The sequence below is a fragment of the Loxodonta africana genome, chromosome 3 (assembly GCF_030014295.1).
Source record: "Loxodonta africana isolate mLoxAfr1 chromosome 3, mLoxAfr1.hap2, whole genome shotgun sequence".
NCBI lineage: Eukaryota > Metazoa > Chordata > Mammalia > Proboscidea > Elephantidae > Loxodonta > Loxodonta africana.
Window position 1 is genome coordinate 150,433,756 of NC_087344.1, and position 72,089 is coordinate 150,505,844.

The 72,089-nt window shown below is 43.5% G+C and overlaps 4 non-coding genes across 4 annotated transcripts; 1 reads left to right on the plus strand and 3 right to left on the minus strand.

Moving 5' to 3' along the window:
- Window positions 1-4,337: 4,337 nt before the first annotated feature.
- Window positions 4,338-4,501, minus strand: LOC135230916 (U1 spliceosomal RNA). Its single transcript, XR_010321641.1, has one exon. It is a non-coding gene; the product is annotated as a U1 spliceosomal RNA (small nuclear RNA).
- A 22,818-nt stretch (window positions 4,502-27,319) lies between these two features.
- On the minus strand, window positions 27,320-27,391 carry TRNAQ-CUG (transfer RNA glutamine (anticodon CUG)). Its single transcript has one exon. It is a non-coding gene; the product is annotated as a tRNA-Gln (tRNA).
- A 5,309-nt stretch (window positions 27,392-32,700) lies between these two features.
- TRNAN-GUU (transfer RNA asparagine (anticodon GUU)) lies at window positions 32,701-32,774 on the plus strand. The gene has a single exon. It is a non-coding gene; the product is annotated as a tRNA-Asn (tRNA).
- Window positions 32,775-33,752: 978 nt separating this feature from the next.
- TRNAV-CAC (transfer RNA valine (anticodon CAC)) lies at window positions 33,753-33,825 on the minus strand. The gene has a single exon. It is a non-coding gene; the product is annotated as a tRNA-Val (tRNA).
- Between the last annotated feature and the right edge of the window lie 38,264 nt (window positions 33,826-72,089).

A 72,089-nucleotide genomic window follows, 5' to 3' on the forward strand; every position in this document is an offset into this window, starting at 1 on the left:
ATTGAAAAGAAAAAAAAAATGAGCCCCACCTGGGGGTACAAAGTTACTTGCTGTCATGGAATCTCCTAATGCGACCTCTCCGGCCAAGGGCACAAAAACCACTAAAGACCAAGGAAACGTAGCCCATCATAATTCTTCCGAGAAGAATTAGAGAGCTAGATGGATCTCCAAGAACTATTGCAGGCAGCCTCTCTCTCATTTACAGAGAAACTGGTTCTGAGTTGAGGTCCATGACTTCCCCAAGGTATGTGGCAAGACTGGTGCTGATGGAGCAAGTTCTTGGTCCGCCCGAGTCTGGGAAGATGTAGCTAGGATGCAGATGGATTCACTCAGGACAAGGCCCCAACAAAAGAGCCTACTGGTGGGACATTTGAGACTGAGACCCAGGATCTAAGGGCTGTTTATTTTCAGAGCGATCCTACCAGAAAGCCCATTCTTATACTCTCAGGTCAATGAGGAATTTCAAGTCTTTGTCCTTTTACTAAGTTTGGTGTTCCAATCTCCAAACCCTGGGCACTTTTTCTGCCTTACACCTTTTTTCTTAGATTTTTAAGCAGATTTTGGTACATGAAATTCTCAGGAATAAAGGGATTACAGCTAACTTCTTTCAACATCGATTGAATTCACCTGACGTCTTCATGGGCTGGTTGGAATCCACATTCTTCTTTTTTTTTTTTTGACTCACCGTAAACTGTAATTCCACGGCAATGTCAATATCAATTTCTCTGTGGAAAACAATCTGGCTAAGCAATCAAGAAACACACATAAATCGCAGGGATTTATTGTAACGGAACAGAAGTCTGACAAGCAAACAAAATGCTTTGACTGTTCAGCAACTGACCACCAATCTCTGGGTGTCTTCATGTGACTTGAGGGTCTGAAATTTAAGTCAACAGGAGCTGGAGCTTCTTGAAGCTGGAAATCATTTATGAGGAGGAACATGTCTTTGCTACTGAGGGCTGTGGGTTCTGGGTAAACCTAAAAATAGAAGCCCCAAAGTCATTGACTGAGTCTGGATTGAGATAACGGATAAAGTCAGAGACCACAATTAGTAGCTAATGGAGAACTTTGAAAGAAAGGGAAAGCTGTATGCAAAGGTACTCTCCACCTGTCATCTCCTATAGGTTCTGGTTCTTCTCTGCATAGAGAAGAGTGTTTGAATTCTTAGTGACACCTGGCCGTGGACCTCCATGCAGGGCCAGCCTCATGGGCACGTGACCTGTACAGTCACCGAGGGCCCCACACTCAGAAGGATCCTCACGCTTGGTTTAATGTTCTGCTGTCATCGTCTTGGAATTACTTATAAGTTTATCTTTGAACTTGTGTTTTGTAAGTGAAGGTCAGTTGGACAAGGAAGCAGGCACATGAGTACGGGAAATGCGCACAATACGTCTGTCTGCCACAGTTCCTCGCTGGCTCATTTACGTACAGTAATCTTGATAACCCCATGAGCACAGAATTAAGGTGCACCAACAATGCATGGAGATTCAGCAAGACTCAGAGTCACTACTAGGTGTCAAGCACAAGACAAGGCAGAGTCAATGCATGACAGATGCAGATGGTAAAGAAAAAAAAAAGATCCTTTTTACATTCAGATAGTTTTTTACTTACACAGGCAGTGAAAGGAGAAGCTGTCAAAGGTGCCAGCTGCTCATGGCCCTCTCCTAAGTCGACATTCAAAAAAGGTGGCCAGATCACTGCAACATAAGTAATTGGAAGCTCTGTTGCTGAGGCGTCAATGCCTCGCTGCAGCTGAGCAGTTTTATGTCCTATGGCTGTGCCCTAAGGAGGGCTAGGTGAAAAGTCCCACCCCTCACTGGAAGCAGGGAGGTGGATGGGAAAACTGTCTAGCGGCGGCCTCCCACAAGAAAGAGAGGCAGATGAGAAAAGGGTCAAGCTCCTCACAAGACTGTCTGTCCTCTGTTCCCGGGCGGAGGACTTGGTGTCTTGGTCATCTAGTGCTGCCGTAACAGAAATACCCCAAGTGGATGGCTTTAACAAAGAGAAATTTATTCTCTCACAGTCTAGTAGGTTTCAAGTCCAAATTCAGGGTGTCACCTTCAGGGGACGGTTTTCTCTCTCTGTCGGCTCTGGAGGGAGATCCCTTCTCATCAATCTTCCCCTGGGTGGGGAGCCTCTCAGGCGCAGGGACCCCAGGGTCCAAAGGACATATTCTGCTCCCGCTGCTGCTGGTGGTATGAGGTCCCCATTCTCTGCTTCCTTCTGTTTGCTTTTATCTCTTTATATCTTCCCCCTCCCACACCCCAGGGAAACTCCCTTTACCTTGGATCAGGGATGTGACCTGGGTAAGGGTGGTGTTAAGATCCCACCCTAATCCTCTTTTAACATAAAATTACAATCACATAATGGGGGACAACCACAGAATACTGGGAATCATGGCCTAACCAAGCTGACACCTGTTTTGGGGGGGACACAATTCAATCCATGACACTTGGGTTCTGGCCTATGTGGACATGTACAAGGTGGGCAGAACACCATGGCAGAGCCGCTCCCCTCCCTCCAGGGGTGTGTCTAAAACTGATGGGAGCACTAAGAGCCCTGGGGAGAAATGCTTTCTTGTCAACCAGAACTTGTTTCAGGATCTTCAGGCTGTGAAAATAGACAGGATTTTTTACTGACATTAAGAACGTCAGCCATGGAATTCTCTCTCCCTCTTTTTTTCTAGGGTTAGGGATTGAATTGTGTCCGCCAAAGAGATATCTTGAAGTCCTAACCCCTGTACCTGTGAACGTGACCTTTTTGGGGGCAATAAGGTCTTTGAAGATAAACCGACTGCGGTGGAGTCACTTCCGACTCACAGCAACTGTATAGGACCGAGAAGAAAACTGCCCCGTTGGGTTTCCGAGGCTGTAAATCTTATTTTTTTTTTTAACTGCTTTTTAGGTGAAAGTTTACAGCACAAATTACTTTCTCGTTCAAAAATTTATACACAGATTGTTTTGTGACATTGGTTGCAATCCTCACAACGTGTCAGCATTCTCCCCCTTTCCCTTTAGGCCCCGGGTTCCCCGTGTCTTTTCCTCTAGGTTTCCTGTCCCTTCCTGCCTTCTCGTCTTTGCTCTGGGGCAGGTGTTGTCCATTAGGTCTCCTATACTTGATTGAACTAAGAAGCTCATGCCTCACATATGTGGTTGTTTGTTTTCTAGGCGAGTCTACTCTTTTTGTTGTTGTTTGTTCTTTTTGTAAAAATTGTACTTTAGGTGAACGTTTACAGAGCAAACTAGCTTCTCATTAAAAAATTAATACACATATTGTTTTGTGACATTGGTTGCCAACCCCACGACAGGTCAGCACTCTCCCCTTGTCCACCGTGGGTTCTCCATGACCAGCTTTCCCGTCCCTTCTTGCCTTCTTGTCCTTGACTTAGTGTTTCTTCAGTCTCTGTCAGACCAGTAAGTTTGGTCTTTTTTTTCTGAGTTAGAATTTTGTCCTGAGTTTTTCTCTGGCTCTGTCCGGGACCCCCTATTGTGATTCCTGTCAGAGCAGGTGGTGGTGGTAGCCCAGCATCATCTACTTGTGCTAGACTCAGGCTGTGGTACTTGTGATCCATTAGGCTTTTGGACTAACCTTTCCCTTGTGTCTTTGGTTTTCTCCATTCTCAAGGCTGTAAATCTTTACCAGAAGCCGACTGCCACTTCTTGCTCCCACTGTTTGAAGACAGCAGTTAAGTAATACCAGAGGAGGGTGAGTCCTAGTCCTAATCCTTTCTGAGTGCTGTTTCATAAAACGGAAGAGATGCGCAGTGAGGGTCAGGCACAGAAGGAAGATAACCATGTGAGCAAGATCTCTCACAGACCAAGGAAGGCCAAGAGATCGAACTTCTAGGCACCACCGACAAGGAAGGCTCTTTCCCCTAGGAGCCCACAGGGAGGATAGCCCCGCCAACGCCCTAAATTGGGATGGACTCCTCTCCTAGCCCCCAGAGCACTGAGGTAAACAAACACGCGCTCTGAAAACCAGAAACTTAGCTGCGTTTTCATTGCAGCAGGTCTCGGTAAGAAACTTTGAGCAACGCTACCGATGACCCAGTAGAGAATCTCAAGCCTTCTTTTGAGCGGGTCTCTCGGTAACTAAGGAGCAAAGTGTTTTGTTATACATGGAAAAATTCCAACTAAGAAGCACTTAGCAGTTTCGTCACACATAAAGAGATCGCTCTATATGTGCTGATGAGGCGCGATCCTACAACTTGGCCACAGGCAAAAAAGAGAAAACACGTAGCTCCGAGGTAAGTGCTCGCGAAATATCCAGTTTTTTTTTTTAAGAGGTAAGTGCAGGGTGGAACCACAGCAGATCTATCTTTGGAAAACAACAAAGATCAGTGGAAAGCGCGAACGCAGTCCCCCACTACCACAAATTATGCAGTCGAGTTTCCCACATTTGGGGAAATCGCAGGGGTCAGCATATCCGGAGTGCAATAGATAAGCCTCGCCCTGGGAAAACCACCTTCGTGATCAGAGTATCTCCCCTGCCAGGTAAGTATGAGTTGTTCCTCTGCCGCCCCCACGCAAACTCGCACTCCTTACTCTTTACGCAGACGCTCATTTCGCTAGCCTCACTCCCGGACCCTCAGAGCCCTTCTACGCTCCTACAGCACACGATTTCATGGACAGACCTTGACTCCTTCCCACACCACCAACAGTCATAACGTCTTTAAGCAGCAATGCCGATCCAGCAGCCACTGCGCTGCTGTATCTACATAAGACAGTGCCCCGTCAGTGACATCACCGACCGCGCTCTTCCCGCCTACCCACGGCCCGCCCCCTCCCCGCGTTTTCCCCCTCCCGTCCCTCCCAGACGGCCAATGAACGGGCCGGCAGTCGGAGGAGGAAGTGACGTCTCCCTTCCCCCGCCCCAACGGCCACCGTTTGCGCGGCGAGCGGAGTCGGGGGCCTGGCTCAGCCGCGTCTCTCCCGGACTGCGCGGCTTCTTCACCTCTCCTTCCCACACCTCTTGGGCGTTCGGCTGAAGCCTGTGCAACCTTCTCGGAATAATGAGTGGCTCTTAATACGTAGAATAGAGCAAAAATTGATATTAGCCCTGCCTCAAAATCATTTTTTTTCCATGGCATAAGAGGTATCCTTTTTTTTTTCGAAGGCACCTTAAGGAGACCAAGACAAGTGTGTTACCGAGAGAATTTGCAGCCATCCACGGGTCACAGAGACATGTTTAAACACGTTTTGTGTGGAATACACCCGTGCATGTATGAACTGGAACCCTAGCAGCAAGACTTTTTGACTTACCCTCCTGTTGCTCAGTGACATGGGTTACACTTTTCACAATGTGTCAGCATTCTCGTTTTTTCCATCGTGATGGTTCTGTTTTCATTGCTTCCTTGACCCCCTTGCCGTCTCATCATCGGCCTGGGGTAAATTTTGACTGCTCGTTCTCATTATTTAGAGGAGCACAGTAGTCGCAGGTGATATTATTTATTTTATGAGCCACTCTTGGCTGATAAGGGAACACCAGGACTGGTTTGAGATCCAAGTATAAGGGCTAGTCTCAGGCCTTCCTCTAGTCTCTACCGATCCATTAAGTATTGACTGTTTTTAGGAACTTGAGTTTTGTTTTATGTTTTCGTTCCATTCTATCCTGGACCATCTATTATATCCCTAGTCAGAATGGTCGGTAATTGTACCTGGGCACCATCTCGGTATTCTGCTCTCAAGGTAGATGAGGCTGTGCTTCGCCTAGACTATGAGTCCTGGAGACTAGTGTCTTCTTTGAGTCTTCGGTTTCCTTTTTCTCTTCTGCTCTTCTTTATTTATACTTAAGATAAAAATCCTCCGGGACAACTTTCTTGGCAATCTGACCAAACGGAGTGAAAAAACCTGGCATCACCCTACAGTGAAGCTCAAAGGTGGCAAATTCCACTCGGAGCTTTCTGTTGGCTTTTTAGGTCTCTTCTCTCAACTAGAGATGACCAGATTTACCTGAGAAAATCATCTCATATCACTCACGCCTCTGACAGGAAACAGAAGCTACATTCAAACTGAGTGATTTAAAGGAAGTCTTATGGAGGAAATATTTAATCCTGTGAGAAGTGCCGGCAGGATTAAAATAATTCAGTATAGGACAGTGAAGCATCTGGGGTCTGGAAACAGCAAGGCGGCCATTAACACCTCTAGGCCTGGGGTGGTGGGGAGGAAGGAGGGAAGTTGGAGGAGTCTTTACTAGACCCTGGGTGACAGCTAAACCTAGCCCTGGCAGGGAGGGACCCCTAGGGCATTTAAAAATACCAGGAACTCTCTCTGTTCCTACCCATTGACTACCTTCCTCTACCTCCCCTTGGCTGCAACCAACAGGAACCAAGATGGCAAGGAAGTCCAGGAGATGCTGCCTGTGGAGATCAGATTTACTTGTTCCTTTCTTGCTCTTTCTGCTTTTTTTCCTTGGAAATATTTTTGACGTTGTTCCTGCAACTCTACTCCCATTATTAGGGTTTTAATTTCCAAGGTATTTTTTCGCTGAATGCTCCTTTCTTTCTCTTTTTTTATTTTTTATCACGCTTTCGGTGAACGTTTCCAGCTCAAGTTAATTCCTCATACAAAAATTTATACACACATTGTTATGTGACACTAGTTGCCATTCCCACAATGTGACAGCACACTCCCCTCCTCCACCCCGGGTTTCCTGTGTCCATTTAACCAGCCCCTCAAAAAACAATTTTTTTTTTTTTTTTCCATTTCTGAGTTCCCATCCAGACTCTCAGAGAAGCCACCCATTCAGTCTCATGTATCTGCTTGAATCAAGCAGCACACTCCTCAGGAGTATCATTTTACGATTTACAGTCCAGTCCTAATGAAGCCGCCGCCCAGGCTTCCCCTGCTCCTCCGCAGTTCCCCTCACCCCTCGTAGCCCGCCAAGCCCCAGTTTCTAACTGAGGCTTGGCCCGACCCTCTTCACCAGCCGTAACCGCGCTTTGAATTTGGCGCCAAAATCCGGAGCATGCGCAAACCAAGAACAGCAGTGGCTCCAAACGTGACTCCGGACTTGAACTTCCCTGGAAAGGAAGATGTTCTCCTGCACACAGCTGCACCTGAGCCAATTTGCAAAGCGAAAGTTTCTTTCCCTTACAGACTTGACTCAGAACCTGGATCTCCAAATGTGGACATGGGAGGGATGGGGTGTTGGATTTTGTGCGCCAATCAAGCTCCAAGCTCCCCTGGGGCTGGGAGTGCTGTGCTTTTTTCCGGTGCTAGGCCCCAGGAGCCTTGCTCCTTGTTTCCGCAGACAATAAATTTCCACTTTCTGTTTCCCTTGCAGCTGGTGGTGTGGTATCCGTTTTATTTCAATCAGCTAATAGGACAGGACAAGAACCCTCGTTTGATTACACCAAGAGTTAGCCTCAGGAATGGCTCCAGTTCTGGGCTAACAGAGCTTCCGGGGCATGTCCTCGAAGGTGCCTCCAGTCTCGGTCAGACCATCGAGTCTGGTCTTTTGAAGTGAATCTGAGTTCTGGGCCACACTTTTCTCCTGCTCCCTCAGGGACTCTCTGTTGTGTTCCCTGTCAGGGAGGTCATTGATGGTGGCCGGGCACCATCTAGTTCTTCTGGTCTTAAGCTGATGGAGTCTCTGGTTTATGTGGCCCTTTGGTCTCTCGGGCTAATATTTTCCTTGTGTCTTTGGTGTTCTTCATTCTGCTTTGTTCCAGGTGGGTTGGGACAAATTGGTGCATCTTAGATGGCCCCTCACAAGCTTTTAAGACCTCAGATGCCACACACCAAAGTGCCGAACATTTTCTTAATAAACTTTTTTATGCCAGTTGACCCAAATGTCCCCCGAAACCGTGGTCCCCAGCCCCTGCTACTCTGTCTCTCAAAATGTTTGGTTGTGTTCAGGCAACTTCTTAGCTTTTGGTTTACTCCGGTTGTGCTGACTTCCCCTGTATTGTGTGTTGTCCTTCTCTTCACCTTGGATAGTTTTTGTCTACTATCTAGTTAGTGAATTCCTGTCTCCCTCCCTCCCCACATCTGTAACCATCAAAGAATGTCTTCTTCTGTGTTTAAACCTTTTTTTGAGTTCTTATAATAGTGGTCTCATGCAATATTTGTCCTTTTGTGACTGACTAATTTCACTCAGCATAATGCCTTCCCAACTGATCCATGTTGTGAGATGTTACTCAGATTCCTCATTGCTCTTTATTGTTGCGTAGTATTCCACTGTGTGTATATACCATAATTTGTTTATCCATTCGTCTATTGATGGGCACCTAGATTGGTTCCCTCTTTTTGCTGTTGTGAACAGTGCTGCAATGAACTCACCACCCAGTGCCGTCAAGTCGCATGGGTGTGCACATATCTATTCATGTGACAGCTCTTATTTCTGCAGGATGTATTCCAAGGAGTGGGATTGCTGGATTGCATGGTACTTCTATTTCTAGCTTTTTAAGGAAGCGCCATACCGATTTCCAAATTGGTTGTACCATTTTACTTCCCACCAGCAGTGTATAAGCTAGGGGTCAGGAGGGAAGGTACCTGACAGTATGCATACCAGGAGCCAGGTCTAAGGGAAACCTTAAGTGCACCCCACATTTGGGGAAAAGGTGAACCACGTCTCACTCAGCCTTAGAAGTACCCTCCACTGTTGAGATGATGTGGTCATACCCATTTTCCTGGTAAAGATATTTCAAATAGCAGCTGGGCTTTTTCACAGGAAACCAGAATAAACTTTTAATGCGTTTACAGTAAAATCCAAACTCCCTGCCATAGTCCGTATGTGGGCCATGTCCCTCATCCCTTGTCCCTCAGTTTTTATCCTAACACTACATTCCCAGACTGAGGTGAAATTCACACTAAGTATAATGCAGAAATCTTTAGTGAACAATTACTGAATTTTGACAAATGTAATCAAGTTATGCAAAGTTTCTGTCATCCCAGCAAGGTCCAAGGAGCTCCTTTCCAGGTAATGCCCATCTCCCATCTCCTCCCGGGTTAATTAATCACTCTTCTGATGTCTCTCACCAGAGATTAGTTTTGCCTATTCTTGAAATGCACAGGAATGAATGCACATTTTTTGTATCTGACTCTTGTTCGTTTTTTCTTTTTTCACGCAACATTATGTTTTCAAGATATACCTATGTTGTTGCGTTTATCACTTCTTAAATGTGGTATTGTTAACGAGTGTTATTCCAATGTGTGAATACACAGCAGTTGATTCACATTTGGGTTATTTCCAGTTTTAGCTATTTTGAAAAGGCCGCAACGAGCATGCTTGTCTAAGTCTTTGTGTGGACATGTGCATCCATTTCCCTTCAAGTACTGGAATTGCTGGGTCAAGGGATAGGTGCAAGTTTAACTTTGATAGAAGCTGCCAAACTGTCCCCTACAATGGTTTCTCACCAGCAAAGTTGGTTGCAGTTGTTTCACATTCTTGTCAACACATGGTGTTCTCTGTCTTTTAAATGTACCATTCTGGTGGGTTTGTAAGGTGCATATTCATGGTTTAAATTTGCATTTCCCTAAAGAGTAATGATGTGGAGCTTGGTTTATTAAGACTTTGGGCTGTTTAGAACTTCTCCTTTGTGAAGAAAGCTGATTCGATATTTTGCACACTGTTATTTGCCTTGGCTTTTTATTATTAATCTCTAAAAGTTCTGTATACAAGATTTGAGTCACTTTGCAGATAATCAAGTGGTAAATATTTTCTCCCAGCCCGTGGCTTGCCTTTTCACTTTCTTAGGTGGTTTTTCATGAGCAGAAGCTTTTAATTTTAATGACACCTAATGTATCTTTAAGAAAAACATTTTTTACGCATGAGACTTATTGTGTTCTCTAAGAAACTTTTTTACCCCAGGATGGTGAATATATTTTCCTAAATTTTCTTCTGGGAGCTTTACCATTTTTGTTTTACTTTTTGAGTCTTTGACATCTCAGATTCCTCTCCTGATCTCAGTAAGCTTGTCGACTACCAATTCTACGGCCTCCCAGAAATCTTCTCTGTATTGCAAAAACATCCACAATAGTTACCTGCTTTGCTCTCTGACAGCTACGGGGACCATGCATCCCTCCATCTCTCTGACATTCTGTGTCTCCTTTTCTGTAGCTGAGAAACCCAGAAAAAAAATGAAAGAGAATGAGAGAGGCCTTGTCTAATCTCTGCTCAAGAACTCAGGCTCTGGGTCAGGAATCTCTTTCAGCCCTTGTATGGTCTGAATATGTGTCTTAAGCTTCATGTGCCTCAACATTTTCATCCTTTGAATTTAAGTTTAAACAAACAAACAAAAAAGACAGGTTGGGAAGAACATGTCATTTTTTCCAGCAGTTGCTGTTCTTGGTGCAGTGCTTACACCACGTTGCCTTCACAAACGAAGTTCAAGAGCTGCCACCCTGGGGAAGGCCCAGACCTGTCTGCTCACTGGAAGCCAGGACAAGGTGCTTGGCCTTATTCCGCTTTGGTTGAAACTCAGACCTGGATACAACTGGACTACATCGCCCATCCCCCTCCCCTAGCGACTGAGGGCCCAGTCCCAGAGGATGCTGACTTTGCAGTAGCTTTAGGTCAGGAAATTTCATAACATGCTTTTTTCCCTTTCCTTCCTTCCTTGATCTGTCTCCCGCCCCTTCCCCCTGCCCACCCAGAGGAAAGGATACACCACTATTCTGTCCCAGTGTCCCATTGGTATTCTTTTGGACAGGACAAAAGGGCCAGTTTTCCTTCCGCTACAGGAGCAGAAAGAGCAGCAGGCCACCATGGGAACCACAACTCACCGAATGCGCCCTGCACATCACACACGTGTGCTTGGCAGTGCTGGGCCAAATTCAGTACAGCGTGGTCTCAGGTTTCTCTGCAGGCTGAACCAGAAGGGTGTGGCGGTTCCAGATCACCAAGACAAGCCACGCGGAGGACTCGGACATCTGTCCCTGGGCATACAGGCCAGGCCAGGAAGAGGCTGTTTTTGAGTGACACGTAGAGATAATGAACAGGCGTAAGGGCAGACCCAACCCATGGTCCCAATATTAAGGTATCAAACCTTAAGGTCTGAGCTAGCCGAGGGTGTGGAGTTAAGCTGATCTCCCCTTTATCAGGACAGTCGTTTGCTCAGTTCAGGGATAGGCAGGACAAGGACTGTGTAGAGCAACTTCCAAGCTTCCCCGCAAAAAAACTGGAATTCGTGACTAACTAGATGTGGAGTCTGAGGAAGAGATCACTGTCAAGAAAAACTCTATATTTGTGCTCTGATCATTGGTAGGATGGAGTTGCCAACAACTAACATGGAAAAACTGTGGGTGTAGAAGATTTTGAGGGGACATTTGCAGTTCATTTCAGGCCCGAGGACTTGGTCTAAAGAGATTTCCATCTAAGGCATGCACCTTTCTACATATATGTCCCTGTGCCCCCAGCCATTATTTTTTCTTTTTCTTTCCTTTTTTTTTTTTTTTGAACTAGAGGAACCAGTCTTAGGGCCTTCTCAACCTAGGCTCCTCCCCGTCCACTTTCCCCTCCCTCCCACACACAACCTCATCCATGGCCCTGGATCTTGCAATCGCCTCCCCACTCACTGCTGCCTAGCAAAGGCATAGTCCAGAAGATCCAACTCCCTCCATGACTTTTGGACTTGAAGGGTCTTTTGGAGAAAGCAGAGAGGGAATGACTTTCGGAGACAATCCCTGCAGGTGAGGTCCTCACTGAGAAAGGTGAGAGAACACGGACTTCTGGGAGCTTAGTGCAAGGGGCTCTACTGCCAGACAATTTCAGAGAAAGTATTTAACTTAAGGGTCTCTGGCGGTCTACTGATTAGGATTTGGCACATTCATCCTGAGTCCTGGATTTGATTCCCTCAGGGTCAGGGAAATCTTTAGACAATGTCTCTCTTCTCACAGGACCCTTCCTCTTTATCCCCTTAGCACTACAAGGGCCAGGTGTAGAAAAGCCCCACACAGAGTCCCAAAACTCTGGTGAAGGAGGGGACATAATGGTGGGCCGTTGGTCACTTCTCAAACCCAGAGCTGGACACCAGACCACTCAGGCTTCTAGCAGCAGACCCTATTAGGTGCAGTCCCTCTTTTCTTCCTCAGGGCACATGTTTTTTGCCTTTTCTCCTTTTCACACAAGGGTGGAGGATCTTTAGAGCGCTAGTAAGCATGTTGCCCAAGGGTATGTAAAACCCACTGCCATCGAGTCGATTCTGACTCATAGGGACCCTATAGGACAGAGTAGAACTTTTCCAAGGGTATGTAGTCATGCAGAAATTCCATCTGCAGGAGCCTCTTCCCCAGTGTGCTTTCAAAATACCAAACCAAACCCATGGCCATGGAGTAGCTTATGTCTCATAGGCACTCTATAGGACAGAGTGGGACTGCTCCATAGGGTTCCCGAGGCTTTAATCTTTACTGATTGCAGCGAATACTTAACCACTGTGCCACCAGGGCTTCTCCTCAGCATGCTAAACCAATGTAATAATAATAATAAAACCAAAACCGATTCCGACTCATAGCGAACTCATAGGACAGAGTAGAACTGCCTCATGGAGTTTCAGAGGAGTCCATGGTGAATTTGAACTGTCTTTTTGGTTAGTGGCCATGGCTCTTAACCACTAAGCCACCGAAGTTCTCCCCCACCGCCCTGCCCCCACATCCACCTGCTAGGCTGATATAATTGTGAGAGGGAGTTCTGATTCTGGCAATGGCTGTTTACTCTTTACAGAGCCACTCCACCAGATAACATTTATAAAATATGGACAGAATATATATATATATATATATATATATATATATATATATATATATATATATATATATATATTTATTTATCTGAAGTCTCTGGGAGACAGAACAAAAGCTTGCAGGCACATGGAGGAAAGGATGACAGGGAATGACTTTTCCTATTTCAGATTTCTGTCCGAGGGACAGTGAAATTAAAAAAACCAAGCTGTCTTGCTGACTGAAAGGATCAGAGGACAAAGTTGGGACAACCAGAGCAGTTGGAAAATCAAGGAGGAAAACCCCAATGAAGTGAAATTAATTACTTTTGTGTGCGGTGTTTCTAGCCAAGGCCTTCTACCTCTCACCCAGGTGACTGTGTGATATGGTAGTTGTGGCCTACAAAGGGAGTTTGTCAGTTTTGCCTTAAAAGAGAGCCAATCCCAAAGCAGAGAGGAGGAGATGCCCACCACCACCACCAAGGAAGGAGGAACAAGCAGGAGAGACCCAGCAGCAGAGACGCAGCAGTAGGACACTGCACAGTGGACTTCCCAGCCCACGGAGAGAGAAAGTAGAGTGCCTTTGGGTAGAGACTGAGGGCCAGAGAGATGCAGTACCTGCAAGCACGGCTGGGGAGAGGCGATCCTGATGAAAGAACTATATCCTGAGTGTTTCTAAGCCTGAATTACAACTATTATTTCCCTCGGAATAAGCCCCATAAACTTGAGTTTGGTCTTTGAGTTCTGTGTGCCCATCTCAATGAATTATCGAACCCAGGAGAGAGTGCTGTGGGCATGACGGTTGGTGTCAGAACTGGTAAAGATGGTGGAGTGAGGAGGCTTGTCTGGTCTCCAACTCATGGAAGCCAGTCTTTTCCTGTTGAACTTGATTCTCCCTTCCCCTTGTGAGGTAGAGTAGGTCAGACATTGCCCCTATGTGGTTTTTACACCCAGAAAGGAAGAACTCATGGAACGGAAGTGCCAAGTTGTGTGTAAAACCTCTGCCCAAATTTCTGGCTGACCCCAGAATTATGCTTGTATGGGCAGGCAGCCTCCAAGCAGTCCAGCTATGGCTGAAGGACTGAACTGAGATTTCACCTGCCATCCATTGCAAGGGAGACAGTATTTGCCATTTGATATAAACCAAAGTAACAGCCTGCTTTTAAAAACAAACAAACAAAAAAATACAGTTCTCTTTATAATACATAACAATTGAAAGTCTCTACCTTTATCAATCATAACATCTACAATACAATCCAAAATTGTATAAATTACTCTACAAAATAATTACATAAGAGAAAGAGGAAAGGTGGTGCATGGTCCAGATAAGACAATCACGGGAGAGTCACCATGAGAGGTCAGCTAAATGTTGGAAGTAGGAAGCAAGAAGTTATAAGCTATAATTACAACTATGCTCCAGATTGTAAAGTAGAAGATAACCACAATAAGTGAAAAGATAGGAAATCTCATCAGGAAATAAAAATTACAAGTTAAGGCATCACCACCTACAAGCGAGGTGTCCCAATGAATGGAGAATAGCAAAGGGTATAACAATGCCTGTCACCAGCAGCAACAACACTAGGATGTCTAACCCACTAAGAGGCTTGCCGGCATCCCAATATGTACACCACACACTCAGGCATTCATAATGTCCGGTGAAGCGTCAGAACAAGGCTTTGCTCACGTAGGGAAGAGACAGCATGGCCAACTTCAATAGTAGGTGTCAGCCCTCCATGATCAGCAGATCTCACTCAGTAGCCTACTTAGGGAGATGGTCTGCATGCTCCCCTCTGGTGCTGCAAGAGAGTGATCCATTCCCTCCTCTCCAGGAAGAGACCTAGAAGTGGGACAATGCACACACTCAGCTAAGTAGTTTCTAGAAATGTTGACAAGCTCTCATCCTCTCCTCTGTCTTCTTCTTTGACCAACTTTTCAGGTTCTGTGTAGGGGCTCTTCTGCATCTGACCCTTGCAGAGCACCACAACTGCAAAACTAAGGAGGAAGATTCCTCTGCGTGACAGTTGCTGTGTTCCCTCAAATCGATGCCAACTGATAGGGATCTTTTTTGACAGAGTTCAACTGCCCCATGGGGTTTCCTAGGCAGTATCTTTAAGATTCCTAAGATCGCTAGGTCTTTTCCCTGGCGGAGCGGCTGGGGGGTTCAAACGGACAACCTTTCACTTAACTGCTGAGCGCTTAACCATTGCACCAGCAGGGCTCCTTTGCGTGATAAGAGACGTTGCAAACGAGTTCCTGGACGGAGAATCAAGCCCGGGTGGTAGCAGCGAAAGCTCCAAATCCTAACCACTAGACCATCAGGGATCTACATCTCGCTACTTTTCTTGAACCCTCTGGGAGTAACTAATATTCCTTGAGCTGAGCTCTGGGAAACCCAGGCCCGCCTACCCTTGCCGATGCGCTCTGTCTCTCCAGGGATAATTCCGTGAAGGTCGCATTCCTCCTGTTTTCTCAAAAAAGCGAGCCAGCAGGCGAGGCGCCAAGCCCTCCGGAAGTCCACTGACTCACGCGCGAAGCTCCCACGGCCCAGGAGTCGCAGAGCGAGTTGGCTGATCCCGGCCTCCGCTCAGAATCGACCTAGAGATAGGCCTTTGTGAGGCAACAGCGCGAGAAGAGATGATCCTCAGGTGCACAACAGTGGACGGGATTGCCTCGAGGAGGTGTGGAGGGAGGACACCCAGGGTTCAAAGGGCCCCAGCTCAGAGCCCGCGGGGTCGCCCTCACCATAAAGGACGCAGGTGGATGCGGGAACTGAGATAGCTTGGATGGAAATCTCTTTCAAGCAGGGCCGCGGGGCCCTGACCTGGATGTGCCCCTAAAACGTGCCACAGCTGCACTTTTCCATTTTGTTTGAGGGCAACTCCATCCTTCCGTATGCTCCGGCCGGTAATTTCATCAGACTCCGTATCCAATTCGTCAGCAATTAGTAATGTCTTGTTGGTCACGTGTGGACACTGATCTGCTCCAAGGTTTCTCATCCCCGGCACTACTGATGTTTTCCATCAGATAATTCTTTATTGTGGAGGACTCTCCCGTTAAATGTAGTATGTTTAGCAACATCACTGGTTTTGTCCACTAGATGCCAGCAGAATCTACAGACCCCCAAGTCATGACAATCAAAATATCTTCAGACACTGCCAAATGTTCCAGCGGGTGCGGCAGGGGACGAGAAGACATGAAAGGGAGAAAAGCTCTAGGACCTGTACCTGTCCAAGAATAAATTAGGAACATATTGCAAATGTTTTTATATCAAAAATATTAAAGGAAGCATAGAGGCTGCCAGGAGCTTGCGGTGCACGCTGATAGTATAGTCCTCAGTACTCTGCCTGTGGCCGCAGCAACTCGGTTCGAATCCGAGTCATGGCACTGTCTGGTGTCTACCATGGCTGAGCCTGGCCTATCTCTTGCTTTTGCTTTTCATTTCTGTACTGGATGCACACGTTACCTGAGGCCAGCGAATTCAGGATGCTGCTGGCTCTCGAGCACGTGGCTGTCAGGAGAGGAGAAGTAAGCCTTACATTGCACACACCTGAGTCGTGGTCATCTGGAAACCCCAGACTTGCCCAATGTCTGAGCACGTGCACAAACCATCCCCAAAATAAAGGCTGTCCATAGCTTCCACTAATGAAATGTGTAGTCATAACCCCCCTTTTGCTTGTTCTTTTCTTTCTTTCTTTTTTCTTTTTTTTTTTTTGGTGGAGGTATTTCAAATATCAGTGGGGACCTTAGAGATGAAAAGAGAAATGAAATAAGAATTCCCACTCCAACAGGAAATTTTTACAAAAAAATCTAATAATTCCAAGAAAATCTAAACTTGATGCTATCACAGGCCCCCCACTTTTTATGCTAACAGTAAATTATTGAAGTATAATTCACGTAGAGCAAAATGCACAAATCTTATGTACACAGTCCGGTGAATTCTGACAAATGTAACCACCACCTAGATCAAGTTACAGAAAGTTTCCATCAACCCACAAAGATCCTTTGAACACTTTTCCAGTCCATGACTACCTCACTCCCACATAGGCAATCACCATTCTGTTTTCTATCTCCATAAATTAGTTTTGGCTATTCTTGAAATTTACACAAATGACTCTAAATTTTTGTGGTTGTCTTTTTTTTTTTTTTAATGCAACCTAATGTTTATGAGCTATATCCATGTTGCTGCATACCTGTGTGTGTATTATTTTGGTGCTATTGATGAGTGTAATTTCAATGTGTGAATAAAAGACAGTTGATAAACAATTGGGTCATTTCTAGTTTTGGCTATTGTGAATAAGGCTGCTATGAAAATTCTTGTACAAGAGTCTTTTTGCGTATCTGTGCAGTCACTTCTTTTGTGTATGTACCTATTAGTGGAATCGCTGGGTTTTGGAGTTTTCCAGAATGGTTATGCTATTTTACAGCTTCAACAGCAACAAGAGATGCCGTTAATCCACTCTTTTCTCAGCACCTGGTGTTCACTTTTTTTTTTACGTTTTACCCATTCTGGTGGGTGTATGATGGTATACCATGGTGACTTAAATTTTTGCTTCTATTGTGAGTAATGATGTTGCAGGTCTTTTCTTACGCCTTTTGAGTATTAAAAAATCCTCTTTTGAGAAGAGAGCCTCTTCACTTTTAATTGGTTTAACTATATTTTTGCTTCTACTTTTTAAACAAGTATTTTATGCTAGAATACATTTATATGTACAGAGAAGCTCGGCGATAGCATTGAAAATTCACATATATTTCACAACCAGTTTCCCCTATTATTAATGTCTTAGATGGTACATTTGACACAATTAATGAACCAATGTGGATACATTATTATGAACTGAAGTACATATTTTATTCAGGTATCCTTAGCTTTTGCTTAATATCCTTTTTCTGTTCCAGGATACATCATTACATTTAGTTGTCATGTCTCCTTAAGCTCCTCTTAACTGTAACAATTCCTCAAACTTTCCTTGTGTATGATGGCTACACAGTTCTGAGGAGTACTGGTCAGGTATTTTGAAGAACGTCCCTCAATTGGGTTTTATCTGATGTTTTCCTCATGATGAGACTGAGAGTATGGGTTTGGTGTGGTAAAACGCTATTCCGTCACATCAAATCCACATGACTTACCACTGTTGTTGTTAATCTTGGTCACCTGGTTGAGGCAGCATGCCTCAGGTCTTCGTTGTAAAGGTGCTCTTCCCCACACGACCCTCCCCCCCTTTTCCAGACTGTTTCTTTGGAAGAAAGTCACTGTGAGTAGCCACATTTAAGTAGTGGGTTTTGTGCCACACCTCCCTGAGCCCAAAACCAAAAAAATCAAACCCAGTGCTGTCGAGTCGATTCCAACTCATAGCGACCCTATAGAACTGCCCCATAGAGTTTCCAAGGAGCGCCTGGTGGATTTGAACTCCTCACCCTTTGGTTAGCAGCCGTAGCATTTAACCACTACACCCTAAATTATTTGGGATTCTTCTGCAAGGGATGTTAGCCTATTCTTATGACAATGGGGGGCATTTATATTTACTTATTCAATCATTTGTTTCTATTAATACGAACTCGTGAATATATATTTTATACTCTGGGTTAATCTAATACTAAACAAAAAAAAAAATCTAATACTACTGAGTTTATATTGTGCCTATTATTTTAGTTGGGCCATTGGAAGCTCTTTCAATTGCCTCCTGTGTCCCTTTGACCTACCCCCATCATTTTGGCCTTTTTAAAGGAGTCCCTGGTTGGCACAAAGAGCTAAGTGTTCAACTAGGCAGTCTGAACACAGCCAGAGGCGCCTCAGAAGACAGGTGAGCTACTTCCCAAAGGTCACAGCCTTGAAAACCCTATGGAGCACTTCTACTCTGCACACATGGGGTCGCCATGAATCATAATCAACTCCACAGTAACTATTTAACACCTTTCTTAAAGTCAATATTTATATATACTCCAGTCAAAAGCCTAATCTATATTTCTACCTGCAAACATAAGCTGACCGTTTTAATAAATACACTTATGCTATGTGGTGTACAGATCCAGGCAGAGTCTCACTGCTTCTACCCACCCTTCTCTCCCGCTTTGTCTCTGTACATGCTTATTTCTATCTAGACAGGGCCACTGCAGCTGCCAGCGCTTTGCTCAGCTTCTCTTCTCTCCTCCTTGGGTGCCCCACTACTCTCTGGCATCAAATGACGCTGCAGAGAGCTGCTTAGCACACGCAGCTGGTGTCCTTGGAGATCACTGGCTCTTGATTCATCCAGGCTCTGGCCTAAGGGTCTTACTGACTACTTCCTGCCAGCTCTGTTAGGATTGTTATCCACAATCCTCACCCTTCCCGGGACCCTAAGGCCTTAGTCTCTAACATCTTTACCGCGACTAGGTATCTGTACCACCTCAGAGCTACTCTCTTTCTTGGAGGTTCAGTTGCTTGCTCCACACTGTGTGATGAGCACAGTGCCCAGTCCAAGGCCCACCATGCGAATCACGGATCAACAGTGAAGTTATGATTCTTTGCCTGGGCTCCCTGTATGTGCCAGGAGAATAGGCAAATGTGACAAGAATATTATTTCTAAATGTCTCATGCTACTGTAACACAGCAGAACTTACTTCCCAGCTTGTAAGATACGCTGCAGGGGTGCTTATTGCACTTCAGGCCAAGCACTAATTCCTTCAGCGTCACACCCTGGCCACCCAGGCTACAAAACTACTGTGTAGGCAAACTCTTGAATATCTTTTATTCTAATATCACTGCCTGGTTCTCCACAACTTCCTCACTGAAGCTGCTTTATGTCAGAGTAGACTAGCTTTGTGTATGAAATTAAGTTCCAGCGGAGGTAGAAAAACAGTTGCTGTTCTGGTCTGGTATGCACAATAAAAACTTGTGCAGTTGCACCCAGATGTGGTAAATGAACTGTGGTGGAAAGAATACGAACCACGCATTGGCCAGGAATCAAAATTGAGTGCACCTGTACAGCCATTGAACCACCAGCGTTCCAAATTCAAGTTGCCTGCCTAGATCATAACATCCCCAATAGCCTTGTTTTTCCCTGAACCGACATCCTTGGGTGACTAAAGAGGAGTGGTTAAAGGGAGAAATCTTGGAGTGCATTCTCACTTACTTGCTGTTTTGTAGGTCTTTGTAACATATAACTGTTAAAAACAGGACTTTTTGTGTGTGTGTGTGCTTTAAGGGAAAGTTTACAATTCAAGTCAGTTTCTCCTACAAAAACTTATACACACATGGTTATATGACCCTATTTGCTCTCCCTACAATGTGACAGCACACTCCTCTCCACCCTGCATTTCCTGTGTCCATTCAAACAGCTGCTAAAAACAGGACCTTTCAATCTTTGGTCTTTTTCAGGGACTCAAAAGGGGCATCAGAGAAGAGAAGCTCAAGAATCACCCAGACCTCCTGCAGTACCTCAGACACATCCCCAAACATCCAGCCTCCTGAACCACCACTGGGTACTGAATACCTGTCTGGGAAAGAACTGGAACCCATCTCAAGCTTGGAAGGAAAGCCATGGGAGGCACCAAACAATCAGGGGGCAAAGAGGTTGCATCAGCCAGTGAATAAATGCGGATTCCTTAGGTTCATGCAGATTTAGGACCAGATACAAGAGACTCAGTGATTTCTGATGTTTTTGTACTGAGGTTTCCTATGGTTTGTATTGTGTCAGGCAAAGATTTGTGGTGTAAAGCCTAACCCCTATATTGTGTTTGTAATTCCAATTGGGAATAGTTTCCTTTGTTATGTTAATGAGGCGGAATCACTATAGGCTGCGTCTTAAACCAATCAATTTTGAGATATAAAAAGAGCAGATTAGGCCTTGAAGCAAGGAAGCACAGATGGAGAAAGACTGATGCCACTCGGAGATTACCAAGAAACCAAGGAAGAGAAGCTGAAAGAGACAAGGATTTTTTCCCAGAGCTCACAGACAGAGCCTTCTCCCAGAGCCAGGGTCCTATATTCGGACTTCTAGCCTCTGAAAATATGAGAAAATAAATTCCTGTCCATGAAGGCCTTCTCCTTGTGATATTCTTGATACAGGGGCCCTAAGAAACTAAGACAAGGCCTATCGTCCCCGTGGAGCCCGGGTGACGCCCTGGTTAAGAGCCTAGCTAGTAACCAATTCCGCAATTTGAATCCACCAAATGCTTCTTGGAAACCCTACCGGGCAGCCCTACTCTGTCCTAAAGGGTTGCTCTCGTATGAGTGGGAATCGATTTGAGGGCAACAGGTATTATGCAGTTGGGAAGAGCCAGTTTCCGAATTAGTCTCTCTCTTTTTTTTTTTTTTATTAACTTTTATTAAGCTTCAAGTGAACGTTTACAAATCCAGTCTGTCACATATAAGTTTACGTACATCTTTCTCCATACTCCCACTTGCTCTCCCCCTATTGAGTCAGCCCTTTCAGTCTCTCCTTTCGTGACAATTTTGCCAGCTTCCCTCTCTCTCTATCCTCCCATCCCCCCTCCAGACAAGAGTTGTCAACACACTCTCAAGTGTCCACCTGATATCATTAGCTCACTCTTCATCAGCATCTCTCTCCCACCCGCTGACCAGTCCCTTTCATGTCTAACGAGTTGTCTTCGGGGATGGTTCCTGTCCTGTGCCAACAGAAGGTTTGGGGACCATGGCCGCCGGGATTCCTCTAGTCTCAGTCAGACCATTAAGTATGGTCTTTTTATGAGAATTTGGGGTCTGCATCCCACTGATCTCCTGTTCCCTCAGGAGTTCTCTGTTGTGCTCCCTGTCAGGGCAGTCATCTATTGTGGCCGGGCACCAACTAGTTCTTCTGGTCTCAGGATGATGTAGGTCTCTGGTTCCTGTGGCCCTTTCTGTCTCTTGGGCTCTTAGTTGTCGTGTGATCTTGGTGTTCTTCATTTTCCTTTGCTCCAGGTGGGTTGAGACCAATTGATGCATCTTAGATGGCCACTTGTTAGCATTTGAGACCCCAGACGCCACATTTCAAAGTGGGATGCAGAATGTTTTCATAATAGAATTATTTTGCCAATTGACTTAGAAGTCCCCTCAAACCATGTTCCCCAGACCCCCGCCCCTGCTCCGCTGACCTTTGAAGCATTCATTTTATCCCGGAAACCTCTTTGCTTTTGGTCCAGTGCAATTGAGCTGACCTTCCATGTATTGAGTGTTGTCTTTCCCTTCACCCAAAGCAGTTCTTATCTACTGATTAATCAATAAAAAACCCTCTCCCTCCCTCCCTCCCTCCCCCCTTCGTAACCACAAAAGTATGTGTTCTTCTCCATTTTTTCTATTTCTCAAGATTTTATAATAGTGGTCTTATACAATATTTGTCCTTTTGCCTCTGACTAATTTCGCTCAGCATAATGCCTTTCAGGTTCCTCCACGTTATGAAATGTTTCACAGACTCGTCACTGTTCTTTATCGATGCGTAGTATTCCATTGTGTGAATATACCACAATTTATTTACCCATTCATCCGTTGATGGACACCTTGGTTGCTTCCAGCTTTTTGCTATTGTAAACAGAGCTGCAATAAACATGGGTGTGCATATATCTGTTTGTGTGAAGGCTCTTGTATCTCTAGGGTATATTCCGAGGAGTGGGATTTCTGGGTTGTATGGTCGTTCTATTTCTAACTGTTTAAGATAACGCCAGATAGATTTCCAAAGTGGTTGTACCATTTTACATTCCCACCAGCAGTGTATAAGAGTTCCAATCTCTCCGCAGCCTTTCCAACATTTATTATTTTGTGTTTTTTGGATTAATGCCAGCCTTGTTGGTGTGAGATGGAATCTCACCGTAGTTTTAATTTGCATTTCTCTAATGGCTCATGATCGAGAGCATTTTCTCATGTATCTGTTGGCTGCCTGAATATCTTCTTTAGTGAAATGTGTGTTCATATCCTTTGCCGACTTCTTGATTGGGTTGTTTGTCTTTTTGTGGTTGAGTTTTGACAAAATCATGTAGATTTTAGAGATCAGGCGCTGGTCGGAGATGTCATAGCTGAAAATTCTTTCCCAGTCTGTAGGTGGTCTTTTTACTCCTTTGGTGAAGTCTTTAGTTGAGCATAGGTGTTTGATTTTTAGGAGCTCCCAGTTATCTGGTTTCTCTTCATCATTTCTGGTAATGTTTTGTATTCTGTTTATGTCTTGTATTAGGGCTCCTAGGGTTGTCCCTATTTTTTCTTCCATGATCTTTATCGTTTTAGTCTTTGATCCACTTGGAGTTAGTTTTTGTGCATGGTGTGAGGTATGGGTCCTGTTTCATTCTTTTGCAAATGGATATCCAGTTACGCCAGCACCATTTGTTAAAAAGACTATCTTTTCCCCAATTAACTGACACTGGTCCTTTGTCAAATATCAGCTGCTCATATGTGGATGGATTTATATCTGGGTTCTCAATTCTGTTCCATTGGTCTATGTGCCTGTTGTTGCACCAGTACCAGGCTGTTTTGACTACTGTGGCTCTAAAATAGGTTCTGAAATCAGGTAGAGTGAGACCTCCCACTTTCTTCTTCTTTTTCAGGAATGCTTTGCTTATCCGGGGGTTCTTTCCCTTCCATGTGAAATTGGTAATTTGTTTCTCTATCCCCTTAAAATATGACATTGGAATTTGGATTGGAAGTGCGTTATATGTATAGATGGCTTTTGGTAGAATAGACATTTTTACTATGTTAAGTCTTCCTATCCATGAGCAAGGTATGTTTTTCCACTTAAGTATGTCCTTTTGAATTTCTTGTAGTGGAGCTTTGTAGTTTTCTTTGTATAGGTCTTTTACATCCTTGGTAAGATTTATTCCTAAGTATTTTATATTCTTGGGGGCTACTGTGAATGGTAGTGATTTGGTTATTTCCTCTTCGGTGTTCTTTTTGTTGATGTAGAGGAATCCAAGTGATTTTTGTATGTTTATTTTATAACCTGAGACTCTGCCAAACTCTTCTATTAGTTTCAGTAGTTTTCTGGAGGATTCCTTAGGGTTTTCTGTGTATAAGATCATGTCATCTGCAAATAGTGATAACTTTACTTCCTCCTTGCCAATCCAGATACTCTTTATTTCTTTGTCTAGCCTAATTGCCCTGGCTAGGACTTCAAGTACGATGTTGAATAAGAGCGGTGATAAAGGGCATCCTTGTCTGGTTCCCGTTGTCAAGGGAAATGCTTTCAGGTTCTCTCCATTTAGAGTGATATTGGCTGTTGGCTTTGCATAGATGCCCTTTATTATGTTGAGGAATTTTCCTTCAATTCCTATTTTGGTAAGAGTTTTTATCATAAATGGGTGTTGGACTTTGTCAAATGTCTTTTCTGCATCAATTGATAAGATCATGTGGTTTTTATCTTTTGTTTTATTTATGTGATGGATTACATTAATGGTTTTTCTGATATTAAACCAGCCTTGCATACCTGGTATAAATCCCACTTGATCAGGGTGAATTATTTTTTTGATGTGTTGTTGGATTCTATTGGCTAGAATTTTGTTGAGGATTTTTGCATCTATGTTCATGAGGGATATACGTCTATAATTTTCTTTTCTTGTGGTGTCTTTACCTGGTTTTGGTATCATGGATATGGTGGCTTCATAGAATGAGTTTGGTAGTACTCCATCCTTTCCTATGCTCTGAAATACCTTCAGTAACCAATTCCGCAATTTGAATCCACCAGATGCTTCTTGGAAACCCTACCGGGCAGCCCTACTCTGTTCTAAAGGGTTGCTCTTGTATGAGTGGGAATCGATTCGAGGGCAACGGGTATCATTCAGTTGGGAAGAGCCAATTTCCGAATTAGTCTCTTTTAAGGCGAATCATTTTATTTGAATGCAATAACTTTAATTTAGAGTGTTGCCTGAAACCCTGCATTCTGGGCGTCTTTTATGTGTGTTAACTGTTTCTTCCAAAGAGAATACTGTTTAAATCCATTTTAGAACTGCTTTTTCCAAGTCCCGTGGGAGTCGTTTTCTGAATAGCCATAGGACTATAAGTAGAGGAAGCACCCGTGCACAAGCATTGGTGGTTCAGTGGTAGAATTCTCGCCTCCCACGAGGGAAACCCGGGTTCGATTCCAGGCCCATGCACAACACGAATTACTTGTCCCCCTCCCTCCTTCATGTGCCCAAAACAGTTCCACTTCCTGCTCTGCTGGATTATCCGTTGCACCACCAGCACAAGTCATTTTGCCGTCCCACTCAGGAGCGGGAAAGGAAGATGAGAACTATACACCTGGAGTTATTTCCGGAGCAGAAAACATTAAGGAGTCGATCTGAACAGGCACGTTGGGTCCATCTGAACTGGGACGAGTGGTGATCCTGTAGGGGTTAGTATTGGGCATGCAGAGCAGGAACCACATGGCCAGACCTGGTCTTTGAAATGACAGGTAAGGTGGGTGGGTCTCTGCAGTTTTATATACTTGAAATACAAACCGTTGTTACTTTTATCTTTTCTAAACCTCACCAATGCCTGGAATCTGAAGTGTCCTTTGGTCATTGATTTAAACTTAGAACTTGAACTGACCTATGGACCATGTCTCACTATGGAGTGGGGAACAAGAAATGAAATTTCCTGAAAAGAGAGAAGCCATGGGCTGGGCAGATACCCTGTGGGGGAGGCCTCTGGTGCCCAAAGAAGAGGGAGGTTTGTGGCAGAGGAAATTCTGAAGAAGAGGAGAGCTGTGCAGAGGGGCCTGAGACCTTCCTTCCTGATGCTCTGCTACTCTTGGTAAAATTACAGACAAAAATGAGCCGTAAGTGGTTAGCAACATGTACAGGAAAATCACTTTTCTCACTCCTGCATTTTTAACACTCCACCGGGTAAATCTGCACATCAGGGTATGGTTTTTAAAGCTTATGGTTAAGCAGCACTGGGAGGAGGCCATGGCAATCCTTGGCTCTGGAGGTTTGGAGGAGGAGACTCTGGAAAAGGCATACCTGGGGGCATGTAGTTTGTCCACACCATTTTCATCAACTCTTTTCTTCAGCAAAGCTGTGTAGTCCCTGGATATCATATCAGAGCTACCACTTTGGTGGTTTCAATGTACCTGATTCTTTCTTGAAGGATCAAGAAGTGACTGACCCAGGCCATTGGAGTGAGACGTAAGCACAAAACTTCAAATGCTTTTCTCCATCTTGTCCTATGTCTGCTACATCTGCACCTGACCTTTCACACAATGGCTCAAAATAGCCCATAGTCTCTTTGTTGTTGTAGTTGTGGGGTGCCGTGTGATCGATCTCGAATCATGGCAACTCCATGAGACAGAGTAGACCTGCCCATAGGGTTTCCTAGGTTATGATCTTTATGGAAGGATCCTTGCTGGTGCAGTAGATAAGTGTTTGGCTTTTAACCAAGAGGTCAGCAGTTGGAACTCTCCAGCCCTCTGTGCAATTAAGATGTGGCCTTGGAAACCCTATGGGGGTAGTTCTTATCCTGTCCTGTAAGGTTTTGATGAGTCAGAAGGAAGTCATCGGGAACGGGTTTAGTTTTCCTTCAATCTTTAAGGGAGCAGATCGCCAGATCTTTCTCCTCTGGAGCCTCTGAATAGGCCCGAACAGCCAGCTGAGCAGTTAAGCAGCCGAGTGCTTAACCTTTGCACCACCTGGGCTCCCTTGCAGTCTCTCAAAAGGTTTACAATTCTTCATACTTCCTGGAAGTAATGTTTCCCTCTTAATCCTATAATTCCTCCAGGACTGACTCTTTTAGAGAGCCAGTCAGTATCCCAGACTAGTTCAACATCCTGAATTACCTGAATTTCCCAAACTGCCATAATTATCACATTTACAAAACAATAACCCATATAACCCATATAACCCATCATCTGACTCTACTGCTCTTCATCTCTAAAGAAATATTCTTATGCCTTGATGTCCCAGTTTTCCACTCGAGGCCCTGCAGACAGCCTGCAAGGGGAAAAAAGCTGTGCATAAGGGTGGTGGATGGGTGCATCACCTGCTAGTCAACAGCAAGGGAGCCCACAAGGCCCTTCACTTGCCTTCCACTCACTTGCCAACTAACTTAATCCACTTCACACGTCCACACACTGAAGGGAAACTTTGCAAGAACAAATGCCAGGCAAGCAGCTTTGAGGTTTATCCGTAGAACCGGGTTCTCCGGTGGGACAGGAAGCGATGGGGGCGCTCCTGAGTGAGCAGCATAGGTGGTCCACACCCAGCAACTGAAACCCCTGCTGGGAACGCCCAGTTCCTCTATGTTCCATTCCCTAGTTCCTCCCTTTTTTCTTTCCAATTCTCTTCTCTGTTCTTTGGAGTCTCTCCTCCTTCTTCAGGTATTTTCTGAGGGTTTCTGGGACCTCAGTTCCTGAAGAGGACCCAGTGCCAACTAGTGGATTCCGACTCATAGCGACCTTATAGGACAGAGTAGAAGTGCCCCATTGAGTTTCCAAGGAGAACCTGGCGAATTTGAACTGCGGACCCTTTGGTTAGTAGCCATAGCACTTAACCACTACGCCACGAGGGTTACTAGTGGAAAAGGAGACCGGGCCACGAGGCAGAAAAGCCCACGGGGAGCAGGAGGAGAGATGGGATCTGGAGCAGCTCGCGCTTCTTCCCTCCGGGCCCCAAACCCTTCTAGCTGCTAAAAGAGGATCAGAGGCAGGACGCGGAAAGGGGAGTAACAAGTTCAATTCCCCATTTAAAGAGGTTTTTTTTTCTTTAATCCTTCATTTAAAGGAAACACTAAGGTTCCACCGAGACTTGAACTCGGATCGCTGGATTCAGAGTCCAGAGTGCTCACCATTACACCATGGAACCACCACAAGTCTTTCCACTCGTAGGGCGGTAAAAAAAAAAAAAAAAAAAAAAAAAGAATCCCCAAATCCACAGCCCCAAGGAAGTCGATTCTGACTCATAAAAAAAAAAAAAAAAAGTTTTTTTCTCATGTCTATGATCATTTCAATTAAAAAAAAAAAAAGAACAAATCTCTTGCCGAATCTTAGGGACAGTGCATAAGTATCTCAATAATAATAAAAAAAAGAGCTTTGTAAACGCTCATTTAACATCCATAGTTTCCACTACTAATCTCAAGGCAGTCCTCTATCAGAGGCGACTTGAGGATCCTTGACCGCTGTGAGTGGACTCATCCATCTTGCTTTCTCTCTGCATCTCTCCTTTTATTGACTTCTATTATTTCATTCGCATCTCAGGAAATTGAGGTAAAATCCACTTTGGGTATCAGGCGATGGCACAGCTCTTTAAACCTCTGTCATAAATCCTATACTCTGCCTCATTTGCCAGAGTTTCCTGCCCCAAGGTGAAATTTCTGCAAACAACAGTGTTATTTTCCTTTTCCTTGCCTCCACCCATTTCGCATTGCCCAGGAAGGGCAGACGATGGTCAGGGTAGGACTTGGGTGTTCCGGGGCACCTTGTCCAAACAGCACCTATTATACTCCAAAAAAAGAAAGCCACCACAAATTCCTATGTGTAATACAGAAAGGTGTCTCAGCAGTGTCTTATCTGGGGAGTAGTTTCGGCAGGCAGAAGAACTCTCATTTTCTTCTTTATACATTTCTTTTTGGTAAGTTTTTCTTACAACAAACATATTTCTTAGATACACAACAAAAAACAATTAACCTTGTTTAACACTTATACGCTCAGACAAACCAGACTAACCACATTTGCTGTGACTCAAAATCGGCCACGTGCTGTTGAGGCTACAAGACAGGGCTCTGGCACTTACACAGCCACAGTCTGTTTTCTGAGAGCTTGGCCACGTCCATTACATTCCAATTTCCCAATGTATCATGACCGAGAAACTTCACAATTTTTTATTTGTTTTGTAGCGCAGTAAAGATTTAACTTCATTCAAAGAAAGTACTCTTTGTCCTTGGTTTCTCGAAGATAACTCTAAACCAAAGACAAGCAAACAAAAAACTAAACACCTTCCTGTCAAGGTTGATTCTGACTCCTAGTAACTCTATAGGACAGGGTAGAACAGCCCAGTAGGGCTTCCAAGGATGGAAATCTTTACAGACACCCACTGCTCCATCTTTCTTCCTCGGAGTGGCTGGTGTGTTCAAACCATCAAGCCTTTGGTTAGAAGCCCAGCACTTACCCACTGTTTCTCCAGTGCACCTTGACATAACTTTAAATGGTTGGAATTTGCTGAGTAATTGAGGTGCCTTTTTTTTTTTCTATAGGCCTCCGGACCACACTTGAGGGTTTATGCTAATAAGGTGACTCAAGTGGGAGCTGGCAAGGCTAGAAAGAGGACCTCCTTTTATCAACCAACCTGGGGTGAGGGGTGCAGAAGCTGGGGGAAAATTCAATCAGCCATACCTAAGTAGTGAGGCTTAGAAAAAGGCTGTGGACACAGAAGCTCCATGGGCTTCCTGGTTGGTGAGAGACATCTATGCACATGGAAGGGTAGTGCACCCTTTTGGAAACAAGGACTCTGCATGTTCAGAACCTTCCCAGTCCTTCCGTATGTGTCTCCTCCTTTGTATCCTTTTTGCTATAAAACTGTAACTGTAAGTACAGGACTTTCTGTGAGTTCTGTGACTCATTCCAGTGAATTATCAAACCCAAGGTGGTAGTGAGAGCCAGTAGGTCAGAAGTGAGGGGAATGAGCACCTCCAAGCTTAGGGCTGGTATCCTGAAGGGGTAGAGGGAACTTCTAAGTATGAAGCCAGCAGGTCAGAAGTGAGTGGGTCACGAGGACTCCCAAGGTTGCAGCTGGTGTCTGTGCCCTATACTTGTGAGGTCTGCTCTAGCTCCAGATGGTTCGTTAGGGTCAGAGGAAGATGCTGCATGTGCACCTGGTGTCAGAATAAAAGTGGAAGAGAATTGAATTGATAGTAGTACATTTTTGCACTTCTTGCTTTGCTTTTTTTCAGCCCGTTCTCTTCCTCCACTCTCTTTTTTCATGTCCTTTTTGCCAGCTTCTAACCCCTCCACCCTCTCATCTCCCCTGCAGGCAGGAGATGCCAACTTAATCTCAAGTGCCAACCTGATCCAAGAATCTCACTCCTCATCAGCATCCCTCTCCAACCCATTGTCCAGTCCAATCCATGTCTGAAGAGTTGGCTTCGGGAATGGTTCCTGTCCTGGGCCAACAGAAGGTCTGGAGGCCATGACCACCGGGGTCCTCCAGTCTCAGTAGATTTGGGATGATCAATAAATATTTGGTGTTAGAGAAGTGAGAATTGGTTTGGGCTTTTCCTACATGTAAATATATCAAGATATCCAGGGGCACCCATTGCTGTGTCACAGGGCAGGTGTATTCAAGTTGCCTTACAGTATTGTCTCATTATTTCATTTATGAACACAAAACACCACAACACTAAATATGTGTGTAATAGATGTAAACTTTGTATTCAAATTATACACATAGTTTCAATACCTTACAAAGAGATTATTATCATGCATTCCTTTGGCAGACAAAATTGCCTTTCTTCTTCTTAAGGTTAGTTTGTGCCTTCGAAAAGTGAGTTGGATTTCTTGGGCTAATGATTTCAAAATGGTTAGACTGCATATAGGACATTAAAGAATGATCTGGTCACGCACACGCGTAATGAAGTTCTACGCGGCCTGAACATGAGGGTCTCTATGGACTGCTGCTGAGTTATTGCTAGGATAAATTGTTTATGTGAAAAAAAGCAAAGCAAGAAGTGAAAAAATGTATACAGTAATCTACGTTTTCTTTAAGAAAGGAGTAGATAGAAGTGTTTGTACTTATTATTAATACTTGCTTATTTTTCAGGAAGGATATACCAGAAGGTAATAAAAAAGTTTTCATCTAGGGAATGTGGTTTAAGCTATATAGGCATGATGGTGAGACTTTGCTAAATATTACCTTTTTTATAATGTTTTGATTTTTAAACCATGTGATGTTTTCCATTTTCAAAAAACAGAAGAAAAAGAAAACACTACAATTGATAAACAAAAGTAGAAAATTTTAAATTTACCTGTTTATCACAATGATAATCACACAGAAAATATTCACGTGAATTTTTTTCATCTCTTTCCAGAATGCTCTGCTATATCAGCATCCGTTTATTTTATTTTATTTTTTAACAATTTTTATTGTGGTTCAAGTGAACGTTTACAAATCAAGTCAGTCTCTCACACAAAAACCCATATGCACCTTGCTACACACTGCCAATTACTCTCCCCCTAATGAGACAGCCCGCTCGCTTCCTCCACTCTCTCTTTTCATGTCCTTTTCACCAGCTTCTAATCCCTCCACCCTCTCATCTCCCCTGCAGGCAGGAGATACGAACATAATCTCAAGTGCCAACCTGATCCAAGAACCTCACTCCTCACCAGCATCCCTCTCAAACCCGTTGTCCAGTCCAATCCATGTCTGAAGAGTTGGCTTCGGGAATGGTTCCTGTCCTGTGCCAACGGAAGGTCTGGGGGCCATGACCACCGGGATCTTTCCAGTCTCAGTCAGACCATTAAGTTTGGTGTTACGAGAATTTGGGATCTGCATCCCACTGTTCTCCTGCTCCCTCAGGGGTTCTCTGTTGTGTTCCCTGTCAGGGTAGTCATTGGTTGCAGCTGGGCACCATCTAGTTCTTCTGGTCTCCGGATGATGTAGTCGCTGGTTCACGTGGCCCTTTCTGTCTCTTGGGCTGGTAATCACCTAGTGTCTTTGGTGTTCTTGATTCTCCTTTGATCTAGGTGGGTTGAGACCAATTAATGCATCTTAGGTAGCTGCTTGCTAGCGTTTACGACCCCAGACTCCACTCTTCAAAGTGGGATGCAGAATGTTTTCTTAATAGATTTTATTATGCCAATTGACTTAGATGTCCCCTGAAACCATGGTCCCCAGACCGCTGCCCCTGCTACGCTGGCCTTCGAAGTATTCAGTTTATTCAGGAAACTTCTTTGCTTTTGGTTTAGTCCAATTGTGCTGACCTCCCCTGTATTGTGTGCTGTCTTTCCCTTCACCTAAAGTAGTTCTTATCTACTATCTCATTAGTGAATGTCCCTCTCCCACCCTCCCTCCCTCCCTCCCTCCCTCCTCCCTCTCGTAACCACAAAAGAATGTTTTCTTCTCAGTTCAAACTATTTCTCAAGTTCTTATAATAGTGGTCTTATACAATATTTGTCCTTTTGCAACTGACTAATTTCACTCAGCATAATGCCTTCCAGGTTCTAAGGCCGAGTGAGAGGCATTTCACCTTTTGCCCAGATGTGGGGTGCACGCAAGGTTTCCCTTAAACCAGGCTCCAGGTATGCTCACTGTCAGGTTCCTGTCCTTCTGACCCCTAGCTGGAAGGCTTGCTGCCTTCTAGCTGCAGGTGGGGAGCGATGTAGTGCGGGAATGAAATGCAAACCAAGCCGTAAGAAGCGCGCCGGTACGTGACAAAACATGGCGCCAGACACTGCCAAGACTCGGATTCCAAGCGCAGTTAATGCGGCCACAACGCAGAGAACTCACCACTATACGATCACGACGCACCTCAAACCTACCAGCCCTAGCTGGTCTTCTTAAACTGTATTGACAGAAAAACATTCACACTGTTTTGTTCTGGAACAGCCACAGGTGCTCCGCTTTTCTCCCATTTCCTGCCGTCTCTCAGCTCCTCCTTCCCCGTTGTGCTACACCTTAAAAACCATTCTCTCCTCCCCAGGACCTCGCCTGAATCTCTGCACAGGCCTCCTGGGGGTCTGGTTCTCCTCCACTCCTCCCAGCTTTTCCTTCGCTCCTCTTCACCAATCCCCTTTCCCCGTTTATTTTCCGCGCTCCCGCCACACCGACCGCAACCGAGGCGAGCGGGAGGTGTCCACGGCGCGGGCGGGCGGGCGAAGGCAGAGCAGCCGTGTCGTGGACCCCACTGGGCTCAGACAGGGGTTGCAGACCCGGGGGTCTCCGGGGGTCGCTGGCATCTGAGGCGGACAAGGAGCAAGGAGGGGCGAAGGCCGTTTTGGCTGCCCTCCTAGCTTCAGACTCACCCAAACGCACTGCTGTCAAAGCGACGAACAACAGGATTTGTCGCCCCAACCTATCGGGTTTTCTGAGGCTTTGCGCAAATGGCTCGGCAGAAATCTTCTGGCACCACCTAGCGCTTCACAGGAGTTCACTCGTTGTTGAAAAAGAAAAGTTTACCCGTGGTCTCTGTGGCGCAATCGGTTAGCGCGTTCGGCTGTTAACCGAAAGGTTGGTGGTTCGAGCCCACTCAGGGACGCACTTTGGGTTTTATCAGTGTTAAGATGTCCCCCGAGCTTCGGCTCCTTACATCTTACTATATAAAGGCACAGAGCAACGTCAGTTAGCCTTCTATCCTCTTTACTTGGAAACTGAGAACTCAGTAATGATTGAAAGAGAGGAAGCATTGGAGTTGCTTTTGACAAGTTTTTTTTTTTCCACTTTGTTTTCTTGTACTATTATTTATTTAAACCCTGGTGATGTAGTGGTTAAGTGCTGAATCGCTCGTTCTGTGTCTTTAGCAACCCTGCCTTAAAAAAAAAAAAAATACACTCCCATTAATTTCAGAAATCCCAGGAAATGGCAGCGGTTCCCACCGTCCTTCATAAAATCGCCACCACAGAATGCTTTGAGGATGCATGGACAGTTCCTATAAGTATATTTCTCACAGACTTCTTGAAGGTTACGTCTTCCTGATAATACCTGGGGCTATAGATGTGGGCGAATGACCATGTCTTACATGATAAATTTACTGTAGCTTTCTAATGCCCCCGAGGCTTTAGATATTTTCCACTACAAGAAATGTATGAAAGACGTTGTGCCATTTCAAGTTCATTTACTGTAGGCCACCTTTGGCTGCAAGTTTTCGGTGAACTGGTTCAAGCGAACAATGTAGACTTGCTGACAGCTGCTCAAACTAATACAGTGGCTCCAGAATTTCTACCTAGTGCACCTGTATCAATCGGTAAACCTAGCGGTATCCATCACTATATTCCTTCCGCCCTGCTTCTACTCCCTTAGGATCCATTTCCATAGACGAACCCTAGGATTTAAAAAAAAAAATTTAGGTTCATATAAAGTGGCAGAAATCTTGCAGTACTTCTGGTGGTATTGCACCTTCCTATGGGTCATCACAGTTTGTGCATTTCCCTCTGGGACTTTCCGGGACTTGTGTCTGATTCTAGATCTAAAGCAATGGGAAAAAGTAGCAATGGGCCCTGAGGAGTAAAACAAGCAATGTTTCCGCCCGGTTTTGAACCGGGGACCTTTCGCGTGTGAGGCGAACGTGATAACCACTTCCCTACGGAAACCCTGAGGTTCACGTAACCTAAGGAAACATCCGTGAAAACTCTAGGGTGGCCTTCTTGACCTTTTGTGACTTTCAATGTACCAAATTCAATCCCATTTCGAAATTCGACCGGCAGCAGCAAAGTCCTGGAAAGGGCCTCAGTAAGCACCAAGCGAACCAAGGCTCACTGCATTTGCCTTGACTGGTCATTTCTCTCAAGACTTAGCTTTAACGCCTTTCTTATCTCTTTCTCTTGTTCCTGCCACTTCAGTTTGCTTTTGATGTGAAATGTCAAATCCAGCGTGTGGGGCCCCATGGTCCTTGTTTCCAGGGTAGGCGAGGAACCCTAAGCCAGGGCATATCGGGAGTCTCAGTCTCCTTTGCCTGAAGGGTTCCCTCGGTGCTTCCTGAGGCCGTTTTCTTCTTCAGTGTCAGCCTGTGGAGAAGGTTCAGGTGATAGAAGAGAACCAAGAGAACCTTTACAACTCTCTGGAACTAAAACTAACATAAAGTATGTCTCGTTTGCTGCCCCGCCTCCCAAGAACCAGATGAGAATTGTGTCCTGGTCTGCCATCTGACTTAGCGCAGAGAAATAAGGTCTGGCTTAGGTACTCAGTAATGAAGTCCTCCTGTCCTTTTTTTTTTTTTCTTTTCTCCTTAAAGGCTACTGGCAAAAGCTTAACCCTTCAGGAAAAGAAATCTGTTTTAGCCCGCCTTCTAAACAGGGACCCTTCCCACCTGGGCCGAACGTGATAACCACTCCACTACGGAAACCACGTGACTGAGCTAGCCGAAGAATTCGTCCATGAAAATGGTAAACTCTGCAGTCTCCAAGTACTTTGGCTTGCAACATCTGAAATTCAACTACATTTGAAATTCGACTGCCAGCAGCTGGAGAAAGCCCTCGGGGAAAACACCAACAATCCCTTCAGGCAAAGGAGCTTGTGGCTACCGTTAGACCTTAGTTTTATCCCGAAAGCTAGGACTTCGGGAGGGGGAGGGGGGTGCTGTGCTCCGCCGGGGTTCAGGAGCCCAAAGTTCGCTAGAGTTTCCATTTTCAGAACTAAGCTCCTCTCGGGCTCTCCAGCTCCCCACAGCCCAGGAGCTGTGAAGGCTCTCACCCTGGGGCTTCGGACCAGCGCCTCGGTGGCCCCTTTAAGGGCGCTGATGTTCCAGACAAATGATCCGTGTTTCCATGAAAAGATGTTCAATGTCATTACTCCTTATTCATTCCCCCACTTGGTGTTAGTTGCCATGGAGTCGATTAGGACTCATGACCATCTCATGAGTGCAGTGCAGAACTACTGCTCCATAGGGTTCTGAAGGCTGTGACTTGGTGGTGCGCTGGCTAAAGCGCTCGGCTGCTAACTGAAAGGTCAGCAGTTTGAATCCACTAGCCCCTCTGTGGGAGAAAGATGTGGCGGCCTGCTTCTGTAAAGATCACAGCCTTGGAAAGCCTATGGGGCAGCTCTACTCTGTCCTGTAGGGTCGCTATGAGTCAGAATTGACTAGATGGCGACGTTTTGGATCTTTCAGGAGCAGATCGCCAGACTTGCCTTCCGAGGTGCCTCTGCGTGGGTTCCAACCACAAACCTTTCAGTTAGTAGTCGAGTGCTCAACCTTTTGGCATAAACAAGAAAACAAGCATTGCTGAGGATGTGGGAAATTGGAACCCTCACCCATTGCTGGTGGGATTGTAAAATGGTACAACCTCTGTGGAAATCCATTTGATGATTCCTCAAAAAAGTTAACCATAGAATTCCCAAATGACCCAGCACCTCCATTAGTAGGTATATAACCCCAAAGAATTGAAAGCAGAAAGGCAAACAGATCCTTGTACACCAATGCTCATTGCAGGATTATTCACAAGAGCCAAAAGGTGTAAACAACCCAAGTGTCCATCAACAGAGGAGTGGATAAAGAACATGTGGTATATCCATACAATGGAATATTATTCAGCCATAAAGAGAAAGGAGACCCTGATCCGTGTTAAGACATGGATGAACCTAGAAAAATTATGCTGAATGAAATAAGCCAGACGCAAAAGGACAAATATTATATGATCCCACCTACTTGGAATCTCTAGAACAGCAAATGCATAGAGGCCAAAGTTTACTAATGGTTACCTGGGGCAGGTGGGAGGGAAAAGGCAGGAATGACTGCTTATGCGGCACTGGATTTCTGTCAGGGGTGATGAAAAACTTCGGAAACGGATAGTGGTGATGGTTCCACAACATGGTGAACCTAAGCACTGTCACTGAAGGTTGAAATGGCAAGTGTTTTGTTTCCTATTTTATCACACACACTCAGAATGATCCACACTTCCGGCCCACCCAGGAACAGTAGAACCCTCCCTGCAGGCCCTAGCGTGCACTCTCCCTGGGGCCTGACCTGCGCTCTCTCCTCTCAAGCCCTTTTGCCTCAGCACCTCTCCACTGTGCGACTATATTTCAGTCCACTGCTTTAATCACGCCTTCATGTTTTAGCCGTACCTGAGCAAAGGCTGAAACATGTGTCTTAGGACATTTGGCTCTTTGAAAATATCGAACAACCAACACAGGCCAAGCCAGCCTTGAAGGCCTGCACTGGATTCCTTTGGACACCGGACCAAGAAGCCGAGTATAAACCGCAGGACCCAGGGGAAGTTCATGCAGAATTCACAATCGCTTGATTTCTCCCTCCTCACTCTTGGCGATTCTTTTTGAAGGGCAGTTTTCTTTCAATACTGGAAACTCGTCTTCGTTTGCCTATTTTTATTTTTCTGCTCAACAGATCATGGAGTGCGAAAGTCAACGGAGGCGGTTTGCGCAGGTTTTTCACCTTCGCCTCAGGGCAACCGCCAATAGGCAAAGAGTTTTTGTAGCTCACAGGCTTTAATGTTATTCTCCATAGGATTTCCTTTAGAAATCAAGTTAAAAAAAAAAAAAAAGGTTTGGGGGCAAGAATGTGCGCTTTTCTCCTGCAGTTGCTGCTCTAGGTGCTGAGGTTACCGCTCTGCCTTCACACCCGAAGTTCAAGTGCTCCGCCGCCCTAGGGAGGGCGCAGATTCCTTGCTCACTGGAAACCAGGACTCGGTGCTCCACTTTGTTTTTTGGCTCAAAGTGGAGACGGGGACACAAGTGGACTACCTCACGCTCTTCACCGACCTAGGACCCTGTTCCAGACGAAGCTGCCTTCCCGGTAGCTTTAGATCAGGAAATTTCATGCCCTGCATTTCCCCTTCCGTTCTGGATCAATCTCCCGCCTCCCCGCCACCGAGAGGGTTCACCGCCTTACTGTCGGGTCACGACCCTTTGGGATCCCTCCTGAATTGGACGAAGAGGGCGGTTGTCCTTCCCTTACACAGGGGGGAGAGAAGAGAAGGCTACTGGAGAACCACAAACTCACCGCGTGAGCCCCCGCGTATCGCACACCTGGGAGCGCGCACTTCCAGACTGGAAGAAAAGCGCCTTCCGAAGCTTCTCTGCAGGAGGAACCCGAAGGGTTTCTTAACCTGGAGAGAGGAGAGGAGCGCAGGGGTCCCAGGCATGTCCGCAACTCTTCAAGACAGGCCAGAAACAGGCTGATTTTGAGGGACAGAGCCAAAGAAAAGGGGCAAATGCAGCCGAATCCCACGCCCGGAAATTAAGAGTCTCGAACCCTAAGGTCTGAGCAAGCCGAGGGCTACGCCTTAAATTGACCTCCCGCCTTTATCAGGAAAGTCGTCGGTGCAAATTCAGAGCTCAGGAAAGGGAGGGACTGCGTGGACCAACGTCCACATTTGACGGACAAAACCCAAAAGATCCGTTGCGGTCGAGTCTATCACGACTCATAGCGAGCACAGTAGAACAGCCCCATAGGGTTTCCACGGAGCGGCTGGCGGATTCGCGCTACCGACTCTTCACCATTGTACCACCAAGGAGAACACGTAAATCCCTGAGTAATTAGATACCGGGTCTGAGGAGAAGACCGTCGCCAAGGAAAACTCGCAGTTTTTTGCCTGAGCATAGGTAAGCCTGGAGTGGCCAACAACAAAGATGGGGAAATGGCAGGGGCACAGGACTTTAGGGGGGAAAATCCGGAGTTCAATTCGGGGTCCCGGGGCCCTGGTTTCACGAGTTATTCATCCAGGCTGCCTCCGTTTTTGCATCCGTCTGAGCCCTTTTCGATATTGGAGTTCTCGGGGACTCGTGCTCGGTCCCCTTCCCACCCTGGGCGCCTCCTCCCTGCAGGCTTGTCTCCTGCGCTGGACCGGGCCACCGTCTCTCCACACGCTGCCGGGCGCAAAGGCTCATCTCTAGGTCAGATCTGAGGTGTGGCAGGGCAGAGCCACCTCCCTCCGAAACTTGGGAAGACCTGACAGCGCTCGGCGTGTGGCAGGCTGTCTCGCGTTTTGGAGAAGGCGAGGAGGAAAGGGCCTTGGGGGAAGATCGCTGAAGGAGAGGGCAGCATGCAGGAAGGTAGTCGTCCAGGCTTCCCGGAGTTGGGTGCAAAGAGATGTACAGTCTGGAGGCCGAAAATAACAGGCCCCCAGCAGGTCCTTGGTGGTCTAGTGGCTAGGGTTCGGCGTTTTCACCTCCGCGGCCCGTGTTTGATTCCCGGTCAGGGAAAGCTGCTTTGGGACGTCTCTACTCCGCAGGAATCTTCTTTAGCATTGTTTGATGCAGAAGAGTCCCCAGCATGGCCCAGGCTTGGAGAGGTGAGAGGTGATGAGCAGCTCTTCAGCGGCTTGGAGCCCCCAACAGCTGTATCCTGCTCTGGGCCACTAGGAACCGTCACTGCTCCTGTGGTCCTCATCTTTCAGAAAGTCCATCTCAAGAAAACAAAGTAGAACCTGGGACAAGAGCTCCCAATCTTCCTTTTCAAAACAAGTAGAAACAAAAAAGTTGAAAGAGTGGTGACTTTATATATTCTTCGTGTTCATTTACCAATGAACATTTTCCACATTTGCTTTGTCCATGCCTTCCTATATATGTATTTGCTACCCCATTTCAGAGTAACTTGCTGATATCTCAAGATCCTTTGGTTACTCCTTTCCTTTGGCAATATCCCTCTAAACCAGCCTCTTAGGGACTTTTCCTCTTTGTCCTGTCAATGAGGCCCCCCTTGCCCCTTCAGCATAAACTCTCAGGTGTGACCTGGAGCCCCTCCAGAAATTACAAAGTCTCCAGTCACTGGGAAAAATCTCAGGTGTTTAGAGATTACCTCTCAGAAACCAGGGGAAAAGACCAAATCCTTTGAGTAAAAATTAATTGTACACTCCACAGACATGGCCATTTGCCCCTACTTTTATCCCCTGGAAAGGTCCAGAAGACACTACCTTCAACAAGGGTGTGAGAAATAGATCCTACAGAACTATTTTCACATCCTCAAAGAACTCTGTGGTGGCTATTTTATGAAGGACAGTGGGAACTGCTACCATGGAACTGGGATCATTGAAATGAACGGGATGACGGCAAGACAGCCTTGGAAGGGCCAAGTCACAACATTTAAGCCTAAAAGACAAGGTGACCTTACTTCCTACATTGAATACAGAGATCAAACTGTAATCAGAATGGCCTGTCCATCAAACCTCTTTGGCATGAACTCCTTGGTCAGTGTCTCTGGAAATGCAATAGATGGGCAACTTACTTGATTTGTATAAGCAGAAACACTCTAGGTCTGATGAACATAGTCTGACTTGAATCACAGCAATAGACAGTCTCAGACCCTCAACAAATTCACAAGCACAGAGCTCTTCGAATGAAAAAGAGGTAGATCCCCTCAAGGAAGAACCTGTTTATACAGTCAGAAAGAAATTGTCTTAGACCTTGAGCCAAATGGTGTTGTCCCACCAAGGTTACCTGAGTAAAATGACCTCTTAGTAAATATCATTTAATACCAGAATATTTGGAATTTACACCATAATGGTATAAACATTTAGGTGTGTTATTAGCTCATTTTCATAATCAAAAATATTTCAGAAGGATTGTCATCAGGGTTGATCATCAGTGAAAGCAGAATGAGGCAAATTTAGAATGTGAACATCTATTTGACTTCGACTGTCATGAGATTTACCTTTCCTACGAAGCAAGTAGAGTAGATAAATGTATCTTTAAACAGGACTTAAGACTTTTAGAGGAGTAGATAAAACTATTTATAGGCTGTTTTAGCTACCAGTTGGGAAAATGATTAAGGTAATCACTGGACTTGTAACGTGTGGTGGTTAACGTTGTGTGTCAGCTTGGCTGGGCCGTGATTCTCACTGGTTTGGCAGTTATGTAGTGATGTAGTCATCCTGCATGATGTGATTTGATATGATCAGCCAATCAGTTGTAGGGAGATTTTCCTCGGGGGTGTGGCCTGCACCCAATATATGTATAAAAGTTTTGGCAAAGCTTACTGGATTGCTCTGGGTCCTGCATCCAACTGGTTATCATCTGACCTCCAGTTCTTTGGACTTTAGCCAGCAACCTGCTTCCTTTCCTGCCGAACTTAGGTTCCTCTGCCCCTGCAGGTCGTGAGACGGGAGAAGTCTCCAACCTGAATCTGACCCATTGACTTGGGACTTGCTAGCTGTACAACCATGTGAGCAATTTACTTGACATAAAGCTCTCTCTCTCTCTACACGTATACATAGTTATATGTACATACATACACACACACAAACACACACACACACATCCATACATACGCTCCAATAGTTTTGCTTCTCTTGAGAACCTGGCCCAAGACACTTGGTACTGAGCGTGGTTCCAGAGAAACAGAATCGTAAAGATGATTTTTCTCAATTGGTTCTCAAGTTTGACTAGTACTAAAAGTGCTGACGACTCTACCCCCAGTAGTAAAAAGGATGCTGCTAATCCATGGCAAGAGGTGGCAATTTTAATATGCCAAGTATCATCAGAAATAGATCAACTATTGGTGAGAAGCGAGGCTCTGGGTGATCACATGTTTGAAAATCTTGAACGATTTTGTTGGGAAGTAAGGAATCTGGTTGTTTGGTCCTTCTTTCATTGGACAAAGTGGTGAGAGAGATGAGCTCAGGGCTTCAGGTCACAGTTCAAATGCCTTATAAAATACCTCCAAGTTGCAACATGTGCCCTGAAAGAAAGCCTTACTTCTTGTAGTAACAGAGCTGATATTGCTGAAAATCTAACACAGAGTCTTATTCTAAGAGTAGCTGAATAACAACATAATTAACTTCCCAACCTTGAATAGTGTCTGAAGTTAAAGCGAGGCCATTGATTGAGGAGAAATGGGACCCCAAAACTTGGAATGGGAACCTATGGGTAGATAATCAGGGAGCTGGGGACACTGAGGCTCTAAATTCTGTTGAATCATTGCTGCCAGGAGAATCAACACTCTTACTCCCATCTGAAGAGATTACTCCATCTTCTTCTGCTAAGCCACCAAAACAAATAAAACAAACAAACAAATGAAAAAAAAACATTTCCGGCTAATAGGAGGTAATTCTGACTCATAGTGACTCCATACAACAGAATAGAACTACTCCCATAGGGTTTTCAAGGAGCTTCTGGTAGATTTGAACTACTGGCCTTTTGGGTAGCAGCCAACCTTAAACACTGTGGCACCATGGTTTTGGCGAAGCCACTGCCCTCCAGTAAAACCCTTATACCTTCCACCCCTGTTTGATGAGATTAACCCAACTGTGTCTGAAGAGTCTTTGAGATATCACCTGAGGCGGCAGCTGGTCTTTGCCTGAGGCATCACCTTAGACAGATGTCTTTCAAGACACTTCTGAATATTCCCAGCACTCACCACCACTACCCATTTTTCTTCTAGGTCTATAACTAGACTTAAGTCCCAAAAGGTGAAGTACAAAGTGTGAACAAGGAGGAGGCAAACCACACTCCAAAGGAACTGCTTGACTTTCCTAATATGTACAAACAGAAACCTGGGGAATATGTGTGAGAATGGCTATTAAGGGTGTGGGATAATGGTGCAAGGAACATAAACATGGTTCGGTCTGAGTTTACTGATATGGGCCCACTAAGCACAGATTCTTCATTCAGTGTTTCTGCTCAAGAGGTTAGAAAAAGATCTAATAGTTTATTTGGTTGGGTTGATGAAGTACAGATTACATGGTGGCCTAGAGTAAATCAAGTTGAAGTACAAGACCTGCCCTGGTATACTGTAGAAGAAGGTATTCAAAGACTTAGGGAAATTGGTACATTAGAGTGTATTTATCTGGTTAGACCCACATGCCCACACATGGAGTGCCAGAGGACACACCATTTACCACAACAGTGAGAAAGAAATATGCTAAGGGGGTCACAGCATTCTTGAAGAGTGCTGTGATTGCCCTTTTATGTGAGTAAGACTTGACAGTGAGAACTGCCCTAACTGAATTAAAACACCTAACCACAATGGGGCTGATTAGCCCAGTGGTGTTAGGGGCCAAGTGGCAGGACTCAATTGACAAAGACAAGGTGGGAGTGGTTCTGAATTGTATGGAATTGTGGTGTTGGCTAATGAGTCAAGTGTCCTCGGGGTGAAATAGACATGAAACCTGCTACATGTTTACTTGATCTCTACAATCAGAAGTATTCCAGGCCAAGTGAATGGTAATCTATCTTGAATCACCAGAATAGAGAGTTGCAGCCTCTCAATCAATTCCCAGCCTAGAGCTGGTTTACTAACCCACAACCCCTTGAAAGAAGGGGAAGCCAGGTTCCCTTGAGGAAAGACCCCCTACACTGCCAAAAATTTATGCTGTGAGATTTCTCCCAGCCTCCTCCAAAGTGATCTACAGGCTTTTATGAGAGTGACTGTTCATTGGGGAAAGGAAATAATCAGAATTTTCTGGCATTACTGGATACTGGGTCTAAACGCACACTAATTCCAGGAGACCCAAACCATCACTGTGGCCCACCAGTCAAAGTAGGGGCATATGAAGGTAAGATTCTTATTGCACTCTTAGCTCAGATTCGCCTCACAGTGGGTCCGATGTGTCCCCAAGCCCATCCTGTAGTGATTTCCCCAGTTCCAAAATACATAATCAGAATAGATTTACTCACCAACTCCCAGAACCTTCACACTGGATACGTGACAAGAGGAATAGGGGCTATTAAGGTACGAAAAGCCAGGATGAAGTCGTTATAACTACCCCTATCTATGAAAATAGTAAACCAGAAGCAATACCACATTCGTGGAGGAATTGCAGAGAGTACTGCCACCATCAACGGCTTGAAGAATGCAGGGCTAGTGATTCCCACCACATCCCCATTCTACTCGCCTATTGGGCCTGTGCAGAAAACAGATGGATCTTGCTGAATGGCAGCAGATTACCGTAAACTCAACCTGGTGGTGACTCTAATTGTAACTGCCGTTCCAGATGTGGTTTCATTGCTTGAACAAATTAATATATCTCCTGGTACCTGGTATCCAGCTATTGGTCTGACCAATGTTGTTTTCCTATTTTCAGTTTTGAAGAAACATCAAAAACAGCTTTTCCTCAGCTGGAAAGGCAAACAGTACACCTCCACTGTCCTACCTCAGTGATGTATCAGCTCTCCAGTCCTATGTCTTAATTTAGACCTCAGAGACATTGATTGCATTTCCATTCCTCAGGCCATCATACTGGTCCGTTGCATTGATGACCCTACGCTGATTGGACATAGTAAGGACGAAGTGCCAATGACTCTGGACTTATTGGTAGAACACTTGCGTGCTAGGAGTTGGGAAATAAATCCCACAAAACTTCAGGCTCCTTCCACCTCAGTGAAATTTCTAGGCGTTCAGTGGTGTGGGGCAGTGGTGTGGCCCATGCAGGAAGAACTGTCCTTGTCAGTAGTCCCCGGGTATCTCCTGGCATTCGTTGGTCTGTGAGAGACTCTCGCATGTTGTCTCCCTCCCAAGCCTGACCCTCTCTACACGTCTCTTCTCTTTTATGAAACAGCACTCAGAAAGGATTAGGACTAGGACCCACCCTCCTCCGGTATTACTTAACTGATACTGCCTTCGAAGAGCAGGAGAAGGATGTGGCAGTTGGCTTCTACTCTGTCCTATAGGGCCGCTGTGAGTCAAAATTGAGTCCACCCACAGTGGATTTATCTTCAACGAAAAACTCTATTACCCCCAAAAAGGTCACATTCACAGGTACAGTGGTTAGGAGTGTGATCTTTCCTTCGGGGGACACAATTCAATCCCTAACACTAGAAAAAAAAAAAAAAAAAAGAGAATTCCATGGTTCATGCTCTTTTTTTCTTTTTTAATTTTTATTGTGCTTTAAGTGAAAGTTTACAAATAAAGTCAGTCTCTCACGTAAAAACCTATATACACCTTGCTACATATTCCCAATTACTCTCACCTCTATGAGACAGCCCGCTCCCTCCTTCCACTCTCTCTTCATGACCATTTTTGATGATCGTCTTAATGTTGGTAAAAAAAAAAAACCCCGTGTTTTCACAGCCAGAAGATCCTGAAACAACTTCTAGTTGACAAGAAAGCATTTCTTCCCTGGCTGTGAGTGCCCCTGTCAGTTTTATCTGATTTTTCATCGAATATATTGGTGCCAAGAGCTTTATCTTTGATATCACTAATTCTGACCTCCATTTCCTCAGTTCTGTTCCTCTGATTTTCTATTGAGTTGTCTAATTCCAAAATTTTATTGTTAATGTTCTGACTTTCCGATTGCTGTCTCAGTATGGATTCTTGCAGCCTGTTGAATATGCCATTATGCTCTTCAGTAACATTCTTAATTTCCTTGAGCACATTATCTGTGGGATCCTTGGTTTGTTCTGCATTTTGCCTGCTCTCCTTCCTGATCTCTTGAAGAGTTCTGTATGTTAATCTTTTGTATTCTACCTCTGGTAATTGCAGGAATATATCTTTGTCCAGAAGATTCCTTGATTCTTTGTTTTGGGAGCTTGTTGAAACGAACATGTTCTGCTTCTTTATGTGATTTAGACTATTGTTTCTGAGTCATCTATAAGTTATTGTCTTAATTTATTTTATGTTAGCTTACTGTGTCTTATCTTCTTGCTTTGTTTTGTTTTGATGTGCCCAAATAGGCTGCTCAAGTGGGCTAGCTTGATTATTGGTGCCTTTGAAGCTATAACATCCTGTCACCAGATGGTTAGAGCTGTTACTGCGTATATAAGCCTAGGAGTCCATTCACTTTTTTTCTTGTATGGATTCAGCTGAGGTGTCCAAGTAATTGGTGCAGGCTCTCACCTACAGTCTTAGAGGAGCAGAGGTGATTGGTGTAGGCGCAGATATCTGGTTGCAGCAGGGGGTCACACTCTGAGCAAGGCAGGGGCTGACAACTGTCTCCCGAATGTCTGTGAGGAAAGGGAGTCGCTGTGCCCTAGAGCTCACAGTTGGGTGGGGTCTGTAGCTGGACAATGGGGACCCAATGCTTTTGGCTGTAAGGATTAGCAGGCAGCACTTATCCTTGGGCCCCTGTTGTGGGTGGCTAGGTGCTGTAGGTGGAGCCACCAATCCTTGGGCCCCTGATATGGGTAGGTGAGGACCCTGCTTAATAGGCAGAGTGGTGTCAAATGTCAAAATTCAGCCTCTCTGCCCCACAGCTGAAACAGTTGAAGTCAGACCTCAGGCACCTACACTGTTGCACTATGCCAACAAGGGCCTAAGCTGCTTAAATGGCCCCACACAGGTCCACCCACTGGGGAAAGGCATTCAAAGTCCATGGACTGCTTGTGCCTGGATAGGAGCTGCTTCTGCCCTGAGTTCCCAGGTTAAGGGAACTGGCAGGTTGTTTTTTCTCCATTTGTTAATTTATTCCTTCTCCAAGGCCAGGAGAATGGCTCATGGTGCACAGCACCACTGAAGCTGGCTCAAGGGCTGTGGTAGTGGGGTGAAGAATCAGATACATGGGAGAGGCTTCTTTCAAAAGGAGTGCTTTTTTTTTTTTTTATGCTGTTTTAAGTAAAAGTTTGCCAATTCAAGTCTATCTCTCATACAAAAATTATAGACATGTTGCTATATCCTCCTAGTTGCTCTCCCTGTAATGAGACAGCACACACCTTTCTACTCTCTATTTTCGTTTCCATTTGGCCAGCTTGTGACCCCCTCTGCCCTCTCCTCTCCCATCCAGACAGTAGCTGCCCACATAGTCTCATGTATCTACTTGATCCAAGAAGCTCACTCCTCACCAGTATCATTTTCTATCCTATAATCCAATCGTATCCCTGTCTGAAGAGTTGGCTTTGGGAATGGTTCCTGTCTTGGGCTAACAGAAGGTCTGGAGACCATGACCCTCGGGGTCCCTCTACTCTCAGTCAGACCTTTAAGTCTGGTCTTTTTAAGTGAATTTGAGGTCTAAATGCCACTGCTCTCCTCCCCTTCAGGGGCTCTCTGCTTTGTTCCCTGTCAGGGCCGTCATGGGTTATAACCAGACATGGGTTCTAACTTCTGGTGTCAGGCTGATGGAGTCTCTGGTTTATGTGGCCCAGTCTCTTTGTGGGGCTCATAATTACCTTGTGTGTTTGGTGTTCTTCATTCTCCTTTGCTCTAGGTTGGTTGAGACCAATTGAAGCATCTTTGATGGCCCTGTGCTAGCATTTAAGACCCCGGATGCCACTCTCCAAAGTGGGATGCAGAATGTTTTCTGAATAGATTTTATTATGCCAATTGACCTAGATGTCCTCTGAAGCCATGGTCCCCAAACCCCCTCCCCTGCTACGCTGGCCTTCGAAGCATTCACTTTATTCAGGAAACTTCTTTGCTTTTGGTTTAATCTTGTTGTGCTGACCTCTCCTGTATTGTGTAGCATCTTTTCTTTTGCCTAAAATAGTTCTTGTCTACTATCTAATTAGTGAATACCCCTCTCCCTCCACACTCTCGTAAGCATCAAGGAATACCCTCTTCTGTGTGTAAACTTTTTCTTGAGCTCCTGTAATAGTGGTCTCATACAATATTTGTCCCTTTGCAACTGAATACTTTCACTCAGCATAATGCCTTCCAGATTCCTCCATGTTATGAAATGTTTCACAGATTCATCATTGCTCTTACCAATGCGTAGTATTCCATTGTGTGAAAAAAATATATATATATACCATAATTTATTTATCCATTCATCCTTTGATGAGCACCTTGGTTGCTTTCATCTTTTTGCTATTGTAAACAGTGCTGCAATGAACATGGGTGTGCATATATATCTGTTCATAAAAAGGGTCTTATTTGTCTAGGCTATATTTCAAGGAGTGGGATTGTTGGATTGTACAGTAGTTCTAGTTCTAGCTTTTTAAGGAAGTGCCAAAATGATTCCCTATGTGGTTGTACCATTTTCCATTCCCACCAGCAGTGTATAAGTGTTCCAGTCTCTCCACAACCACTCCAACATTCATTATTTTGTGTTTTTTTGGATTAATGCCAGCCTTGTTGGAGTGAGATGGAATCTCATTGTAGTTTTGATTTGCATTTGTCTCGTGGGTAATGATCGTGAGAATTTCCTCATGTATCTGTTAGCTACCTGAATGTCTTCTTTAGTGATGTGCCTGTTCATATCCTTTGCCCAGTTTTTAATAGAGTTATTTGTCTTTTTGTAGTTGAATTTTTGCAGTATCATGTAGCTTTTAGAGATCAATGATGACTAGGAATGTTATAGCTAAAAACTTTTTCCCGATCTTTATGTAATCTTTTTACACTTTTGTTGAAGTCCTTGTATGAGCATAGGTGTTTGATTTTTAGGAGCTCCCAGTTATCTAATTTCTCTTCTGATGTTTGTGCATTGTTAGTAATGTTTTGTGTACTGTTTATGGTGTGTATTAGGACTCCTAGTGCTGTCCCTATTTTATTCTTCCATGATCTTTATCATTGTAGATTTTACATTTATGTCTTTGATCCATTTGTAGTTAGTTTTTGTGCATGATGTGAGGTATGGGTCTTGTTTCATTTTTTCAGATGGATATCCAGTTATGCCAGCACGATTGTTAAAGAGACTGTCTTTTCTGCATTTAACTGATTCTGGGCTTTTGTCAAATATCAGGTGCTCGTATGTGGTTGAATTTCTGTTTGGAATCTCAATTCTGTTCCTTTGGTCTATGTATCTGTTGTTGTACCTGTAGCAGGCTGTTTTGACCATTGTGGTGGTAAAATAGTTCCTAAAATCAGGTAAAGTAAGGCCTCTCACTTTGTTCTTTTTTTTTTTTTTTTTTTTTCAGTAATGCTTTACTTATCCAGGGCCTCTTTCCTTTCCATATGAAGCTGGTGATTTGCTTCTCCATCTCGTTAAAAAACTTCATTGGAATTTGCATGGGAATTGCATTGTGTGTATACATCGTTTTTGGTAGAATAGACATTTGTAAAATGTTAAGCCTTCCTATCCCTGAGCATGGTATGTTTTTCCACTTATGTACATCTCTTTTCTTCTTGCAGGAGTGTCTAGTACTTTTCTTGGTATAGGTCTTTTATGTCTCTGGTACGATTTATTCCTAAGCATTTTATCTTCTTCGGGGCTGATTTAAATGGTATTGATTTGGTGATTTCTTCTTGGATGTTCTTTTTGTTGGTGTAGAGGAATCCAACGGATTCTTGTATGTTTATCTTGTATCCTGACAATCTGCTGAACTCTTAGCTTCAGTAGTTTTCTTGAGGATTCTTTAGGGTTTTCTGTGTATAAGATCATGCCATCTGCAAATAGAGATACTTTTTCTTCTTCCTTATCAATCTGGAAGCCATTTATTTCTTTAGCTAGCCTAATTGCTCTGGCTAGGACCTCCAGCACACTGTTGAATAAGACTGGTGATACAGGGCATCCTTGTCTGGTTCCCAATCGCAAGGGGAATGCTATACACTCTCTGCATTTAGGGGTGATGTTGGGTTTTGGGCTTTGTATAAATGCTCTTTATTATGTTGAGGAAGTTTTCTTTTATTCCTACTTTTCTGAGAGTTTGTATCATGAATGGGTGTTGGACTTGGTCAAATGCATCTGCATTAATTGATAAGACCATGATGTTCTTCTCTTTTGTTTAATTTGTATGATGGGTTACATTAATTGTTTTTCTTGTGTTGAACCATCCCTGCATACCTTGTATGAATCTCACTTGGTCATGGTGAATTATTTTTCTGATATGTTGTTGAATTCTGTTGGCTAGAATTTTGTGGAGGATTTTGGCATCTAAATTTATGAGGGATGTAGGTGTGTAATTTTTTTTTTTTTTTTTTGGTGTCTTTACTTGGTTTTGGTATCAAGGATATGCTGGCTCCATACAATGAGTTTGGGAGTATACCGTCCTTCTTTATGCTCCGAAATACCTTGAGTAGTAGTGGTGTTAACTCTTCTCTGAAAGTTTGGTAGAACTCTGCAGTGAAGCCATTCATTCAGGCCAGGGCTTTTTTTCACTGGGAGTTTTTTTTTTTTTTTTTTATTACTTTTACAATCTCTTCTTTTGTTATGGGTTTATTTAGTTGTTCTACATCTGTATGTATTAGTTTAGGTAGGTAGTATGTTTCCAGATATTCATCCATCTCTTCTAGGTTTTTAAATTTGTTAGAGTACAATTTTTTGTAGTAATTTCATATCATTCTTTTAATTTCAGTTGGGTCTATTGTAATATCGCCCATCTCATGTCTTATTCGGGTTATTTCCTTCCTCTCCTGTTTTTCTTTGTCAGTTTGGCCAATGGTTTATCAATTTTGTTAATTTTTTCAAAGAACCAGCTTTTGGTCTTGTTAACTCTTTCAATTGTTTTTGTTGTCTATTTCATGGAATTCTGCTCTAATTTTTATTATTTGCTTTCTTCTGGTACCTGAGGGTGTCTTTTGTTTCTTTCTATTTGTTCAAGTTGTAGGGGTAATTCTTTGATTTTGGTCCTTTCTTCTTTTTGTATGTATGCCTTTATTGATATAAAGTGACCTCTGAGTGCTGCTTTCACTGTGTCCCAAAGGTTCTGATAGGAAGTGTTCTCATTGGATTCTATGAATTTCTTTATTCCATCCTTAACGTCGTCTATAACCCAGCCATTTTTGAGCAGGGTGTTGCTCAATTTCCAAGTGTTTGATTTCTTTTCCTTGCTTTTTCTGTTATTGATTTCTACTTTTATGGCTTTATGGTCAGAGAAGATGCTTTGTAATATTTCGATATTTTGGATTCTGCTAAGGCTTGCTTTATGACCTAATATGTGGTGTATTCTAGAGAATGTTCCATGTGCACTAGAAAGAAAAGTATACTTGGCTACTGTTCAGTGGAGTGCTCTGTACATGTCTATGAGGTCAAATCAGTTGATTGTGGCATTTTGATCTTCTGTGTCTTTATTGAGCTTCTTTCTGGATGTTCTGTCCTTTACCAAGAGAGGCGTGTTGAAGTCTTCTACTATAATTGTGGAGCTGTCTATCTCACTTTTCAATGCTGTTAGAGTTTGTTTTATGTATCTTGCAGCCCTGCCATTGGGTGCATAAATATTTAATATGGCTATATCCTCCTGATATATTGTCCCTTTCATCATGATATAGTGTCCTTCCTCATTCTTTTTGGTAGATTTAACTTTAAAGTCTATTTTTTTCAGAAATTAGTACTGCCACACCTGCTCTCTTTTGATTGTCCTTTGCTTGATGTATTTTTTTTCCATCCTTTGAATTTGAGTTTGTTTGTGTCTCTAAGTCTAAGGTGTGTCTCTTGTAGGCAGCATAGAGACTCATGTTACTTTTTTTTTTTTAGTAACTTTTATTAAGCTTCAAGTGAACGTTTACAAATCCAATCAGTCTGTCACATATAAGTTTACATACATCTCACTCCCTACTCCCACTTCCTCTCCCCCTCTTGAGTCAGCCCTTTCAGTCTCTCCTTTCTTGACAATTTTGCCAGCTTCCCTCTCTCTCTATCCTCCCATCCCCCCTCCAGACAAGAGTTGCCAACACAATCTCAAGTGTCCACCTGATATAATTAGCTCACTCTTCATCAGCATCTCTCTCCCACCCGCTGACCAGTCCCTTTCATGTCTGATGAGTTGTCTTTGGGGATGGTTCCTGTCCTGTGTCAACAGAAGGTCTGGGGAGCATGGCCGCCGGGATTCCTCTAGTCTCAGTCAGACCATTAAGTTTGGTCTTTTTATGAGAATTTCGGGTCTGCATCCCACTGATCTCCTGCTCCCTCAGGGGTCCTCTGCTGTGCTCCCTGTCAGGGCAGTCATCGATTGTGGCCGGGCACCAACTAGTTCTTCTGGTCTCAGGATGATGTAGGTCTCTGGTTCATGTGGCCCTTTCTGTCTCTTGGGCTCTTAGTTGTCGTGTGGCCTTGGTGTTCTTCATTTTCCTTTGCTCCAGGTGGGTTGAGACCAATTGCTGCATCTTAGATGGCCGCTTGTTAGCATTTAAGACCCCAGACGCCACATTTCAAAGTGGGATGCAGAATGATTTCATAATAGAATTATTTTGCCAATTGACTTAGAAGTCCCCGAAAACCATGTTCCCCAGACCCCCGCACTTGCTCCGCTGACCTTTGAAGCATTCATTTTATCCCGGAAACTTCTTTGCTTTTGGTCCAGTCCAATTGAGCTGACCTTCCATGTATTGAGTGTTGTCTTTCCCTTCACCTAAAGCAGTTCTTATCTACTGATTAATCAATAAAAAACCCTCTCCCACCCTCCCTCCCTCCCCACCTCGTAACCACAAAAGTATGTGTTCTTCTCAGGTTTACTATTTCTCAAGATCTTATAATAGTGGTCTTATACAATATTTGTCCTTTTGCCTCTGGCTCATTTCCCTCAGCATAATGCCTTCCAGGTTCCTCCATGTTATGAAATGTTTCAGAGATTCATCACTGTTCTTTATCGATGCGTAGTATTCCATTGTGTGAATATACCACAATTTATTTACCCATTCATCCGTTGATGGACTCCTTGGTTGCTTCCAACTTTTTGCTATTGTAAACAGAGCTGCAATGAACATGGGTGTGCATGTATCTGTTTGTATGAAGGCTCTTGTATCTCTAGGGTATATTCCTAGGAGTGGGATTTCTGGGTTGTATGGTAGTTCTATTTCTAACTGTTTAAGATAACGCCAGATAGATTTCCAAAGTGGTTGTACCATTTTACATTCCCACCAGCAGTGTATGAGAGTTCCAATCTCTCCGCAGCCTCTCCAACATTTATTATTTTGTGTTTTTTGGATTAATGCCAGCCTTGCTGGTGTGAGATGGAATCTCATCGTACTTTTAATTTGCATTTCTCTAATTGCTAATGATCGGGAGCATTTTCTCGTGTATCTGTTGGCTGCCTGAATATCTTCTTTAGTGAAATGTGTGTTCATATCCTTTGCCCACTTCTTGATTGGGTTGTTTGTCTTTTTCTGGTTGAGTTTTGACAGAATCATGTAGATTTTAGAGATCAGGCGCTGGTCGGAGATGTCATAGCTGAAAATTCTTTCCCAGTCTGTAGATGGTCTTTTTACTCTTTTGGAGAAGTCTTTAGATGAGCATAGGTATTTGATTTTTAGGAGCTCCCAGTTATCTGGTTTCTCTTCATCATTTTTGGTAATGTTTTGTATTCTGTTTATACCTTGTATTAGGGCTCCTAGGGTTGTCCCAATTTTTTCTTCCATGATCTTTATCGTTTTAGTCTTTATGTTTAGGTCTTTGATCCACTTGGAGTTAGTTTTTGTGCATGGTGTGAGGTATCGGTCCTGTTTCATTTTTTTGCAAAGGGATATCCAGTTATGCCAGCACCATTTGTTAAAAAGGCTGTCTTTTCCCCAGTTAATTGACACTGGTCCTTTGTCAAATATCAGCTGCTCATACGTGGATGGATCTATGTCTGGGTTCTCAATTCTGTTCCATTGGTCTATGTGTCTGTTGTTGTACCAATACCAGGCTGTTTTGACTACTGTGGCTGTATAATAGGTTCTGAAGTCAGGTAAAGTGAGGCCTCCCACTTTCTTCTTCTTTTTCAGTAGTGCTTTGCTTATCCGGGGGTTCTTTCCCTTCCATATGAAATTGGTGATTTGTTTCTCTATCCCCTTAAAATATGACATTGGAATTTGGATCGGAAGTGCGTTAAATGTATAGATGGCTTTTGGTAGAATAGACATTTTTACTATGTTAAGTCTTCCTATCCATGAGCAGGGTATGTTTTTCCACTTAAGTATGTCCTTTTGAATTTCTTGTAGTAGAGCTTTGTAGTTTTCTTTGTATAGGTCTTTTACATCCTTGGTAAGATTTATTCCTAAGTATCTTATCTTCTTGGGGGCTACTGTGAATGGTATTGATTTGGTTATTTCCTCTTCGGTGTTCTTTTTGTTGATGTAGAGGAATCCAAGTGATTTTTGTATGTTTATTTTATAACCTGAGACTCTGCCAAACTCTTCTATTAGTTTCAGTAGTTTTCTGGAGGATTCCTTAGGGTTTTCTGTGTATATAATCATGTCATCTGCAAATAGTGATAACTTTACTTCTTCCTTGCCAATCCAGATACCTTTTATTTCTTTGTCTAGCCTAATTGCCGTGGCTAGGACTTCTAGCACAATGTTGAATAAGAGCAGTGATAAAGGGCATCCTTGTCTGGTTCCCGTTCTCAAGGGAAATGCTTTCAGGTTCTCTCCATTTAGAGTGATATTGGCTGTTGTCTTTGCATAGATGCCCTTTATTATGTTGAGGAATTTTCCTTCAATTCCTATTTTGGTAAGAGTTTTTATCATAAATGGGTGTTGGACTTTGTCAAATGCCTTTTCTGCATCAATTGATAAGATCATGTGGTTTTTGTCTTTTGTTTTATTTATGTGATGGATTACATTAATGGTTTTTCTGATATTGAACCAGCCTTGCATACCTGGTATAAATCCCACTTGATCAGGGTGAATTATTTTTTTGATGTGTTGTTGGATTCTATTGGCTAGAATTTTGTTGAGGATTTTTGCATCTATGTTCATGAGGGATATAGGTCTATAATTTTCTTTTTTTGTAATGTCTTTACCTGGTTTTGGTATCAGGGAGATGGTGGCTTCATAGAATGAGTTGGGTAGTATTCCGTCATTTTCTATGCTTTGGAATACCTTTAGTAGTAGTGGTGTTAACTCTTCTCTGAAAGTTTGGTAGAACTCTGCAGTGAAGCCGTCCGGGCCAGGGCTTTTTTTTGTTGGGAGTTTTTTGATTACCGTTTCAATCTCTTTTTTTGTTATGGGTCTATTTAGTTGTTCTACTTCTGAATGTGTTAGTTTAGGTAGGTAGTGTTTTTCCAGGAATTCACCCATTTCTTCTAGGTTTTCAAATTTGTTAGAGTACAATTTTTCATAATAATCTGAAATGATTCTTTTAATTTCATTTGGTTCTGTTGTGATGTGGTCCTTCTCATTTCTTATTCGGGTTATTTGTTTCCTTTCCTGTATTTCTTTTGTTAGTCTAGCCAATGGTTTATCAATTTTGTTAATGTTTTCAAAGAACCAGCTTTTGGCTTTGTTAATTCTTTCAATTGTTTTTCTGTTCTCTAATTCATTTAGTTCAGCTCTAATTTTTATTATTTGTTTTCTTCTGGTGCCTGATGGATTCTTTTGTTGCTCAGTTTCTATTTGTTCAAGTTGTAGGGACAGTTCTCTGCTTTTGGCTCTTTCTTCTTTTTGTATGTGTGCATTTATTGATATAAGTTGGCCTCTGAGCACTGCTTTTGCTGTGTCCCAGAGGTTTTGATAGGAAGTCTTTTCATTCTCGTTGCTTTCTATGAATTTCCTTATTCCCTCCTTAATGTCTTCTATAACCCAGTCTTTTTTCAGAAGGGTGTTGTTCATTTTCCAAGTGTTTGATTTCTTTTCCCTAGTTTTTCTGTTATTGATTTCTAGCCTCATTGCCTTGTGGTCTGAGAAGATGCTTTGTAATATTTCGATGTTTTGGACTCTGCAAAGGTTTGTTTTATGACCTAATATGTGGTCTATTCTAGAGAATGTTCCATGTGCACTAGAAAAAAAAGTATATTTTGCAGCAGTTGGGTGGAGAGTTCTGTATAAGTCAATGAGGTCAAGTTGGTTGATTGTTGTAATTAGATCTTCCGTGTCTCTGTTGAGCTTCTTACTGGATGTCCTGTCCTTTTCCGAAAGTGGTGTGTTGAAGTCTCCTAGTATAATTTTGGAGGTATCTATCTCGCTTTTCAGTTCTGTTAAAATTTGATTTATGTATCTTGCAGCGCTGTCATTGGGTGCATAAATATTTAATATGGTTATGTCTTCCTGATCAATTGTCCCTTTTATCATTATATAGTGTCCTTCTTTATCCTTTGTGGTGGATTTAAGTCTAAAGTCTATTTTGTCAGAAATTAATATTGCTACTCCTCTTCTTTTTTGCTTATTGTTTGCTTGATATACTTTTTTCCATCCTTTGAGTTTTAGTTTGTTTGTGTCTCTAAGTCTAAGGTGTGTCTCTTGTAGGCAGCATATAGATGGATCGTGTTTCTTTATCCAGTCTGTGACTCTCTGTCTCTTTATTGGTGCATTTAGTCCATTTACATTCAGGGTAATTATAGATAAATAAGTTTTTAGTGCTGTCATTTTGATACCTTTTTATGTGTGTTGTTGACAATTGCATTTTTCCACATACTTTTTTGTGCTGAGGCGTTTTTCTTAGTAAATTGTGAGATCCTCATTTTCATAGTGCTTGACTTTATGTTAGTTGAGTCGTTATGTTTTTCTTGGTTTTTATCTTGAGTTATAGAGTTGTTATACCTTTTTGTGGTTACCTTATTATTTACCCCTATTTTTGTAAGTAAAAACCTAACTTGTATTGTTCTATATCGCCTTGTATCACTCTCCATATGGCAGTTCAATGCCTCCTGTATTTAGTCCCTCTTTTTGATTATTGTGATCTTTTACCTATTGACTTCCATGATTCCCTGTTATGCGTATTTTTTTTTAATTAATCTTAATTTGTTTTTGTGATTTCCCTATTTGAGTTGATATCAGGACGTTCTGTTTTGTGACCTTGTGTTGTGCTGATATCTGATATTATTGGTTCTCTGACCAAACAATATCCTTTAGTATTTCTTGTAGCTTTGGTTTGGTTTTTGCAAATTCTCTAAACTTGTGTTTGCCTGTAAATATCTTAATTTCGCCTTCATATTTCAGAGAGAGTTTTGCTGGATATATGATCCTTGGCTGGCAGTTTTTCTCCTTCAGTGTTCTGTATATGTCATCCCATTCCCTTCTTGCCTGCATGGTTTCTGCTGAGTAGTCAGAACATATTCTTACTGATTCTCCCTTGAAGGAAACCTTTCTTTTCTCCCTGGCTGCTTTTAAAATTTTCTCTTTATCTTTGGTTTTGGTGAGTTTGATGATAATATGTCTTGGTGTTTTTCTTTTTGGATCAATCTTAAATGGGGTTCGATGAGCATCTTGGATAGATATCCTTTCATCTTTCATAATGTCAGGGAAGTTTTCTGTCAGGAGTTCTTCAACTATTTTCTCTGTGTTTTCTGTCCCCCCTCCCTGTTCTGGGACTCCAATCACCCGCAGGTTATCCTTCTTGATAGAGTCCCACATAATTCTTAGGGTTTCTTCATTTTTTTTAATTCTTTTATCTGATTTTTTTTCAGCTATGTTGGTGTCGATTCCCTGGTCCTCCAGATGTCCCAGTCTGCATTCTAATTGCTCGAGTCTGCTCCTCTGAGTTCCTAGTGAGTTGTCTAATTCTGTTATTTTATTGTTAATCTTTTGGATTTCTACATGTTGTCTCTCTATGGATTCTTGCAACTTATTAATTTTTCCACTATGTTCTTGAATAATCTTTTTGAGTTCTTCAACAGTTTTATCAGTGTGTTCCTTGGCTTTTTCTGCAGTTATCCTAATTTCATTTGTGATATCATTAAGCATTCTGTAAATTAGTTTTTTATATTCTGTATCTGATAATTCCAAGATTGTATCTTCATTTGGGGAAGATTTTGATTCTTTTGTTTGGGGGGGTGGAGAAGCTGTCATGGCCTGCTTCTTTAAGTGGTTTGATATGGATTGTTGTCTCCGAGCCATCACTGGGAAACTAGTTTTTCCAGAAAATCCGCTAAAAAAAACTGCAGTCAGATCCCTATCAGAGTTCTCCCTCTGGCTCAGGCTATTCAGATGTTAATGAAGCCGCCTGGGGAGGGTGGGGGAGGGAACAGAGAGATAGGAGAGTAGCACCTCAGAATATAGCCAGAGTTGCTTGTCTTGCTTGGAATGACTGTTATATCTGAGATTCCCGCGGGCGCGTCGCCTATGTGTGCTGGCTGTGTGGAGATTGCCCCCAGGGGGTCTGGCCCGCTGGAGTCACGGTCAGATCCTCTGCTTCCAGCCCCACGCCCAGCGTCAAGGCTCCCCTACTGGGACGGTGCACTCTCGACTCCAAAATCAGTCGCTGCCTCCCGGGGACTTCTCGTCCCTCCAGCTGCGTGGCCGTGCCGCCTCCGAGAACCAGTTGGGCCTCCTCCCGGGGTTAGTTCAGATGGGTGGAGCAGGTCCCCGTGCTTGTGCCGTGACCGAGTGTTCCGGCTGGGACGCTGTTCTCCCCGCTCCAATACCAGTCGCTGCCTCCCAGGGACTTCTCCTACCGGCTGTGTCCCACGTCGCCCGCGTGACCCGGCTGGTCCCCTTCCCGGGGTTAGTTCAGGGGGGTGGAGCAACTCTCCGTGTTTATGCCGTACCTGCGTCCAGTCCAAATCCCTGCGGGACGGTTCCCCGGCTCGGACGCTGCTCTTTCTGCTCCAAGACCAGTCACTGCCTCCTGGGGACTTCTCCTACCGGCTGCGTCCCACGCCGCCCGTGGAACCGGCTGGTCCCCCTCCCGGGGTTAGTTCAGGGGGGTGGAGCCGCTCTCTGTGCTTGTGCCGTACCTGACTGGTACGCTGGCTCCAGGCTCTGGAAACAATCGCTGCTTCCCCGTATTAGTTCGTTCTCCGTCTCTAAATCTGTGTTTGTTGTTCAGGGTTCGTAGATTGTTATGTATGTGATCGATTCACTTGTTTTTCCGTGTCTTTGTTGTAAGAGGAATCCGAGGTAGCGTCTGCCTAGTCCGCCATCTTGGCTCCGCCCCGCTCTCATGTTACTTTTTAATCCATTCTTTCACTCTCTGTCTCCTTATTGGTGCATTAACCCATTTACATTCAGCGTTATTACGGATAGGTATGAGCTTAGTAAAATGCACAGATCTTATGTACACAGTCCAATGGATTTTGATAAACAGAACCATCACCTCGATCAAGTTACAGAAGGTTTCCATCAACTCACAAAGATCCTTTGAACACTTTTCCAGTCAATCCCTACCTCACTCCCTCTTAGGCAATCACCATTCTGTTTTCTCTGTCCATAGACAAGTTTTGACTCTTGAAATTTACATAAATGACTATACTTTTTTGTGGTTGTCTTTTGTTTTTTAATGCAACCTAAGGTTTTTGAGCTATATCGCTTCATGCATGTCTGTGTGTCATTTTGGTGTTATTGATGAGTGTAATTGCAATGTGTGAACAAGAGACAGTTGAAGAACAATTGGGTCATTTGTAGTTCTGGCTACTATGACTAAGGGTGGTATGAAAATTCTTGTACAAGTCTTTTTATGGATATGTGGATTCATTTCTTTCGAGTATGTACCTATTATTGGAATCGCTGGGTTTTGTAGTTTTCCAGAATGGTTGAACTATTTTACTGCCTCAACATGAACAAGAGATACATTGATCTACATTCTTGTCAGCAATTGGTGTGTTTGTTACTGTAAATCGTGGATTTGAGCCGGCTGCTGCAAAGCCAATACTGAGACAGGAGGAGATAAGCAGCAAGAGGCCTTTAATGAACACCGGCGTATGAGAGAAAGAGGGGGTTAAATTTCTCTCAAGTTCTGTCTAAACCTAGAAGACTAATTGGAGGGTTTTTATAGGGGGAAGGTCAGGGTTTAGAGGTTTTCAGGAATGTTGGTTTTTCTTTGAGGTAGACACGATGATAAAGTGATCTATTATTGAAGTCCTGCAAGTTTCTTCATGCCATCCTGGAGTTCTGCAAGTCTCTTCATGCCGTCCTGGTTTCTATCACAAGATGATGTAAGCTTTGTTCAGCTACCTCGGTTTTGGGTTTTTTTTTCCTTGGGAGAGGAACATAGCTTAATCAACAACTAAAAATTGATTACCTTATTTTTCTCTAAAGGAACAATCATGAGACAGACTCAGAAGAAGGAATTATGTTTCAAAAACTAGAAATTAATCACAGTTTATACAGCTATACTAAAACACTAGAAAAATATATTTTCTCTATTCCAATACTAAAACACCAAAGGAAATATATTTTCTCTACTTCATTTTCTGTGTTTTACGTTTTACCCATTCTAATGAGTGTACGATGATATACCACGGTGTCATGGGTTGAATTCTATCCCCCCAAAAATATGTGTATCAACTTGATTAGGCCATGGATCCCAGTATTGTGTGGTTGCCCTCTATTTTGTGATTGTAATTTTATGTTGAGAGGATTAGGGTGGGATCGTAACACCATCCACATTCAGGTCACCTCCCTGACCAAAGGTAAAGTGAGTTTCCCTGGGGTGTGGTCTCCACCACCTTTTATCTTTCAAGAGATGAAAGTAAAGGGAAGCAAGCAGAGAGTTGGGGACTTCATACCACCAACAAAGGAGCACTAGGTATAGAACGCATCCTTTGGACACAGGGTCACTTTGCCTGAGAAGCTTCTCGACTAGGGGAAGGTTGAGCACAAGGAATCTTCCTCCAGAGCCCACAGAGAGTGAAAGCCACCCCCTGGAGCTGACACCCTGAATTGGGACTTGTAACCTACTAGACTGCGAGAGAATTTACTTCTCTTTGTTAAAGCCATCCACTTGTGGTATTTCTGTTATGGCAGCACTAGATAACTAAGACAGAATTTTGTACTGAGAGAGTGGGATGCTGCTCTTTCAGATACCGAAAATGTGGAAGCGGTTTTGAAACTGTGAATAGATCAAGTTGTGTAAGCAGCAGAGGACCAGGATAGCAGAGAACCTGAAGCAGCAGAGAAGGGGCAACGCAGACAACCGGCAGCAGAACCTGGAGACCAGCACGAGAGGGTGCTAGAGCCGACCCACGGAGCCAGAGAGCTAAGTGTCTGGGCTCAGGAGGCTTCCTGGTGGAGTGGGGTGCCTCAAGGCACTTATAGGTGGAGCTACAGAGCTTTGGAACACTTACCCCAGTAGGGCAGATGTGAGTGTGAGGCCCAGGAGGCAAGAGGCCAGGAAACCAGGAAGCAGAAGCTGAAGAGACAACACAAGAAGTTGAGCTGCCTCAGTCTCAAAAGGTATGGCCATGACCTCTGGGGTTTCAAAGCGTGGACCCATGGCCTCTAGTGTTTGTAAGGGTAGAGTTGCCACTGAGATGGTTGAGGAAAAGTGTGCACCTACAGCCGAGGGAGCAGAGTTGCTGTCCTAGTGGGCCTGGAAGGCAGAGTTGAAGCCCAGGTTCAAGGGGTCTCCATTCAGAATCCGGAGGGTGTGGCCAATACCTAGGGGTAGGAGGGCAGAGTTATTGTGGAAATTGTGTTAGAGAATGGAGGATTATTTTTAAAGCTTTGAGGGCCAATGTAATGTGTTCTGCAACTTGCTTGGTGCCTGTTATCCCTTCTTTTTTCCAGTTTCTCCCATTCGTAATGGAAATATCTAGCTTGTGCCTGTTCTGCCCTTGTACCTTTGGAAGCAGATAATTAGTATTCTAGATTTTGCAGATGAAGAGGAATTTTTGGATTTTAGCCTTGGTGTTAAGACTTTTGCTATGATATGTTGGAAAATGGATATGATTTGTTTGCTGCAAGGATGTGATTTTGGGGGGCTGAAAGGGTGGAACTTCACGGATTGAATTGGGGTCCCCCCCAAATATATTTACGTCAACTTGGTTAGGTCATTATTCCCAGTATTGTGTGGTTGTCCTCCATTTTGTGATTGTAAATTTATGTTGAGAGGATTAAGTTGGGATTGTAATGCCACCCTTACTCAGGTCACCTCCGTCATCCAAGGTAAAGGCAGTTTCCCTGGGGCGTGGCCTGCACCATCTTTCATCTCTCAAGAGATAAAAGGAAAGAGAAGCAAGCAGACAGCTGGGGACCCCATACCACCAGGAAAGCAGCACCTGGAGCAGAGCGTGTCCTTTGGTCAGGGAGTCCCTTCGCCTGAGAAGCTCCTTGACGAGGAGAAGATTGAGGACATGGACATTCCTCCAGAGCTGACAGAGAAAACGAAAGTCTTCCCCTAGAGCCGGTGTCCTGAACTTGGGCTTATAATCTACTAGACTGTGAGAAAATAAATTTCTCTTAGTGAAAGCCATCCACTTGTAGTATTTCTTTTACGGCAGCACTAGATGACTAAGACACATTGTGAACTAAATTTTTGTTTCCATTACGTGTAATGATGTCGAAGATTTTTTCTTATGCCTTTTGGGTATTAAAGAATCCTCTTTTGGGAAGAAGGCCATGTGAAGATGCATCCACGAGCCAAGGAACGTCAGTGAATGCTTGGGACTACCCGAAACTGAGAAACAAGGATGATTTTTTACTAGTGCCTTCAGAGAGAGCTTGGCTCTGCTGACACCCTGAATTTGGGCTCTTAGCCTCCAGAACTGTGAAAGAATAAATTTCTCATCTTATACAAAAGAAAAAAAAAATCCTCCTTTGTGAAGAAAGCCTCCTCAATTTTAATTGACTTAACTTTTATTTTTTTAACTTTTTAAATAAACATTTTATCTTAGGATACATTTATACATACAGAAAAGTTGAGATGATACCACTGAAATTTCACAACCAGTTTCCCCTGTTATTAATATCTTCAATGGTATATTTGACACAATGAACGACCTAATATGGATACATTATTATTAACTGAAATACATATTTTATTCAGGTATTTTAGCTTTTGTTCGATATCGTTTTTCTCTTCCAGGATACATCATTATATTTAGTTGTCATGTCTCCTTAAGCTCTGCTTAAATGTGACAATTTCTCAAACTTCCCTTGTGTGTGATGGCTTGGCAATTCTGAGAAGTACTGGTCAGGTATTTTGAAGAATATCCCTCCACTGGGATTTGTCTGATGGTTTTCTTATGATTAGACTGGGGTTATGGGTTTGGGGAGGTAAAATGCTATTCCATCACATGATATCAAGATGACTTAGCACTGTTGATGTTAATTTTGGTCACCTGGTTGAGGTAGTGTTCCTCAGGTCTTTGTTGTAAAGGTGCTTCCCCCCCCGCCCCCAACTTCCACGCTGATTCTTTGGAAGGAAGTCACTATGGGTAGCCACATTTCAGTAGTGGGTTTTTTTTACCACACCTCTTTGAGCCCAGAGTGCCAAAAATTATTTGGGATTCTTCTGCAAGGGACCTTAATCTATTCTTATGACAATGGGTGGCATTTATATTTTTTTATTCAATCATTTGTTTATACTAATGTGAACTTGTGAATGTGTATTTTATACTTTGGGTTAATCTAATATTACTGTGTTTATATTGTTGCTGAAATTATTTTAATTTGGACATTAGGAGCTCTTTCAATGGACTCCTGTGTCCCTTTGATCTACCCCCATCATTTTGTTTTTTTTAAAAGGAGTCCCTGGTTGGAGCAAAGAGCTAAGTGTTCAGCTAGGCAGTTTGAACCCAGGCAGAGGCACCTCAGAACACAGGTGATCTGCTTCCCAAAGGTCACAGCCTTGAAAACCCTATGGAGCAGTTCTACTCTGCTCACATGGAGTCGCCATGTGTCATAATCGACTCCACAGCGACTAATAAACACCTTAGTTAAAGTCAATATTTATATTTAAAAAAAAATTTATATTTACTCCCGTTAAAAGCCTAATTTAGATTTCTACCTACAAACATGAACTGACAATTTAAATAAGTGCACTTATGGTATGTGGTGTACAGTTCCAGGCAGATTCTCACTGCTTCTGCCCACCCTTCTCTTCCACTTTGTCTCTGTACATTCTTATTTCTGTGTAGGTCCCAGCCATTGCAGCTGCCAGTGCTTTGCTCAGCTTCACAGCTGCTTGGATGTCCCACTGCTCTCTGGCATCAAATGACACTGCTGAGGGCAGCTGAGCACAGGAAGCTGGTGTAGTTGAAGATCACAGGATCTTGATTCATCCAGGCTCTGGCCTAAGGGTCCTACTGACTGCTTCCTGCCAACTCTATTCGGATTATTATCCACAATCCTCACCCTCCCTGGGACCCTAAGGCCATGGTCACTAACACCTTTACCACCACTGGGTATCTGTACAACTTCAGAGACACACACTTTCGTGCAGGTTCAGTTGCTTGATTCCCCAATGTGTGGTGAGCACAGTGCCCAGTCCAAGGCATCGGCTTCAGGGGAAGGCTTTACTCATCGTCTGCTCTGGAGAAAGGTCCTTGTCCTCAATCTTCCCCACTCAAGGAGCTTCTCAGACGCAGGGACCCGGTGCCCAAAGGACGTGCTCTTCTCTTGGTGCTGCTTTCTTGGTGGTATGAGGTCCCCAGCTCTCTGCTTGCTTCCCTTTCCTTTTCTCTCTTGAGAGATAAAAGGTGGTGCAGGCCACACTCCAGGGAAACTCCCTTTGCACTGGATCAGGGGTGAGTCCTGGGTAAGGGTGGTGTTATAATCCCACCCTAATCCTCTCAACATAAAATTACAATCACAAAATGGAGGACAACCACAGAATACTGGGAATCATGGCCCATCCAAATTGATACACACATTTTTGTGGGGACATAATTCAATGCATAACATGCATGTTCCCCCTTTGATCAGAATTCTTTTTATAGAATCTTTGATCAAAATGTACAGTATACCTAGGCACAATCCTCTTCTTCTGGTCTCAATGCAAAGGAGGCAGTATGTTCATGGAGGCAATTAGCCACACATTTCTATTTTGTCCTCTTATCCCTAACTTTCCTTTTTCTTTTGTTGCTCCAGGCAAATAAAGACCAATCCTTGTGCCTGGAATCTTTACTTTTTACCAAGCTATCTGGTGATTGTGATGCATGTAGACAGCAGAGGAGTTTGAAAAAACAGTGCTTTAGGCAATTGATTCATGTGTGACTAAATATAATAATTATTTTTTTAATTAAATTTAGAAGCTTTTATTGAAAATTGCATGATAGACACCCAAAAATACTGTTTGAGGAAAAGTCACCATGTTTTTGCCTTCTAGAAATAAATCTAAAATCAAAAAAACCAAACACGTTTCTGTCGAGTCAATTCTGACTCATAACTACCCTGTAGGAAAGAGCAGAACTGCCCCGTAGGGTTTCCAAGGAGCAGCTGGTGGACTTGAAGTGCCAACCTCTGTTTAGCAGCCGAGCTCTTAACCTCTGTGCCACCAGGGCTCCAAAATAAAGCTACTACTCCCTAAGTCTTTCCTAGATACAGTCATAGAAAAATGAAAAAATTCAAAGAATAAAAAGAAAACCCATCAAATACATAGAAATAAGTTTATCAGCAAACTAATACCTTAGGTATAGATGGACTCCCCTTTAACCCTATACCTTCAGCTATTCAAACACTGACTTGAATGAGACTTCTGTTACCATATGTAAATGAATCCGTAGATATAAACTGCTAAGTGAGGGGGTCCAGCTGCCTCTCTCCCCACTGTGCAGTTCTTAAACTTTTCCTGGTTTCTCTTTCTTTTCTTCTTTCCTCCCTGCTGCTCCTCCTACTTCCTTCTCTGGCTCTTCTTCTCCACACACTAGTGCAAGCCACCAGAATATCTGAATACACTGCCATGATCTGAGAGGATGAGGAACTAGTTTTCACCAGTGGAAGTGCATTTTTCTCTAGTCAGAGCTTTTTATTTAGAGCTTCCCTCCACATTCTTATTTTATTATAGCACTTCCCTCCCCATTCTTAGATTCTATGAACTCGTGGTTTCTTTTTTTACTTCAATGTGTTATTACGCATTACCATTATTGTTTTTGATGTTCAAATTGTCTCAATTTGGACCAGTTTGGATCTCTTCAGGTTGGTTCCTGTGATCTTTTGACTTGCTTCCAAGAATCAGGAGCACATTCTTCCTTTCTGGCACAAGAAGTTCCAAGCTCAACTTTGATTTCCTTTTCCAAAGTCAGTCATTTCTCCTAGGAATCTGGTTCTTTTGGTGGAGAATGGCATTCACAACAAAGATGTAGCCACTAGGTAGCATTGCTTCTAGGTTCTGTAAATGGACATGGTAAGAAAATATTCATATTTAATTCATGAGCTTATACTGACACTTTCAATCCCAATTCAACACCACGAGGTTCTTTCTCAACTTCCCCAGTCCATATTTTCATCTCTTCTCTCCCATGTTGATAACCCTGATTTCAAACAATTTTTAATACATTTCTCCTGTGCTCTACCCTATAATACACACAAAATTGTTTTGAAATTATTCCATCAATATTATTACCAACAATAAAACTACAAAGTAAAGTTCAAAATTTGTAGATGCTTCTGACTTAAGAACTTACACCACTGTGGAGCACAATCATAGAACTGCATTTAAAATTCACGTGAGGAGGTGGAGCCAAGATGTGGAATAGACACATGGTTCCCTTGAGCCCTCTTTAGAACAAAGACCCAAAAAAACAAGTGAAACAAGTATATTTGTGACAAGCTGGGATCTCTAAAGGCAAGCTTAGACAACCAACTGAGGGGCAGGGAAAGGAAGAGGCCGTTCAGAAGTGGGGAGGAGTTACCAGATCTGAGTCACGGGGAGCCGTCAGGCACCATTCCAGGAGCAGCAACGGTGGCAGCGAGCTGCTCCTCCTCACATTGGGCCGCAGCTTCCTCAGGGAGAAGCAGGCAGCCACACAGCCCACTCACACTTCCGGAACCTAATGAGAACGGCACGCTCTTGGCAAAAGCTAAGTACTTGTGTATGTTTTACTGTGCCCCACCCCCACCCCCAAGCCAGCTTCAGTGGCTGAATCCCTGGGCCTGAGATAGACCCTGGTGAGCACCTGGGGTCGTCCTCCCAGTCTTGGGGTGGAAAAAATTTGCAACTGGGGGCAAGAGATAATTTGCTACCTGAATTAACTAGGGGAGCTCAGGACAGAAGCAGCTCCTTTCCGGGCATAAACCGTCTATGTCCCATGAGCACCTTTCCGTTCTGCATGGACCTGTGTGGGCCTATTTTGGGAGAATAGGCCCTTGTTGGCAAACTCCAAAGATTTCAGTGGTGCGGTGGAGAGGTGGGTGTTTGACATTTGACACTGCATTGCCTATTAAACAAGGTCCTCACCTGCCCACAACAGGGACCTAAGAACTGGTGACTCCACTTGGGTTGCCCAGCCACCCGTGTCAGGGGCCCAGGGGTAACTGGTACCTCCCACTTCTTCCAACAAAAACTTTGGGTGTCCATGGTCCCTCTTCAGAACCCACCCACCAGCAGGCTCTAGGAAACAGAGACGCATTTTCCTCAGAGACACTTCAGGGTCTGTTCTCAGCCCCCTGCATTGTTCAGAGCACGAGCCCCTGCTGCAATCAGATACGGGTATATACGCCAATCACCCCTGCCCCTCTAAGACTATAGGACAGAGTCTGTACCACACACTTGATATTACCTACCTGGAAACCTAAGATGAATTCATACAAGAGAACAGAATCGACTCCTAGACTGATATACCTGATAACAGCTCTAGCCAGCTGGGGACAGGACACCAGAGTTCCAAAGGCAAAAATAATCAAGCTAGCTCACTCAAGCAACACATGGGGTATACAAAAACAAAACAAAGCAAGCAGCTATGACACAGTAAGCAAGCATAAACTAATACAATAACTGATAGATGGCTCGGAGACAGCAGTCAATATCAAGTCACATAAAGAAAGAGACTATGATCACCTCAACAGACTCTCAAAACAAAGAATCCACTTTTGATGAAAGTGCATTCCTGGAATTACCAGATGGAGATAATGAAAGTTTAATATACAGAACCCTTCAAGACATCAGGAAGGAAATGAGGCAATATGCAGAACAAGCCAAGGAACACACAGATAAAACAACTGAAGAAATTACAAAGATTATTCAGGAACCTAATGAAAAGTTTAATAAGCTGGAAAAATCCATAGACAGACAGCAATCAGAAATTCAGAAGATTAACAAGAAAACCACAGAATTAGATAACTCAATAGAAAGTCAGAGGAGCAGAATTGAGCAAGTAGAAGCCAGAATTTCTGAACTTGAAGATAAATCTCTTGACACTAATATATTTGAATAAAAATCTGATAAAAAAATTTAAAAAAATGAAGAAACCTTAAGAATCATGTGGGACTCTACCAAGAGAAATAACCTACGAGTGACTGGAGTACCAGAACAGGGAGGGATAACAGAAAATACAGAGAAAATTGTTGAAGATTTGTTGGCAGAAAACTTCCCTGATATTGTGAAAGGTGAGAAGATATCTATTCAAGATGCTCATCGAACTCCACATAAGGTAGATCTTAAGAGAAAGTCACCGAGACATATTATAAACCAGCTTGCCAAAACCAAAGATAAAGAGACAATTACAAGAGCAGTGAAGATTAAAAGAAAAGTTACCTACAAAGGAAAGCCAATAAGAATAAGCTCAGACTACTCAGCAGAAACCATGTAGGCAAGAAGGCAATGGGATGACATATTTAAAAAATTGATGGAAAAAAATTGCCTGCCAAGAATCATATATCCATCAAAACTGTCTCTTAAATATGAAGGTGAAATTAAGACATGTCCAGATAAACACAAGTTGAGGGAATTCGTAAAAACCAAACCAAAACTACAAAAAATACTAATGGGAGTTCCTTGGTTAGAAAATCAATAATATCAGGTATCGACCCAAGACTAGAACACTGGGCAGAGCAACCAGAAGTCAACCCAGACAGGGAAATCCAAAAAAAAAAAAAAAAAACTAAGCAAGATTAAAAAAAAAAAAAAAAAGCCCAACACACGGTAATGGTGATGTTATTATATAAAAGAAGATAACATTAAAATAATAAAGAGGGACTAAAATGTAATCATACACCTTCCATATGGAGAGAAAGGTATGACGATACAAAGAAAGAAAAGTTAGTTATAAATTTAGAGAAATAGGGGTAAATAATAAGATAACCACAAAGGAGACAAACTATCCTGCTCACCAAAATAAAATACAAGGGAAAAATACAGACTCAGCAGAAACAAAATCTACAACAACAAATATGAGGAAAGGACAATATATAAAGAAATCTACTGAGCACATCAAATCAAGTGGGAAAAAGAAGCTGTCAACACACAAAAAAAGACATCAAAATGATATCACTAAATTCATACCTCTCCATAATTACCCTGAATGTAAATGGAGTAATCGCACCAATAAAGAGACAGAGAGTGGCAGAATGGATTAAAAAACAAGATCCATCTATATGCTGCCTACAAGAGACACACCTTAGACTTAGAGACACAAACAAACTAAAACTCAAAGGATGGTAAAAAATATATCAAGGAAACAACAAGCAAAAAAGAGCAGGAGGAGGTGGGACCAAGATGGCTGACTAGGTAGAGGCTACCTCGGATCCCTCTTGCAACAAAGACTCAGAAAAAGAAGTGAATTGATCACATACATGACAATCTATGAACCCTGACTATCAAACACAGATCTAAAGAGTTGACCTGAGTGACAGAGACTCAGCCAGCGCAAGCAGGCTGCACACTGACGGGGCTAACAAGAGAACAAACAACCATGGGGAAGCAGCGACTGTTTTCGGAGCCTGGAGCCAGCGTCCCAGCCAGAAAACCTTGGTGCTGGGCTTTGGACTGGGCGCAGGGGAGCTGAGCCCAGCATCCTGAGATGGCGGAAACGCGGGACGCGTCCCTAGCCCCCAGAAGTGACCTCCGGGGAAGCCCACCAGTGCATGCAGGTGGCGCAGTGACATGGCTGACAGGAGGAGAAGTCACCGGGAGGCAGTGACCGGTTTTGGTGCCTAGAATGTAGCGTCCCAGCCAGGGAACCTTAGCACTGGCCATTGGACTGGGAGCGGAGGAACTAACCACCCCTTCTGAGACAGCACAAGCACAGGACGTGGGCCTGACCCTCCGGGACAATCTCGACCCAGCCAACACACAGGCTACACACCTCTCCAGAATCTCAGATAAAACGGTCATCGCCAAGCAAGATAAGTAACTTTGTCTATATTCCTGGGTGCTTTTTTTACTCTCTCCTATCTGTCTGATCTCTCCCCTCCCCTTCCCAGGCGGCTTCATTAACATTGGAATTTCCTGGGCCAGAGAGTGAAGTGCTCCTAACCCATTCTCCTGGCCTGAGAAAAACAGCTACAAAAAATCCAGGGACCAAAAATCCTTCCCTGACTTCCCGAAATTGGACTAAAAATACCGAACCAGCTCCAGCCAAGCATATGAGATCCAATGTCTTGGGCTTTCATCCCTACAGGGAACAAGGTGGCTATTATAATGCAAAGGCAATTCTGATAGTGATCTGACTGTAATTGTTTTAGCAGATTACTGGAAAGACAAGTTTCCCAGGTCTGATATCTCTACCTATTAAATAGAGCCCTCACTGACCCACAATGGGGAACTGAGGGCTGAAGCTCCACCCAAACCACCTAGACTCCTGACATAGGGGTCTGAGGATAGTGACACTTACCAATCTGTAGAGGTACATGCATTGGGTGCCTAAGGTACAGCTGCAGAGCCCACCCACCAAAGTGCTTTAGGAATAGAGACACACCTACCTCACTGGCACTGAGGGGAAGCCTGTCAGCATCCTGCCCCCCCACGGAGTGTGACTCCCTGCTGCTACTAGAATCTGATGCACACAACTATCACCACTACTCCTCTAAGTGAATAGGTGACAGTCTACACCACACACTTGATGACCCAAAATCAGATTCTACTCAAGAATAGTGAATGGACTCTAAGACTTATATATCTGGTAACAGCCCAAACCACCTCGTAATAGGACATAAGTTATTCAAAGGCTACAACAATCAAGACAGCGCAATCTAATAACCTATCTACGTATATTGAAAGAAAACAAAACAAGATAAGACTCAGTGAGCAAATATAAGTCATTACAATATCTTATAGATGGCTCGGAGACAGCACCGATATCATGATTGCTTCTACAACCCCGCAAATTAAAGAATCAAAATCTTTCCCAAATGAAGATACAATCCTGGAATTGCGAGATGCAGAATATAAAAAACTAATTTACAGACTGCTTCAAGACATCAGGGATGACCTCAGAAATGAAATAAGGCAATCTACAGAAAAGCCATGGAACACACCGATAAAGCAGTAGAACAAATCAAAAGGATTATTCAAGAACATAGTGGAAAAATAAATAAGCCGCAAGAATCCATAGAGAGACAGCATTCAGAAATCCAAAAGATTAACAGTAAAATTACAGAATTAGACAACTCAGTAGGAAGTCAGAGGACCAGAATTTAGCAATTGGAATGCTGAGTGGCAGAGTTGGAGGATAAGGCAATTGACACCAATATAGTTGAAGAAAAATCAGACAAAAGAATTAAAAAAAAATGAAGAAAGCCTAAGAATCATGTGGGACTCTATCAAGAATAACTTGCATGTGATTGGAGTTCCAGAACAGGGACGGATAACAGAAAATACAGAGAGAATAGTTGAAGATCTGTTGGCAGAAAACTTCCCTGACATCATGAAAGATGAAAGGATATCTATCTAAGATGCCCATCGAACCCCATATAAGACTGATACAAAAAGAAAATCACCAAGACATGTTATCATCAAACTTGCCAAAACCAAAGATAAAGAGAAAATTTTAAAAGCAGCCAGGGATAAAAGAAAAGTCTCCTACAAAGAGAATCAATAAGAATAAATTCAGACTACTCAGCAGAAACCATGCAGTCAAGAAGGCAATGGGATGACATATATAGAGCACTGAAGGAGAAAAACTGCCAGCCAAGGATCATATGTCCAGCAAAACTCTCTCTCAAATATGAAGGTGAAATTAAAACATTTACAGATAAACACAGGCTTAGAAAATTTCCAAAAACCAAACCAAAGCTACAAGAAATACTAAAGGAAATTGTTTGGTCAGAAAATCAAAAATATCAGATACCAACACAACACAAGGTCACAAAAAAGAACATCCTGATATCAACTCAAATACCGAAATCACAAAAACAAACTAAGATTAATTTTAAAAAGAAAAAATGCTCAAAACAGGGAATCATTGAAGTCAATATGTAAAAGATCACAATAATCAAAAAGAGGGACTAAATACAGGAGGTATAGAACTGCCATATGGAGAGGAAAACAAGGCGATATAGGATGATACAAGTTGGGTTTTTACTTAGAAAAATAGGGGTAAATATTAAGGTAACCACAAAGAGGTCTAACAATTCCATAACTCAAACTAAAAACCGAGAAAAACATAACAACGCAACAAACAGAAAGTCAACTTTATGAAAATAAGGAACACACAATTTACAAAGAAAAACGTTTCAGCACAAAAAAGTAAGTGGAAAAATGAAACTGTCAACAACACACACAAAAAGGCATCAAAATGACAGCACTTGTACACATACTTATCTATAATTACACTGAATGTAAATGGACTAAATGCACCAATAAAGAGACAGAGATTCTCAAACTGGATAAAGAAACACGATCAGTCTATATGCTGCCTACAAGAGACACACCTTAGTCCTAGAGACACAAACAAACTAAAACTCAAAGGATGGAAAAAAATATATCAAGCAAACAACAAGCAAAAAAGAGCAGGAGTAGCAATATTAATTTCTGACAAAATAGACTTTAAAGTTAAATCCACCACAAAGGATAAAGAAGAACACTACGTGATGATTAAAGGGACAATTGACCAGGAAGACATAACCCTATTAAATATTTATACAGCCAATGACAGGGCTGCAAGATAAATAAAACAAACTTTAACAGAACTGAAAAGTGAGATAGACACCTCCACAATTATAGTAGGAGACTTCAACACACCACTTTCGGAGAAGGATAGGACTTCCAGTAAGAAGCTCAATACAGACACGGAAGACCTAATTGCTACAATCAACCAACTTGACCTCATAGACTTATACAGAACACTCCACCCAACAGCTGCAAAGTATACTTTTTTTCTAGTGCACATGGAACATTCTCTGGAATAGACCACATATTAGGTCATAAAACAAACCTTTGCAGAATCCAAAACATCAAAATATTACAAAGCATCTTCTCAGACCACAAGGCCATAAAAGTGGAAATCAATAACAGAAAAATCAGGGAAAAGAAATCAAATACTTGGAAACTGAACAATACCCTGCTGAAAAAAGACTGGGTCATAGAAGACATTAAGGAGGGAATAAAGAAATTCATAGAATGCAACGAGAATGAAAGCACTTCTTATCAAAACCTCTGGGACACAGCAAAAGCAGTGCACAGAGGTCAATTTATATCGATAAATG